This window comes from Haliotis asinina, chromosome 4, assembly GCF_037392515.1.
Source record: "Haliotis asinina isolate JCU_RB_2024 chromosome 4, JCU_Hal_asi_v2, whole genome shotgun sequence".
Taxonomy (NCBI): Eukaryota; Metazoa; Mollusca; class Gastropoda; order Lepetellida; family Haliotidae; genus Haliotis; species Haliotis asinina.
In genome coordinates, this window is record NC_090283.1 from 51,438,095 (window position 1) to 51,496,385 (window position 58,291).

The 58,291-nt window shown below is 38.4% G+C and overlaps 2 protein-coding genes across 3 annotated transcripts; both read left to right on the forward strand.

Annotated features, from left to right (window-relative positions):
• The first annotated feature begins 31,815 nt into the window (after nt 1–31,815).
• Nucleotides 31,816–33,824, forward strand: LOC137281651 (uncharacterized). Its single transcript, XM_067813034.1, is given in 3 exon segments — nt 31,816–32,466; nt 32,469–32,554; nt 32,660–33,824. Coding segments are annotated over 3 exon segments (1,764 nt in total). The 5' UTR covers nt 31,816–31,953.
• LOC137281649 (uncharacterized) lies at nt 33,753–57,846 on the forward strand. 2 transcript variants are annotated; one of them, XM_067813030.1, is made up of 24 exons: nt 33,753–33,843; nt 35,330–35,349; nt 35,998–36,118; nt 36,485–37,268; nt 37,478–37,608; nt 37,870–37,919; nt 38,750–38,792; nt 38,953–39,047; nt 42,464–42,533; nt 42,619–42,722; nt 42,831–42,894; nt 43,359–43,405; nt 43,576–43,615; nt 43,755–43,804; nt 43,913–43,991; nt 44,158–44,207; nt 44,384–44,426; nt 45,847–45,932; nt 46,179–46,322; nt 46,842–46,896; nt 47,107–47,207; nt 48,753–48,816; nt 49,613–49,669; nt 56,841–57,846. In XM_067813030.1, exons 2-24 carry the CDS (start codon nt 35,335–35,337, stop codon nt 57,521–57,523), a joined length of 2,976 nt encoding a protein of 991 aa, XP_067669131.1. In that variant the 5' UTR covers nt 33,753–33,843; nt 35,330–35,334; the 3' UTR covers nt 57,524–57,846. The 2 variants fall into 2 exon arrangements, with proteins under 2 accessions (XP_067669131.1, XP_067669133.1); XM_067813032.1 differs by having other exon boundaries at nt 47,110–47,207.
• Nucleotides 57,847–58,291: the final 445 nt, after the last annotated feature.

Sequence of the window (58,291 nt, forward strand, 5' to 3'; positions counted from 1 at the left end):
GTTCAAAACCTGCCGTTCACCATCTCAAAGATGTTGATAATTTAATTACTTACAAATGTCGAAGTGCAAAATAAAATTGGCGAAATTAATCAGAGATATCAGAAACAACAGGAGAAGACAAAACTTAAATTTGAATCAGATAACAGTGAAGACTATAATGAAGTATTTTCATTACATGAGCTATATACTGCTATTGAGCAAGCTCATGACACAGCAGAGGGTGATGACAATATTCATTTTCAGCTGCTGAAACACTTGCCTGAACCATGTCTGGTTACACTTTTAGATATATCTGACAACATATGGACATCTGGAAACTTTCCTCCTTCATGGCGTAGTGCCAGTGTAGTCCCTATACCCAAACCCGGTAAGGATCATACTGACGCTTCCAATTACACACCGATATCTTTAACCAGCTGTGACTGTAAAACCATGGAGCGAATGGTAAATAACAGATTAATTTGGTATCTGGAAACCAATAACCTCATTACAAATATTCAATGTGGTTTTCGGAAGAAAAGAAGTGCTACTGATCATCTAGAATCCTTCGTTAAAACTGCTATAGTAAATAAACAACATGCTGTGTCGATTTTCTTTGATCTCGAGAACGCTTATGACATGACCAGGAAGCATGGCATTTTGAAGGGTTTACATGACTTTGGGTTGAGAGGCCGTTTGCCTCTTTTTGTATCACAGTTTTCACAGACAATTCGTGGGTTCAACCCTGTCTGACCATTATAATCAGGATCAGGGTGTGCCACAAGGCAGTATTTTGTCTGTCACATTATTTAGTACTAAGATCAACAGTTTATCCAAAGTTTTAAACGATTCCATTGATGGGTCACTTTTTGTGGATGATTTTAATATTTCTTGTCCTGGGGAAAATATGCATACTATTGAACGGCAACTACAGTTGTGTTTAAATAAAGTAATAAAAGGTTCTTGAAAACGGCTTTAAATGTTCTAAATCCAAAAATAATTGTATACACTTTTGTAGAAAATATAAGCCCAATAAGGACCTTGAACTATCCGTAAATGGCACTCCCATCAAAGTTGTCAAGGAGGCCAAGTTCTTGGGTTTAATTTTCGATCCCTTAAAGCTAAATGCCTGAAGGCACTAGATTTCTTGAAAGTTGTTTTCAACTCAAAGTGGGGAGGGGATCAAACTACCCTCTTACACCTATATCGATCAATGGTCCGTTCGAAACTCGATTATGGCTCCATGGTATATGGTATGGTGGAGCCTGAAAAAGCAACCTTAAATTTCTTGATTCTGTCCACCATCAAGGCTTGAGACTTTGCCTTGGGTCTTTCGGAACTTCGTTGAGGCCGATGAACCATCTCATATAAAAATGTCTTTACAATACATTACTAAATTATATTCTATTAAATCTAACCCTGCCTATAACTGTGTGTTCTATCCGCTTTATGAGGATTTGTATAACAAAAAGTCTTCTCTTGTTCCATTTATTGTTCTCTTGTTCCTCAAATCTGGACTGACAACCCAAGTAGGTGTAACCAATATACGGTTTTATTTCATGTAATTTATTGATACCCACTTGAGTGTCCCACTTCTTCTGCATTAGATCACGGATATAAGATCTAATTGTAGCTTTATAATCTGAATATGGAATAAGAAGTGGAGTCACAGATTTGTTCAGTGCCGCCTTGGCAGCAAGATCAGCCAGTGTATTCCCTGAAATGCCTACGTGGCTGGGTAACCAACAAAAGACGATGTCGTATTGGCCAGTAGCAAGATCATTATACAGTTCAATAATTTCAATTAAAAGTGGATGTTTACATAATAATTTTTTAATAGCCTGAAGGCAAGAAAGAGAGTCTGAATAGATTATGTATTGTTTACGTTTCGGGTGTCTTTGAATATATCTGAGAGCTGTTAATATGGCGTTTGCTTCTGCAGTAAAAATAGAGCTGTTATCTGGAATTCTAGAAGATATTGTTCTGGATCCAATGACAGTGGCACAAGCCACTGCGCCACCGTCCTTGGACCCATCTGTAAATAAGGGTTTGTAATTGCTATATTTAGTTTTTAATTGATTATATTCTTGTTTATATTGTAATTCATTAGTTTCTGATTTTTAAAAGAAGTTAATGTGAGGTCGACTTGAGGCCTAGCCAATTGCCAAGGAGGAGAAGAAAGGAGACGGGAGGGAGCTATATTTTCCAGTTCAATGCCGGCCGAAGAAAGAAAGGGTTTAATTCTGTGCCCTAAAGGTGGAACAAGAGAAGACTTTTTGTCATACAAATCTTCATAAAGTGGGTTGAACACACAGTTATATGCAGGATTAGATTAGAATCATTAGAGTATAATTTAGTAATGTATTGTAAGGATAATTTTATACGACGTTGTGTAAGAGATGGTTCGTCGGCTTCAACGTAAAGACTGTCAATAGGTGAAGTTCGGAAAGACTCAAGACAAAGTCTTAAACCTTGGTGGTGTACAGAATCAAGAAGTTAAAGGTTGCTTTTGCAAGCTCCACCGTATACGATGGAACCGTAATCAAGTTTCGAACGGACCAATGATCGATAAAGTTGTAGGAGGGTAGCTTGTTCCCCTCCCCACTTACAATTAGAAATGACTTTCAAAAGGTCAAGTGCCTTTAGGCATTTAGCTTTAAGGGATTTGATATGGGGGAGAAAAGTTAAATGCGAGTCAAAAATCAATCCCAAGAACTTGGCCTCTTTTACAACTTTAATAGCAGTGCAATTTAGAAACAGTTCAGGGTCTTTATGTGATTTATATCGTCCACAGAAATGTATACAATTAGTTTTTGATTTAGAAAATCTGAAACCGTTCTCAAGACACCATTTATTAATTTTGTTTAAACACAACTGCAGTTGCCTCTCAATAGTATGCATATTTTTACCACGACAAGAGATATTAAAATCATCCACAAAAAGTGATCCGTCAATCGAATCATTTAAAACTTTTGATAAACTGTTGATTTTAACGCTAAATAAAGTAACAGACAAAATACTCCCTTGTGGAACACCTTGATCCTGATTATAATGATCAGACAGGGTAGAACCCACCCGGACTTGAAATTGCCTGTCATTTAAAAAGTTGGATATAAATAGAGGCAATCGGCCTCGCAATCCAAAGTCATGCAAATCTTTTAAAATGCCGTATTTCCATGTAGTGTCATACGCTTTTTCTAAATCAAAAAAGATAGACACTGCATGTTGTTTATTAATTATAGCGTTTTTGACAAAAGACTCCAAACGCACCAAGTGATCAATGGTACTTCTGTTTTTACGAAAGCCACACTGAATATCTGTTATGAGGTTATTGGTTTCTAAGTACCAAACTAGTCGATTGTTTATCATGCGTTCCATGGTTTTGCAAACACAGCTTGTGAGAGAAATTGGGCGATAATTTGAAGGATCGATATGGTCACGTCCAGGTTTAGGTATTGGGACTACTATAGCATCTCGCCATGATGACGGAAATTTCCCCGACGTCCAAATATCATCGAAAATATTTAGAAGAGTTTCCAAACAAGATTCTGGTAAGTGCTTCAGAAGTTGATAATGTATGTTATCAGCTCCTGTAGCAGTATCGTGGGCCTGGTCAAGAGCAGTATGGAGTTCATGAATTGAAAATACCTCGTTATAATCTTCCCCGTTATCTGAAGTGAAATTTATAGATTTCTTTTCTTGCTGTTGTTGATACCTTTGCAACTCAGGTACATAATTTGTGGAAGAAGAATGTTGTGCCAGTGTTTCACCAAGTTTATTAGCAATATCAGATGTATTAGTTAATAACTGGTCTCCATCTTTGAGATGGTGAATGCTAGATCTAGAGCCCTTACCTTTGATTTTCTGGATCATATTCCATACTTTAGAAATCGGCGTGCGTGAATTTATTTTAGATACATAGTTTTGCCAGGACTGACGTTTATTTTGTTTAAAGGTACGCCGTGCTTTAGCGTTTAAGATTTTACGTTTGTTCAAGTTATGGACCATAGGATGACGACGAAAATAATGTTCAGCTTTTTTCCATGCCTTGGGAGCCTGTTTGCATTCAACATTAAACCATGGTTTTCGTATGTGCGGAATTACTGAGGACTTTGGGATACACTGATCAGCTATATCGTTCAGATTATCAGAAAAACATTTAATAGCATCAGGAACATCAATGAAAAGTGCAGGTTTAAGTTTGTCAATGCAGAGAGTTTCATATAAACTCCAGTTGGACTTTTTAAAATTCCATCTAGATGATGGAGGGACATCAGATGGGTTCAGGGGTTTTAAGATTGTTGGGAAATGGTCACTTCCACAAAGGTCGTCGTGGACTGACCATTCAAACTCACTCAATAGACCAGAATCAGTAAGTTCAAGAGCTGAATAGGTTTCTGTGCCAGGGTGTAAATATGTATTTGAACAATCATTATATATGCATAAATCATTGTTTGTAATAAACTCCTCCAGTACTTTCCCTTTAGTATTAACGGTTGTACCACCCCAGAGTGGGTTGTGGCCATTAAAATCACCCATAATAATACAGGGTTTCGGGAGTTGATTGTAAAGGGTTTGAATATCAGCATGCTGAAGAGCTGAAGATGGTGGAATATATAGCAAGCAGAGAGTAAAAGTAACATGCAAAGTAAGTCGTACTGCAACAGCTTGAAGATTAGTTTTAAGGATAACAGGGCTTTGGAGTACATTATGTCTCACAAGGATGGATGATCCTCCCGTGGCCCTATCACCCGGAGGAGAAAAAGAATGATATGCATTGAAGTGACGCAGGCTAAAATTATCTGTCTACTTTAAATATGTTTCTTGAAGACAGAATGCTGATGGACTAATGTCCTGGACCAATAGCAGTAAGTCGTTAAAGTTGGCCTTCAGTCCTCGGCAATTCCACTGTATAATATTGTTTTGAGAATCTATCTTTTGGGAGGTATGACTGGGGATCTACCCCGTACCTTTTCAGTGGGCGATACGCTTTGCGCCCGTGTCTGGATGGTTTCAGCCACATCCATTCTTTCAAGAATTCTTTCCAAACCTATTAAATAGTTGGATCGAATTATCTGACCCCTTTGAAATCCTATCACTCTGTCCTTTCGAAGAGTCAGTTCTTGATTTGCTTTGTTTCACATTTCTTTGAGATATTTGTGGGTTTTGTGCTTGAGAATTCTTCTGAGTGAGAGATGATGATTGACCTTGAGAAAGAGTCTGTATGTCAGAGCGTGAATCAGATGTTTGAGTTGACTGTTCATTTGAATATATTTGAGGCGCTTCAGAGTTCAACCACGTCAAATCTGTCTGGCAATCAACAGATAATGTTGTGACTTTGGTTGTTATTTCAGGGGTTGTCTGGAGGACAGACGCATAAGTTTCCGTGCCTTCCTCAGACTGAACACGTTTCTTTGCTTCAGAAAAACTGATGTTTCTGGCAAATTTAATTCTATTTATTTTCATGTGGTGTTTCCAGACAGGACAGTCTTTGGAGTATGATGGGTGACTCCCTGAACAGTTGGTACATTTTTAGCCTCATTGTCACAGTCTTCCGTTGTATGAGTTTGTTCACCGCGGTGAGCACATGTGACAGATCTTGTGCATGTATTGACGCCATGGCCAAATCTTTGACATTTGAAACACCTTAATGGGTTTGGAATAAAGGTGTCAACTTTGATATTGCTGTAACCTGCTTTGATTGATGTCGGAGCAGTCGGCGTTGAAAATGACAAAAGGTACGTGTTGGTTTGTGAGTTCTTTCGTGTTGAGAACCGTTTAACAAACATAACGTCTTGATTTCTCATCTCAAACGCTATGTCAGCTTCCGTCATATCAGCAAACAACTGATCCCTGTCTCGTACAATTCCTTTACTAGCATTGAGCGTTCTATGTGCTGTAACTAAAACAGGAACGCCGACAAATGAAACTGTTGACATAAGGTCGGTAGATTGTTGTTTCCTGTTGCATTCTATCAGCAAAGAACCTGATCGTAATCTTCGGACGTTTTTAACTTCACCAGCTATGCCTTGAATACCCTTAGATATGGCAAAAGGGTTAAGTTTGAGAGGTGTTTTGTCAACTGTCTCAAGCACTAAAAATCGTGGCCAATGTTCTACAGATTTTAATGGTCTTTGCATCTTCATTATCCAGTGGACGTTTTGTTTTTTTGGAAGGGGTTTGGTATTCCATGTTTGTTGGTTATATGGTTCATCATCCGAGCTCCCCACCCACCACGGAGTATCACTTGGACAATGCTAGATACAAGTGGGTCTCCAACTTGCAGCACCAAGGATACCCGGATGATATACTCCAGCAGAAACATTAAAAGATTAACAATTCTACCAGATTGGCCCATGAGCCACCGCCTTCTGGGCATAAGACTCTAGGCAAAGTTCAAAACATCATATTGAAAGGTCGTTGACATTTGATATAAACAAATGTGCCAAGTCCAAAAGTAAACTTTTTCAAATTACATTTGTGTAATGAGTTACAAGTCCATACACAGGGCTTGGCGTGACCAGCCGATTGATAGAATCGGGCCGATTCTACCACCCGTCTAGGTGAAGTAAGGGCCGAAGTGGTGTGTTGGGCAACAGGAACACGGTTCAGGCTCCTATTGCCCTCAACCACCAGACTACCGTCCTCCACCGACACGGGACGCAACCCACGGCAAACAGGTTGCCCAATTCGGTCGCTCCTTGCGACCAGCAATGGAGTGCTATGGACCTAGTTGACCCGGGTCCACACGGGGATTGGAACGGCTCTTGGCGTTACCCAGCACCCACCACGAGGAAGTGGCCGTTCACGGGTGCCGTATTGGTCAGACGATATACACACATGAATACCTATTGAAAGGTGAGGATCCTCCATTTTGTATCCCTTGTGATGAAGGAATCACGGCTAAGCATGTTTTGCATGACTGCTTTGAATATTCCATCACAAGGAATACCTACTTTAAATCACCTACTATGAAGGACCTTTTTACTAATAGCACTCCTCATTTAATTATTGCATCTTTAAAAGAATTAGATTTATTAACTGAATTGTCAATAGATAAATTTGTTATTATTGGAAGTTTAAATTCGTAACTGTGCTTGTTAGTGGCTGTATCCTCAAAGGGGGTTGAAGAACTGTAAAACTATTGTCCACAAACATTCAAAGTAAATTCAAACTTTTCACGTTTTTAATCGTAGAATAAGTGTCTTTTTACTGTATGGCTATGGGGACTGCTGCTAACGGCTAAGGGGATGATGTAAATCCAGCTAGGGTCCATGCAGGTAGCAAAAGTACTGTAAGTCCCCATGGTCCCTAGTATGGTGATCTACCTTCAGTTGTTAGCAATCTATAGCCCATTTTTATATTGTATTGTCCTCTATATATAAATTGTTTTTTAGGTCTAATCACTAGTTCTGCATTCTATTCTGTGATATTCTAGTTAGTTTTACTGTCATTCGTTGACAGGTTTTACAACATATGTATTTTTATTTGTATTTAACACGTCACAATTTAATTCTGGACTCACAATAGTCCAGAAACTCTCCGCACTGTGGCCACTCTCTCACAAGAGATTTGGCAAAAATAAACATGCAGCTATTATGAATATGTGCTAAGGATGAAAAAATGAAAAGAAATTGTTTTCGAAAACTGAAAATTTAAACTCGCTCGCCCATGGGCGAACAGCGGCCGAACAGCGGCCCATGGGTAGGCCCATGGGCGAGAGTGTTTAATTTCTTCCAAAATAAACGTTTAGGAGGTTGTAAATGAATGACAAAATGTTAGTAAGTATCATGACTCAAATTTCAGCTCGATTTGACTTGACTCCGCTAACTGACAGTGATTTTAAAAAATCTCGCCCATGGGTGAAAAACATATTGGCCCATGGACGAGAATATTTACTTTCACTGGAAATACATGTTTTTTTCATGTTTTGCAGTTTGTAAATAAATGAAAGTATATTTATTAGTGTCGTGACACGAAAATCAGCTTATTGTGACTTAATTCTGATAATTTAGAGCTGATTTAAAAATATCATTTGGCCCATGGGTGAGAATATTGACTCTTACTCAAATTACATCTTTTTGCATGTTTTGGGGGTTGTAAATGAGTGAAAGTATGTTCATAAGTATCATAATACAAATTTCAACTTATTTTGACTTAATTCCGTTAATTTAGAGCGATGTTTAAAAATCTCGCCCATGGGTGAATAACATTTTGGCCCATGGGCGAGAACATTGCCTTTTACCCCAAATATATCTTTTCACGTGTTTTGGAGGATGTAAATGAATGAAAGTACATTTATGAGCATCATGACAGAAATTTCAACTCATTTGACTTAATTCCGCTAATTGAGAGCGATTTTAAAAACTCCCGTCCATGGGCGAAAAACATTTTGAAGCATATTTATAAGTATCATGACACGACATCCAACTCATTTTGACTTAATTCTGCTAATTTAGAGCGATTTAAAATCAATCTCGCCCATGGGCGAGAATATTTCCTTTTACTCCAAATACATCTTTTCCAATGTTTTGAAGGATGTAAATAAATGAAAGTGGCTTTACGAGTGTCATGACACAAAATTCAACTGATCTGATTTAATTTTACGAATTCAGGAGGATTTTAAAAAATATACGAGAATAATTACTTTTACTCAAAATACATCTTTTCCTGTGGTTTGGAGGTTGTACATGAATGAGGATATGGCAAAAAATTAATTTTGACTTAATTCCGCTAACTACAAGAATCTGCACTTCCACTCCAAATACATCACTCCGGTCTTAATTCGACTAACCTCGCTCGTGGACAAAAATATTTTCATTTGCTTGTTTTCTTTATTTTGCAAGCATATGGTTAAAATTCGGATGAAATTATAGTGACAAATAATTTCAGTTTAATTTAGTGAGTTTAGTTCTATGTCGCACTAAGCAATATTCCAGCAACATGGCGGCAGTTTGTAGATAATCAATTTTCGACCAGACAGTCCAGTGATCAACAGCATGACCATCGACCTGCACAATCGGGAACCGATGACATGTGGCAATCAAGTTAGCGAGTCTGACCACCCGATCCCGTTAGTCGCCTCTTACGACAAGCATAGTGACCTTTTATGGCAAGCATCGCTTGCTGAAGCCCTGTTCTACTCCAGATCCTCATAGGTCCTGAACGCAGAGCTATGAAATTGAAGTTATTTGTGAAAGTCCTTACTCCAGTGACACAAAGACTATGCTGGGACACATTAATAAACAGCGTTGTGAGATCTTTAAGCTGTTTTGAAATGTGTCTTGTCAACCCCACTGACATTCGCCAATAACCACTTAAATATAGAATATATAGTCCGTGCTCCTTCAGAACAAATAAGTAATTAAGGATCCCCAACTGGGTAATTAAGTAAACAACTCAAAATACTGTCACTTTCTGCCCAGGACATCACGCGTCACCAGCCGTGAGCTAATGACCTTGTAAAACCCCTCCAAAGCACCAAAACCAGTACAGGAATAATCTACAACAGTGATGAATGAATGAATGAATGAATGATAAGAATTAAGAGCAAGATGTATATGTGAATGAATGAAAGAAATAATAAAAGAAAGAAGTACATATGTGAATGAATGAAAGAATATATGATACACCACGGCCATCCCTTCCTAAACATGCTAAATAATGCAAAACTATCGTTAGATCACATGTGTTAACATCAGCTAATTATAGTCTCCCTTGTCAGACATAACAATTTTCAGACAGGTTTAAGCAACAAACTATCTGCTTGACTGCACAGCTGCCTGTTGACGTAGTACACCCACCTCACCTAATTTGCCTGCGTAATCTTCATCTACATCACCATAAGCAGAGAGCACAGTAGGCCGAATATCTGTAACCACTGAACCGTGGCGTCTCACTGGAACAGGCTAAGTTCCCAAGTGCGGGTGTCCTTCTCTACCTTTTCCATTAATCTTTAAAACATCTAACAAGCTCAACGCATGCAACTTTTAACTAAAATGTGATGTTATACATATCATAAAAGTAATTTTTAGGTATTATTCAGTTGATAAATTATCATTTTATGATGCATATATGTATGACATGCTGGACGGGTATTGGGCATTTTGTGATAATTTACCATTACCATTTTCATAATGCATAAAAAAGACACTCATTAATCTATCTCTGAGTTTTGTCATTCTTTCACTCCAATACGGTCGCTAAATCCCCTCTGATCATAGTATTTGGACTCTCCCATACCCAATTCACCTAATCCTGAGAAATCAACCAAGCATGACATACCCACATCACCTAATTACGTTTCTGTACCTATCGATCAAAAAATACATAAAATGGAAGGACACCCTGTTCACTAATGGGAGTGAGCCTTGTAGGGAGTACCCTCACTCTCACAAACCAACCGACTAGGGAGAAGCTGCCGTGTTTGTCGGGGATTCTTCTGACTTTATTTTGCTTTGATTGTGTAACTACCCACATTAGGACATTGAGACCATTCTGATTTATCGTGTAAAATACGATTGTATGGTTTAGAATTTGAATCTTGGCATATCTTACCGGTTTTGCTACTTTTGCACACTACCTTCTTACCTGGGGGCGAGCATATTTTGGTGGTTTTAGTATTTCATCTATTTGTTTAGATTTATTGATTTATTTGTTTTTGTTGTGTTTTTAACTGCTAGTGGCCCAGCGAGTGAGTCTGCTTTGATAACTGTAAGTTTATTCTGACGCTTGACGAGAGGGACATGAACAAGAACATATATGGAGCCCTTGCATCAATACATATTTAAGACTAAAGGTTTTGAAAAATAAAATTATTCTAGACCAATATTTGTACATAACTGGTGAAATGAAACTGCGCGTTCAAGGTTCATAAGCACGCAGAGGGCACATTTATCCTACTCCATTTAAGAATGTCCATTTCTGATTGCTTCATGTGACCTTTCGAGGGAGAATATATCAGTTTTACCCCGCCACGTGGGAAAAGCAAGCATCCATGGCAGTAAGTGAACGTGAAGCAGTGATTCGAATCGACTGTAGTCAGTACCATGTTAATAAAAATACATTATTTCAGTTTGTTTTGATGCTATATTTACATAAAGTGAGATTTAAACATTCGTTGTGGTAAATGAGGTGTAGCATTGTGATCCACCGATCCGAATGTTAGTATCCTCTTTTGGTTCACACCCGGAGTGTCAACTGTTTGATCGAATACACAACTGGACTGTCCAGAAGCAGCGGAGTGTGAGTGTCGACTGCCTTGGAGAACTTGCGCCTAAGAATAGGAGAAGACTCGGCTCTACTCTAATTAACGAGGGAGAACACATACACAAAGACATCGGTGAAAGAAGGAGCTGTGGAAGCAATTCCTGAACGATAGTCGTCGCACGATTAGTAATTGAGAAAGTTGGCATCATCGTGAATCGAGGGTCTGTGAGCAATGTAAACTGCATATTGTAACACAGTGGCCACAGTAAAGAAGACAGAAAGTTTCAGCGTGTCAAGGACCAGCTTCAGAGACAAGAGATTGCCATAATAAGCTGTGCTGATCAGACAGTCTACCTCGTTCATAGTGGCCACATTACAGCATGTACTGTTAACCGATTTTGTTTACCTTCTTGTCCGATGTGTTAACGCCATAGTGTTAACGTCGGGTTACCTCCTTACATATTAGCTGAAACATCGAATTTACAAAATTTCAATTTTCGACAGCCCAGGTGCGTTGTTTATTGAGGGAGTAAGAGGATTATGAGGCATGGTCGACTAGGTTTCTTTGTTTAACTAATCCCACACGGCCTTCACCAAAAGAGGGAATGATTTCTGTTCAGTTATGACATCGCTGTTCTCCATATGTCTCTATTTTCTCAACACATCTCCAAGATGTTGTGTTTTTTGTGTGTTTCGTAAATACTGATTGGGACTGGTGAACAATTGCAAGCTTTACAGTTTATATCAGTACTTCAGCCACACAACATATAATACAAAATATAAATGCAGCATGTGTCGTCATCCATATGAACTATCACATAATAACATATGCATACATATCATTAAATCAAATACACATCTATCATATAAGTAGACATAAAAAAGAGAGTTACGGCTTGTTGTGTCTGACTAGCTCTTTGAAGAAACACTGAACAATTGTGAGAAGGTTATTGATAAGTTAATTATTTTTCTGTTAAAAAAACAAGCTTTGTGTTTTCGTGATAAAATCATTGACGAATTCAACTATTTTCTGGTTTTCACAGTGTATAAGTTCTTTGTTTTCGTTCACCGAAGTCATCACAGACCACAGTGAGAAAAGGTCCATCTTCAAGCAGTAAGGAAGACCATGATAGAGTATGGAGTACTTGTGTCTTCCTTGGCTTGTTCATCTCCACCGTTACCCCCTCCTCCGAAACCACACCCCACAAGGGCGTATAGGATTGTGGGGCCGTGTCAGCGACAATTTGGCTCGGTGGATAAACAGGGACTCCTATAACCCCGTATACCCTTCATCACAATGCTATAATTTGTCGGCTTTGCGTATCCGGTTTTGTGCATTCTGTAATATTGTATAGTACTGGTGAAGTATTAATCAAAACAATATTCTGTTTGCTAAACGAACGACATTCTTTGAGAATCAAAATATGTTTTAACTACATTTTCAAAATTGAAATACAGCATGCACACAAGAACTAAATTGAAAAGAATATCGTGCAGGAGAAGGTTTTCCAGAGTACATGCACATAAATGCCATTGTCTTTCACAGACTAATATGTGCAGGTCTTGAAGAAGGGCAAAGTCCCCATCCCTGTTTTAGTAATTAGGATTGTTCAATCACACATACATGCATATATATTGATTTCCATATATATTTACAGTGAAATTTAATGCACATAGAAGTTTACGAAAGGTCGAAATTCGAGATTAATCATGTGCACATATAAGGTCTGCATGCATCCCCAGTATAAACAACAATGTATTTAGTTCACATGGCAAAGGAGGTTTATACACAAAACCGAAACCAATTGGTCAGCTCGACGCCTTGTAAAACAATTAATTCGAGATTTCCTTTGAATGTGAGATATTTGGCTGCGCGTCATGCGCAGTCAGTCTTTTTCATCCATATACACTCACGAACACCTGTTCATTTCAAAGCTGGTGTCACCTAATGATCTAGAGTAATCCATGGATGAGATGTCTATATGACAAGTAAAATACACTTGAAAGCGGCAGCTGGTTTATTCCAATACACAAGACCAGCGGACGAGACACGACGCGCAAATTGTAGCAGGCGCTTTGCGGAAATTACGTAACTGAACGCGGAAACAGAAAACGTCATCGTTCCGCTCAGTGGTTTTGTCTTTGCGAGTTATGCTGAAATACTCAACAAATTAAGATAAAAGTCAGAATGATGAAAAAGTGGAAATCAGTGTCTGGATTAGAACTTGAAAAATTCTCATGAAGTCGTTGACAAAGTAATATCTGTTCAGGTTAAAATAATTTGAAAAACAGAGAAAGTTATATGGATATAGAAGTTCTTCTAATGTAAGCAGCATTTCGGCGTAGGTGTTAAACTCGTTTTGAAGCAAATGATGTCTACGGGGTAGTTATGTAAGTTAAACCTTTGTTTTGGGTCAAGGTCAAAATCGTTTGGTGTAGTGACAACGGTGCTGTTTTAAGGGATTAGACACTGGTTTTCTAAAAAAAACAAAATAAAATGTGTTTCTTTAGGAAACGAATTAAGACACGTGTGCCAATGTAATTGAACCGATGTTAGCGAATTCACTAGTTATTCAGTTTCTTAATAAAATTGCTTAAAATGTGAATGTTGGAAATGAAGTTTTCTTTATCATTTTAACAACTTCAGTTATGGCAAATGCGCTGCTATACTTTGCGTTTCCTCCTACCTATTTTACCTGAAGACACCTTTTTGTAAAAGGTTATAAGTTCATTGTGAGAATATTTTTGTAGTAAAAAGGGAGAATGTACCTCGTGAAAATGAATTTTGAAAGACTGCAGATCAACAGTTCCAACAGTCTCAACAACATAATTTCTAACATACTTAGAGACCACAACCATGGACCTGTACACAACGAAGCCACGGTAAATGTTTTCGACTGTAGCAAAAATAGCGAAAATTTATAAAAAGATAGAAAAGTAACCGTAAAATCAATCTTGAATATTTTACGTATTCCTCATAGCCCAATATAAAGATTACACATTAACAGTATGGATACGTTAATCTATAGTTTAAACTAATCTCTTCAAGTAATCGTGACTGGATTGGCAAGCATAATCATGCATATCAATGCCACTCCATACCAATAATATAATTACATAACATACATGATAACTACACGAACCTCGTCAACCGTCAGAATAAATTTACAGTTATAAAACAAATAAATCAATAAATCTGAAAAAATAGATGAAATACTGAAAACCACCAAAACATGCTCGCCCCAGGTAAAAGGTAGAGTGCAAAAGTAGCAAAACCGGTAAGATATGCCAAGATTCAAACTCTAAACCATACAATCGTATTTTACTTGACAAATAAGAATGGTCTCAATGTCCTAATGTGGGTAGTTACACAATCAAAGCAAAATATTGATAATTTATCAACTGAATAATACCTAAAAATTACTTTTATGATATGTATAACATCACATTTTAGTTAAAAGTTGCATGCGTTGAGCTTGTTAGATGTTTTAAAGATTAATGGAAAAGGTAGAGAAGGACACCCGCACTTGGGAACTTAGCCTGTTCCAGTGAGACGCCACGGTTCAGTGGTTACAGATATTTGCTCTCTGCTTATGGTGATGTAGATGAAGATTACGCAGGCAAATTAGGTGAGGTGGGTATACTACGTCAACAGGCAGCTGTGCAGTCAAGCAGATAGTTTGTTGTTTAAACCTGTCTGAAAATTGTTATGTCTGACAAGGGAGACTATAATTAGCTGATGTTAACACATGTGATCTAACGATAGTTTTGCATTATTTAGCATGTTTAGGAAGGGATGGCCGTGGTGTATCATATATTCTTTCATTCATTCACATATGTACTTCTTTCTTTTATTATTTCTTTCATTCATTCACATATGTACTTCTTTCTTTTATTATTTCTTTCATTCATTCACATATACATCTTGCTCTTAATTCTTATTATCTTTCATTCATTCATTCATTGTAAGATATCGACTGATACAGTAAACTGGCTGAAGTACTGTTAAACGCAGCCGAAGTTGCGCTGGAAACGAACCAAGTCACTGTGTGCGCTGGAGCATGACAAGGAACATGTTAACTGGTACAAATGGTAAAGAAAGCAAGCGAGTGACCTATCACTGTTGTAGATTACTCCTGGTCTGACAAATACGAGAATACCCCATAAAACCTCGGTCGAAGAAAACCTGGGACGGGCAAACGAGAATTAATAAAAGTGGATCCCACAATATTAAAACGAAACATGCTAAACTGGGTAGGTACACTTAAAACTACTGGGTAGGTACATTTTCCAATCGTCAGGTTTTGCCCACTATAGAATGTATTCCACAACAAATATTTTGACAACATACCGTGTGTCACCTAGAAAGAAATACAGTTTTGGTGCTTTGTGTTTCCTTGTGAGGGGTTTTACAAGGTCATTAGCTCACGACTGGTGACGCGTGATGTCCTGGGCAGAAAGTGACAGTATTTTGAGTTGTTTACTTAATTACCCAGTTGGGGATCCTTAATTACTTATTTGTTCCGAAGGAGCACGGACTACATATTCTATATTTAAGTGGTTATTGGCGAATGTCAGTGGGGTTGACAAGACACATTTCAAAACAGCTTAAAGATCTCACAACGCTGTTTATTAATGTGTCCCAGCATAGTCTTTGTGTCACTGGAGTAAGGACTTTCACAAATAACTTCAATTTCATAGCTCTGCGTTCAGGACCTATGAGGATCTGGAGTAGAACAGGGCTTCAGCAAGCGATGCTTGCCATAAAAGGTGACTATGCCTGTCGTAAGAGGCGACTAACGGGATCGGGTGGTCAGACTCGCTAACTTGATTGCCACATGTCATCGGTTCCCGATTGTGCAGGTCGATGGTCATGCTGTTGATCACTGGACTGTCTGGTCGAAAATTGATTATCTACAAACCGCCGCCATGTTGCTGGAATATTGCTTAGTGCGACATAGAACTAAACTCACTAAATTAAACTGAAATTATTTGTCACTATAATTTCATCCGAATTTTAACCATGTGCTTGCAAAATAAAGAAAACAAGCAAATGAAAATATTTTTGTCCACGAGCGAGGTTAGTCGAATTAAGACCGGAGTGTTACTTATAAACACACTTTCATTCATTTACCTCTAAAACAATAAAAAAAAACTATGTATTTGGAGTGGAAGTGCAGATTCTTGTAGTTAGCGGAATTAAGTCAAAATTAATTTTTTGCCATATCCTCATTCATGTACAACCTCCAAACCACAGGAAAAGATGTATTTTGAGTAAAAGTAATTAACACGTCACAATTTAATTCTGGACTCACAATAGTCCAGAAACTCTCAGCACTGTGGCCACTCTCTCACAAGGGATTTCGCAAAATTAAACAGGCAGCTGTTATGTATGTGTGCTAAGGATGAAAAAATGAAAAAAATTTTTTTCGAAAACTCAAAATTTAAACTCGCTCGCCCATGGGCACGCCCATGGGCGAACAGTGGCCAATGGGTAGGCCCATGGGCAGGCCCATGGGCGAAAGTGTTTCATTTCATCCAGAATGAATGTTTTGGAGGTTGTAAATGAATGAAAAAATGTTAATAAGTATCATGACACAAATTTCAGCTTGTTGTGACTTGACTCTGCTAACTGACAGCGATTTTGAAAAATCTCGCCCATGGGTGAAAAACATATTGGCCCATGGACGAGAATAATTAATTTCATTGAATCTACATGTTTTTTTTCCAGGCTGTGCAGTTTTTCAATAAATGAACGTGTATTTATTATTGTCTTGACACGAGATTAAGCTTATTTTGACTTAATTCGGCTAATTAAGAGTGATTTTTCAAAAAGACTCGCCCATGGGCGAAAACCATTTGGCCCATGGGTGAGAATATTTACTTTTACTCAAAATACACCTTTTCCCATGTTTTGGAGGTTGTGAATGGATGAAAGTATGTTCATAAGTATCATGTCACAAAATTCAACTCATTTTGAATTAATTCCGTTAATTTAGAGCTATTTAACAAAATCTCAGCCATGGGTGAAAAACATTTTGGCCCATGGGCGAGAATATTTCCTTTTACCCCAAACACATCTTTTCCAATATTTGGAGGATGTAAATGAATAAAAGTACATTTATGAGTATCATGACAGAAATTTCAACTCACTTTGACTTAATTCCTCTAAATGAGAGCAATTTTGAAAACTCTCGCCCATGGGAGAAAGACATTTTGGCCCATGGGCGAGAATATTTGCCTTCACTCAAAATACATCTTTCCTAATGTTTTGGAGGATGTAAATGTATGAAAGTGCCGTTGTGAGTATCATGACACAAAATTCAACTGATTTTGACTTAATTTTGCGACTTTAGGAAGATTTTTTTTAAATATGCCAGAATAATCACTTTTACTCAAAATACATCTTTTCCCGTGTTTTGGATTTTGTAAATGAATGAGGATATATTTGTAAGTATCATGGCACAAAATTCAACTCATTTTGACTTAATTCTGCTAATTTGTAACAAGTATAGGATCTGGATTTCCACTTAAATTTTCATAGTTTTTTTTTATTGTCTTGGGGGTTGTAAATTTATGAATGAAAGTGTGTTTATAAGTATCACGACAAAAAAAATGAAATCATTCCGGTCTTAATTCGACTAATCTCTCTCGTGGACGAAAATATTTTCGTTTGCTCGTTTTCTTTATTTTGCAAACATATGGTTTAAAAATAGATGAAATTCTAATGAAAATTCAGTTTAATTTCGTGAGTTTAGTTTTATGTCGCACTCAGCAATATCCCAGCAATATGGCGGCGGCAATCCAGTGATCAACAGTGTGAGCATCTACCTGCACAATTGGGAACTGATGACATGTGTCAGCAAAAGTCAGCGAGCCTGACCACCCGATCCCGTTAGTCACCTCTTACGACAGGCATAGTCGCCTTTTATGGCAAGCATGGGTTGTTGAGGCCCTCTTCTACTCCAGATCTTCACGGGTCCCGAACACAGAGCTTTACTTCCAGCAACATATACAATACACTTAGAATACTAAGCCTTGAGATTCTTTTGAATTTAGGTATTCTATAAATATACCAAAATTCAACCTATATCTATGAAGCTGAAGTTATTTGTGAAAGCCCTAATCAAGAGTGACCAAACTCCAGTGACTATGCTGGGACACATTAATAAACGGTGTTGTGAGATCTTTAAACTGTATTGAAATATGTCTTGTCAATTCCACTGACATTCGCCAAATGTATCTACCTAGTAGTTTTAAGTGTACCTACCTTGGTAGGTCACTCGCTTGTTTTCTTTACCATTTGTACTAATTAGTATGCGCCTCCTCATGCTCCAATGCACACAGTGACCTGATTCGTCTCCATCGCAACTTAGGCTGCGTTTAACAGTACTTCAGCCAGTTTACTGTATCAGTCGAAATCTTACAATGAATGAATGAATGAATGAATGAATGAAGAGCAAGAAGTATATGTGAATGAATGAGAAAGATATAATAAAAGAAAGAAGTACATATGTGAATGAATGAAAGAATAAATGATACATCACGGCCATCCCTTCCAAAACATGCTAAAGAACGCAAAACTATCGTTAGATCACATGTGTTAACATCAGCTTGTTATTGTCTCCCTGGTCAGGCGTAACAATTGTCAGACAGGTTAAAACAACAAACTATCTGGTTGACTGCACAGCTGCCTGTTGACGTAGTATACCCACAACACCTACTTTTCCTGCGTAACCTTCATCTACATCACCACCCTTAATATATTGAGCAGAGAGCACAGAAGGCCCTATAGCTGTAACCAATGAACCGTGGCGTCTCTCTGCTCCCAAGTTCCCAAGTGGGGGTGTCCTTTTCTACCTATTCCATTGATCTTTAAAACATCTAACACGCTCAACGCATGCATTTTTTACTCAAATGTGATGTTATACATATCATAAGAGTATTTTTTATGTGTTAGTCAGTTGATAAATTATTATTTCATGATACATATATGTACAATATTTTGCTTCGATTCTGTAACTACCCACATTATGACATTGAGACCATTCTGATTTATCTAGTAAAATACGATTGTATAGTTTTGAGTTTGAATCTTGGCATATTTTACCGGTTTGCCACTTTTGCACTCTACCTATTTAAAGGGGGCGTGCATATTTTGGTGGTTTTTAGTATTCCATCTATTCATTTGGATTTATTAATTTATTTGTTTTTGTTTTGTTTTTTACAGCTAGTGGGCCTGTTAGTCTGCTTTGATAACTGTAAATTTATTCTGACGTTTGACGAGCGGAACATGAAGTGTTGTTATCATGTATGTTATGTAATTATATTATTGGTATGGAGCGGCATTGATATGTATGTTTATGCTTGACAATCCAGTCCCGATTACTTGAGGAGATTAGTTTAAACTATACATTAACGTATCCATACTATTAATGTGTAATCATTATATCGGGCTATGAGGAATACGTAATGTAATCAAGATTGACTTTGCGTTTACTTTTCTATTTTTTAAATAAATTTTCACTATTTTTGCTACACAGATTTACTTTGGCTTCCGTGATTGTTGTCTCTAAGTATTTTAGAAATTATGTTGTTGAGACAACTGGAACAGTTGATCTGCAGTCTTTCAAAATTCATTTTCACGAGATATATTCTCCCTTTTTACCAGTTCTCAGAATGAACATATAGCTGTTTACACAAAGGTATCTTCCCGTAAAATAAGTAGGACGAAACGTGAAGCATAGCAGCGCATTTGCCATAACTGAAGTTGTTAAAATGATCCTGAAAACTGTCATTTTCAACATTCACCTTGCAAGCAATTTTACCAAGAAACTAAATAACTCATTACTACTGGAAGGAGTGAACTGAAAGCCCATTTTAACTGAAGTCACTGATTGAACTCGCTAACATCGATTCACTTACATTCTGGTACACGTGTCTTATTTCGTTTCCTGAGGACACACATTTTACTTTTTTATAGAAAAGCCGTGTCTAATCCCATAAATCAACACCGTTGTCACTACACCAAACGATTTTGACCTCGACCCAAAACAAAGGTTTAACTTACAGGACTACCTGTAAGATATTCCTTTCTTGATAACGAGTTTAACAGCTACGCCGAAATGCTGCTTACCTTATAAGAAGTTGTATATCCATAGAACTTTCGTATTTTTTTCCAAATGATCATGACCTGAACAGATATTACTTTGTCAGAGACTTCATGAGTGATTTTCAAGTTCTAATCCACACACTGATTTCCACTTTTTCATCATTTTGACTTTTATCTCAGTTTGTTGAGTATCTCAGCATAACTCGCAAAGACAATGGAAACTGAGCGGAACGATGACGCTTTCTGTTTCTTCCGCGTTCACTTACGTAATTTCCGCAAAGCGCCTACGACAATTTGCACCGAAAAAGTCATGTCTCGTCCGCTGGTCTTGTTTATTGGAGTATAACAGCTGCCGCTTTCATGTGTATTTTACTTGTCATTTGCAAAATTCATCCATGGATCACATTAGGTCATTAGGAGACACCAGCTTTGAAATGAACAGGTGTTCGTGAGTGTATATGGATGAAAAAGACTGATTGCGCAAGACGCGCAGCCAAATATCTCACATTCAAAGGAAATCTCGAATTGATTGTTCTATAAGGCGTCGAGCTGACCGGTTGGTTTTGGTGTTGTGTATAAACCTCCTTTGCAAGAACTTTGTCAAGCATACCTGCTTTGTCCTTTTGCAAGACCTGCACATATTAGTCTTTGAAAGACATTGACATTTATGTGCAGGTGCTCTGGAAAACCTTGTCCGGCACGATATTCCTTCCAATTTAGTTATTGTGTGCATGCTGCATTTCAATTTTGGAAATGTGCTTAAAACATATTTTGATTCTCAAAAAATGTGGTTCGTTTAGCAAGCAAAATATTGCTTTGATTAACACTTCACCAGTACTATACAATATTACAGAATACACAAAACCGGATACACAAAAACGACAAATTATAGCATTGTGATTAGGGGTATATGGGGTTATAGGAGTCCCTTTTTATTCACCGAGACAAGTCCTACACGCCCTGGTGGGGTGTGGATTCGGGGAGGGGATAGCGGAGGAGATGACCAAGACACACGTACTCCATACGCTATCATGGTCTTCCTTACTGCTTGAAGATCGACCTTTTCTCACTGTGGTCTATGATGACTTCGGTGAACGGAAAAGAACTTATTCACTGTGAAAACCAGAAAATAGTTGATCCGTCCACGATTTTATCATAAAACACAAAGCTTGATTTTTTAAATTTTTTAACAGGAAACTAATTAACTTGTCAAAAACCTTCTCACAAATGTTCAGTGTTTCTACAAAGAGCTAGTCAGACACAACAAACCATAATTCTATTTTTCATGTTTACTTATATGAAAGATGTATTTGATGTAATGATATGTATGCATATGTTATTATATGATAGTTCATATGGATGACGACACATGCTTCATTTATATTTTGTATTAAATGCTGTATGGGTGAGGTACTGTAAAGCTTGTTCACCAGTCCCTATCAGAGTTACAAAACATACAAAAATACAACATGGAGATGTGTGGAGAAAATAGAGACATATGGAGAACAACAATGTCATAACTGAACAGAAATCATTCCCTCTATTGGTGAAGGCCGTGTGGGATTAGTTAAACAAAGAAATCTAGTCGACCATGCCTCCTAATCCTCTTACTCCTTAAACAAACGACTTGCCTGGGCTGTCTAAAATTGAATTGAAATTTTTGTAAATTCGAGGTCTCGGGTAATACGTAAGGAGGTAATCAGGTGTCAACACTATGGCGTTCGACGCTCCGGACATGAAGGAAAACCAAATACGTTATAAAGTACAGTAATGTGGTCACTATGAGCGAGGCAGACAGTCTGATGAGCACAGCTCATTACGGAAATCTCTTGTCTTTGGAGCTGCTCGTTGAGACGCTGAAGCCTTCTGTCAAGTTCTTCTTTATTCTTTATTGTGGCCACTGTCTCACAATATGCAGTTTACATTGCTCACAGACCCTCGATTCACGATGACGCCAACTTTCTCGACTACTGTTCGTGCGACGACTATCATTCAGGAATTGGTTCCGCAGCTCATTCTTTCACCGAAGTCTGTGTGTATGTGTTTTAGCTCGTTAATTAGCGTAGAGACGAGTCTTCTGCTATTCACGGGCATTCTCGGGCACAAGTTCTCCAAGGTAGTCGACGCTCCGGGTGTCATTAGAACAGTGTTGAGCACTGTCACACTCCACTGCTTTTCGACAGTCCTGTTGTGTATTTGATAAAACAATCGACAATCCGGGTGTGAACCAAAAGAGGATACCACCATTCTCATCGGTGGATGAAATGGGATGAAGAAACCCGCATACTCTTCATCACATTGCTACACCGTATTTACCATAACGAATGTTTAAATATCACTTTATGTAAAAAGAGCATCAAAACAAGCTGAAACCATGTATTATATTTAAGAATGAAGATTATTATGGATATCAACTTCTTTATGAGAGAACACAACGTTTCGGAGTTAAAGGGGCACTGATGCGGAGCATTTTCCGTGGACTGGTGTAAACTTTTGTTATTGTTTTTCTCCCGTGAGTACCCGGATGATATCCCAGAATTCGTGACTGGTTCGTGACCTCTGCTGCGCAGTCCGTAAGCGCAATTGATAGTTTAATTATAGACATATAAACTGAGGTGAAGTCAATTGTACTTCATTACAAATGTATTATGAAAACAAATGAAACACTTTGAAGGTTAATCATCTGCCAGTGGTAGAAATGGTAAAAAACTATTAGGACGGAAAAATAACGAAGCCAATGTACGTCTCTATATTTTGTCTCATAACCCTAATTAGTTTATTGTCATATTTGTATGATTCTGAAAATTAATAAAAGAACACACGATTTGCTTATACTCATAGTAAATTTCTAACATAACAGCAACATTTATACATTGTATAGATTGCCAATGTGGATCCTATTTCACACACATACGCGATCTAGTGTGTGTTTTCTGTCATACAGATTCTGCTGAATGCTACAACAAATAAATTAAAACAAAATGCAAATAATGAACAGACTAATTTTATAGCAACAGTGTCAGGCTACTACCTTGTTCAGAAATGTATCCATCAATATCCACGTTAAAGAAATCGTATTCCATTCATCTGCAGCTGGTAAACAATCCTGCTCTGTGTCGCGTGTCTTACAACTGTCTCATTTGCGAAAAAGTAACACATCGTTTCACGTCTTTCGTTGGTGAAAACTAGATAAACCTCTCATTGGTCTCCCAAGATAGCACACCTGGCAACTAATTGTATGATGTCCACTATTCTAAGTAATTTAGTTGACCAATATTGAGCAATCAATCAATCAACGCAAGGGTGGTTAATTCTTTGAAGGGAGGATGTTGTTTTTGCACTCACACTTTACGACAGGGTGTAGTCATCTACACACACTGCCTTTTGACAAATCCGCTAGAAGAACAAAAGTAATTAATCAATCAGTGTGTTATCGGTTAATCCTTTGATCGATGTTTGTTTTTGTAACTCAGGTGATAAACCCTCTTGCATCACTTACATGCACATATTACATAACATACAATACATTTGCCATTACAGACCTTAATTTATAATGTTGAGTATTTACTCCAGACAGGAGAAATGCCAAATGGGAACCTTTGTTGAGTAACCGATGTGGTGTTGCTACTAATTATACCTGTTATAAATTCATGAATTGACCATCAAGAGAATGATGACAAATAACACGTGTAGGTTTACACCATCAAACGCGAGTTACAGCAAGGAAGATGTAATCTCTGTGTCGCATGCAGCCTGAAAACACTTATGGGCCGAAACTGTTTTGAGGATACCAACGGAATTTCGTTACATAAGGAATACACACAGGCATTTGCTGTGTACTTTGGTAAATAAGTGAAATACGTTTTTTTTACGTAAGACAATTTTCAGATTTCTCTACCAAAGACAAGGTCATCGTTTTTTTGTTTACGAATTCAAATAAATCAACTGTGTGTTTTATTATCATAAATAATAAACCATTGTAGCTACCATAGCTACCAAAATTTACGTATGCTATTTGCTATCACAGCTCAACCAACACTCAAAACTACCTAAATATACAGCTTTGCAATCTTCCGTACTGAAACAAATGGCTTGCTACGTGCCTGTAGACATCATATTTCCATGTAACATGATTAAATATCGAGGTTAAAAACACAGAAATAGGATCAAATTGGATCAGTAAGTATACCATCCAAGCATCTGAAAAGAACTACACTGCTGGGATATATGGTTACGATCAGACAAGGAATACCATGGATATTTTTAAACAAATGGCATGTGATGGGCATCCGGCCTCCTGACTGTTTAAGTGAAGAAATTTTGCTAATATGGACAGGAGCCCAGTTCCTTTGTCCGTCACGGTCGAAGGAGTGGGCGCTGACCAATTTGCGGTCTGCTTTCGTAATTAGACCGTTAGCGAGAAGCATTATTCGCTCCGCATCAGTGCCCCTTTAATGCTTACTCCTTCATCAGGTGTTGTGTTCTGTCATAAAGAAGTTGATATCCATAATAATCTTCATTCTTATGTATTTTCACTTCTAAATGACATTCAAAGACTTCATGTATTATATTAACATGGTACTAACTATAGTCGATTCGAACCACTGCTTTACAGTTCACTGACTGGATGCAGGCTTTTCCCACGTGGCGGGGTAAAAATTATCTATTCTCCCTCGCAAGGCCACGTGAACCAATCAGAAATGGACATTCTTAAATGAGGTAGGAGAAATGTGCCTTGTACGTTCTTATGAACCTTGATCTTTCAGGTACATTTCATCACTTGTGTACAAATAATGGTCTAGCATAATGTTTCAAACACTTTAATACGTATTGATGCAGGGGCTCCATATATGTTCTTGTTTACGTCCCGCTCGTCAAACGTCAGAATAAATTTACAGGTATCAAAGCAGACTCACTCGCTGGGCCACTTGCAATAAAAAACCCAAACAAAGCGAAAACAGGTAAATCAGTTAATTTAAACAAATAGATGGAATACTAAAAACAACCTAAATATTAGTATGCACGCCCCATTAAAAAAGATAGAGCGCTAAAGTGGCAAGATTCAAACTCAAAACTCTTCAATCGTATTTTACTAGATAAATCAAAATGGTCTCAATGTCATAATGTGGGTAGTTACAGAATCAAAGCAAAATATTTTACATGTTTATGTACGATTTATTTAGCAAAGCCAGAAAAATCCCCGACAAACACGGCCGCTTCTCCTCAATACGTGGGTTTGTGAGAGTGAGGGTACTCCCTGCAAGGCTCACTCCCATTAGTTAACAAGGCGTCCTCCCATTTTATGTATTTTTTACTCGATAGGTACGGAAAATTAATTAGGCGATGTGGGTATGTCATGACTGGTTGATTTCTCAGGATTAGGTGAACTGGGTATGGCAGAGTCGATATACTATGATCATAGGGGATTTAGCAACCATGTTGGAGTGAAGGAATGACAAAACTCTGCGATAGATTAATGAGTGTCTTTTTTAAGCATTATGAAAATGGGAATGGTAAATTAACACAAAATGCCCTAGACCTGTCCAGCGTGTCATACATATATATATATATATATCATAGAATAATAATTTATCAACTGAATAATACATAAAAATACTCTTATGATTATGTATAACATCACATTTTAATAAAAAGATGCATGCGTTGAGCGTGTTAGATGTTTTAAGATCAATGGAAGAGGTAGAGAAGGACACCCCCACTTGGGAACTTGGGAGCAGAGAGACGCCACGGTTCATTGGTTACAGCTATAGGGCCTTCTGTGCTCTCTGCTCAATATATTAAGGGTGGTGATGTAGATGAAGGTTACGCAGGAAAAGTAGGTGTTGTGGGTATACTACGTCAACAGGCAGCTGTGCAGTCAACCAGATAGTTTGTTGTTTTAACCTGTCTGACAATTGTTACGCCTGACCAGGGAGACAATAACAAGCTGATGTTAACACATGTGATCTAACGATAGTTTTGCGTTCTTTAGCATGTTTTGGAAGGGATGGCCGTGATGTATCATTTATTCTTTCATTCATTCACATATGTACTTCTTTCTTTTATTATATCTTTCTCATTCATTCACATATGCACTTCTTTCTTTTATCATTTCTTTCATTCATTCAGATATACTTCTTGCTATTCATTCATTCATTCATTCATTCATTGTAAGATTTCGACTGATACAATAAACTGGCTGAAGTACTGTTAAACGCAGCCTAAGTTGCGATGGAGACGAATCAGGTCACTGTGTGCATTGGAGCATGAGGAGGCGCATACTAATTAGTACAAATGGTAAAGGAAACAAGCGAGTGACCTACCCCTGTTGTAGATAATTTCTGGTCTGACAAATAGGAGAATACCCCATAAAACCTCGGACGAGGAAAAACCGGCACGGGCAAACGGGAATTACTAAAAATGGAGACCACACTATTAAAACGAAACATGCTAAACTGGGTAGGTACACTTAAAACTACTAGGTAGGTACATTTGGTGAGTGTCAGCGGAATTGGCAAGACATGTTTCAATACAGGTTAAAGATCTCACAGCACCATTTATTATTGTGTCCCAGCATAGTCACTGGAGTTTGGTCACTCTTGATTAGGGCTTTCACAAATAACTTCAACTTCATAGATATAGGTTGAATTTTGGTATATTTATAGAATACCTAAATTCAAAAGAATCTCAAGGCTTAGTATTCTAAGTGTATTGTATATGTTGCTGGAAGTAAAGCTCTGTGTTCGGGACCCGTGAAGATTTGGAGTAGAAGAGGGCCTCAACAACCCATGCTTGCCATAAAAGGCGACTATGCTTGTCGTAAGAGGTGACTAACGGGATCGGGTGGTCAGGCTCGCTGACTTTTGCTGACACATGTCATCAGTTCCCAATTGTGCAGGTCAATGCTCATGCTGTTGATCACTGGATTGTCTGATCCAAACTCGATTATCTACAAACTGCCGCCATATTGCTGGGATATTACTGAGTGCAACATAAAACTAAACTCACGAAATTAAACTGAATTGTCATTAGAATTTCATCTATTTTTAAACCATATGTTTGCAAAATAAAGAAAACGAGCAAACGAATATATTTTCGTCCACGAGAGAGATTAGTCGAATTAAGACCGGAATGATTTCATTTTTTTTTGTCGTGATACTTATAAACACACTTTCATTCATATATTTACAACCTCCAAGACAATAATAAAAGCTATGAAAATTTAAGTGGAAGTCCAGATTCTTGTACTTGTTACAAATTAGCAGAATTAAGACAAAATGAGTTGGATTTTGTGCCATGATACATATAAATATATCCTCATTCATTTACAAAATCCAAAACACGGGAAAAGATGTATTTTGAGTAAAAGTGATTATTCTGGCATATTTTTAAAAATCTTCCTGAATTCGCAAAATTAAGTCAAAATCAGTTGAATTTTGTGTCATGATACTCATAATGGCACTTTCATACATTTACATCCTCCAAAACATTAGGAAAGATGTATTTGGAGTGAAAAGGAAAGATTTTCGCTCATGGGCCCAATGTTTTTCGCCCATGGGCGAGATGTTTTTGAAAATCGGTCTCAATAAGCAGAATTAAGTCATAATGAGTTGCATTTTGTGCCATGATACTCATATATATATCCTCATTCATTTACACCTCCAAACCACAGGAAAAGATGTATTTTGAGTGAAGGCAAATATTCTCGTCCATGGGCCAAAATGTCTTTCTCCCATGGGCGAGAGTTTTCAAAATTGCTCTCATTTAGAGGAATTAAGTCAAAGTGAGTTGAAATTTCTGTCATGATACTCATAAATGTACTTTTATTCATTTACATCCTCCAAATATTGGAAAAGATGTGTTTGGGGTAAAAGGAAATATTCTCGCCCATGGGCCAAAATGTTTTTCACCCATGGCTGAGATTTTGTTAAATAGCTCTAAATTAACGGAATTAATTCAAAATGAGTTGAATTTTGTGACATGATACTTATGAACATACTTTCATCCATTCACAACCTCCAAAACATGGGAAAAGGTGTATTTTGAGTAAAAGTAAATATTCTCACCCATAGGCCAAATGGTTTTCGCCCATGGGCGAGTCTTTTTGAAAAATCACTCTTAATTAGCCGAATTAAGTCAAAATAAGCTTAATTTCGTGTCAAGACAATAATAAATACACGTTCATTTATTGAAAAACTGCACAGCCTGGAAAAAAAACAACATGTAGTTTCAATGAAATTAATTATTCTCGTCCATGGGCCAATATGTTTTTCACCCATGGGCGAGATTTTTCAAAATCGCTGTCAGTTAGCAGAGTCAAGTCACAACAAGCTGAAATTTGTGTCATGATACTTATTAACATTTTTTCATTCATTTACAACCTCCAAAACATTCATTCTGGATGAAATGAAACACTTTCGCCCATGGGCCTGCCCATGGGCCTGCCCATGGGCCTACCCATTGGCCACTGTTCGCCCATGGGCGTGCCCATGGGCGAACGAGTTTAAATTTTGAGTTTTCGAAAAATTTTTTTTTCATTTTTTCATCCTTAGCACACATACATAACAGCTGCCTGTTTAATTTTGCGAAATCGCTTGTGCGAGAGTGGCCACAGTGCTGAGAGTTTCTGGACTTTTGTGAGTCCAGAATTAAATTGTGACGTGTTAATTATTCTCGTATATTTTTTAAAATCCTCCTGAATGTGTCATGATACTCATGAATGTACTTTCACTCATTTACATCCTCCAAAACACGTGAAAAGATATATTTGGGGTATAAGGCAATGTTCTCGCCCATGGGCCAAAATGTTATTCACCCATGGGCGAGATTTTTAAACATCGCTCTAAATTAACGGAATTAAGTCAAAATAAGTTGAAATTTGTATTATGATACTTATGAACATACTTTCACTCATTTACAACCCCCAAAACATGCAAAAAGAAGTAATTTGAGTAAAAGTCAATATTCTCACCCATGGGCCAAATGATATTTTTAAATCAGCTCTAAATTATCAGAATTAAGTCACAATAAGCTGATTTTCGTGTCACGACACTAATAAATATACTTTCATTTACTTTGCAAACTGCAAAACATGAAAAAAAAACATGTATTTCCAGTGAAAGTCAGTTAGCGGAGTCAAGTCAAATCGAGCTGAAATTTGAGTCATGATACTTATTAACATTTTTTCATTCATTTACAACCTCCAAAACGTTTATTTTGGACGAAATTAAACAGTCTCGCCCATGGGCCTGCCCATGGGCCGCTGTTCGGCCGCTGTTCGCCCATGCCCATGGGCGAGCGAGTTTAAATTTTCAGTTTTCGAAAAAAGTTTTTTTCATTTTTTCATCCTTAGCACATATTCATAATAGCTGCATGTTTATTTTTGCCAAATCTCTTGTGAGAGAGTGGCCACAGTGCGGAGAGTTTCTGGACTATTGTGAGTCCAGAATTAAATTGTGACGTGTTATTTGTATTTTGTATTTTTATGATTAATCGTTCTCGTCACGACATGGCTGCAATGTGATCTTTACAGTGATCTTTCAAAACTGCCACAAGAGAGGGAAGCGAGTTCTCAGCAATGACGCCTCCAATTTGAATGAAACAGGACCGTGAGCAGTCACCCTTCACTAAGGTCTGTCGTGCTGATAATTTAAGTTGCGCTTGGGTTACTTGAGGCAGTTAATGTCAAGTCGACATTTTATAAAGTGCAGCGGTTACTTAGCAACAACCAGCCGAACAATACAAGCAACGTTGCATGCAACGTGCACTGTGGCTCAGGTATACTACATCTCTCTGATGTTCTGTGACTCCCATATACACAAATATTGGACATAAATGCTTGGGTGAATATAGTCATTCAATTTATATGTATTAAGATCAAAATAGATGTATCAATCTATATTTTAATGTCACACGCCTCTTACTTTAAGGATTTTTATGAAGATAAGACAAATCAAAGGCTAAGCTTTCAAACATTTCATGGAGACCATGGTAAAGGTGTCTAAGTGTAATGCCGTTGTACCTGTTACCATTCCGTAGGAGGCAGTGTGGAGCAATTTTCAGCACATGTTGTATGTGTCTAACTGAATAGTTATCTCATTATTTTCTATGCATTTTCTCAGCTGCACTACAACACGCGTATTTCATTTTCCACTTTTATGTAAAGTGTCTTTACTTCCGTGTAATAACTGCAGTTATTTATCGTATGACACATTTTCGGTAAGGTTTATGTAATAATAATTCACATGATTTCAGATGTATTAAATGTCCAAGCTTGTAATGCTTCTGATTTTAATTACATAATGCATGGCTCATGAAATGCGCCGAATAGTTACTGGCGACTAATAGATGTTCCTCTTGGTGATTGGAGGTGTAGTGATCCCAAGCTAATTCCCCGACAATAAATTAAAGCATTACAATTATCCCAGACCAAATATAAACCACTGTCCTTTAAAAAGGTTACTAACAGGTCAGCGATATTACGCATGCTGAAGAATCTAGGCATATGTAATTTTGATTTACTTGACTTTTATAATGTCTTGGTTTTACTGTATTAAAGTTGTTCACTGGTCACGAGGGGCGCATGGGTTTATGTACCCTCGAGTAGAGTGGTTAATGGTAGAGTGGTTAATAGTGGGGTCAAGGACATTTGCACATTTAACGCATCACTGGCAAACATCCCTATTTTGATATTTTTATTGACAAGCTTTTTCGTGTGTTTGTGACCTGTACCACCAGTACGTGGCAAATATCCCACCTGCTTGGGTCGGCAACAACCCTGAATACGATACTAATCCTGCATAATAACATCAGTCATGTGAAGCTATCGGTCCTGCAGCGGCAATGTAAAGCAGTTCATATGAATAGTTAGATATAATGTATTGTATGACGCTCTGTAAAATGTCATTACCAAGCGATGAAACAATCCAACAAGCTGTCAAACACTGCTGATGCAGATTACCTTAAACCAATTGTCTGCAATAGTTATTGTGGATTGTTTTAGAGTCACTCACCACTTTCATCTTTCCAAAATACTTTTCACTCTCTTTCTTAACTACTTGTTTTTCTTTCACTGCCGATTCAAGTCCTTAACGCATTGCATACAGTATGACTGTGCACTTTTTATATTTATAATCTGTTTTCATAGCTCTGGGTTCCAACTTGGCTGCTCACTGGCAATCCGAACGGGACTCCATAACATCAAATTCAACTCCCTGGGAATTATACAACTCTTCCAGCCACTAGGCGCATCAAGCTAATGTAGCCTTCCCATCCTAACAAGGCACACTCTCAATACTTTGTCCAAGTTCAATGCACGTTGCTGTACCCTCAACTTGGTGTTCGCATGTGTTCGTGTGGCCACCTTCTGGTCATGTACTAACAGATTTGTTCGTCCTTTTAAGTGCACAGGGATGTGTACTGCACAAAGGGGTTGTGACAACTAACCTTGGCTAGCTCGCCCACTGCGCCACTCTGTGCATCACGTGATGTACTGACCTGGTTGCCACGGCAATGTATAAGTCAGTTATATACGGCGCAGTTTGACAGACATCTTCGTTTCATGCCATGTGTGTTTGTGCCTCTGAAGGGGTTTGTATTAACAGTCAAAACATCTGTGTTCATTTGTGAACTTAACCATCCGGCTTCCAGATGTCATGAAACTATGTGACTATTGTGGAGATGAACTACAGCCAGATTCACCAGGTGTAGACGTGTACAACAAGGATGCGGACGTGTGTTATGTTACAAGGCAGGATTGTACACCAGATGGTTTTGAATGTGCCTCGGTATGTGTCAAAGGGGACAAAATCACATATCTGAAAGAAGGGAGTTTATTGCCGAAAGGTTTTGAATGCGTAACTGTTTCTGTCAGAAATCGACATGTAGTATATGCAGGGAACCAGAACTTAATACCAGAAGGTTTTGAACAAGTCACTGTGTACACCAGGAATGGGGAAGTGAAACACGCAAGACAGGGAGACAACCCTCCAACAGACTTTGATCGAGTTTCAACCTATGCAAAGAGCGGAGAAATAAAGTATAGGAAAGAAAGTGATCTTACCCCAGTAGGATTTGAACAAGTGACTGTGTTTGTGAAAACAGAAGACATACTATATACAAGTCAAGGAGAGTTAAAACCAAGAGGTTTTGAGCCCGCATCAATATATGTGAAAAATGAGGACTTGTAAAAAATGAGGACTTAGTGCATGTAAAGTGTCACCAAGTGAAAGGAGTATTTCACACCGAGTGCCTGAAGTGAGTATTGCATTTTAATCAATGAATAAGCATAATATGCAGCGAAGTTCTTGAAGTTCATCTGGTTTATACGAAGCATTTATTCTGACAACTTTGTCATTGCAGTCAACATATTCCACGAAGTGAGGCGGCAACTAATACGTTCCTGGAGCAAGCTTCTCCAAAACAAAATGTCTTGTCAATCGGAATTCATGTGAAGTACTTATTTGGAGAAGGGAAAGCAAGCTCAGAGCAGAAAAAGAGAAAAAGGGAGAAGAGAGATCGTAAAGTCTCTGAGTTACTGAGAAACGTATCGGCTCTGCGGAATTCCAAATCTGGATACATACTGATTCATCTTGTTGGCTTGGCACCTGAAGATTCTTTCACTGGCGCATTTGATGAACTTGCCGACCCGAAACTTCGCGATCTGGTTCAAGATGGGAAACAGTTCTGTGATGTTTACAGGAAACAGCCACTGAACAGTCATTGTGCTTGTGACGGCTTTGGAGACTTTCTTGTGCTGTATGTTGGAGCCTCTTTAAATGTAACGACTTCTAAATTCAATACGAAAACAACACTCGATGACCGCATCGAAGATATTCATGCCGAAACGCTCAGAACATTTGTTACCGAAAGAAAATCCTTTAGCAACACATTTCATAAACTTCCTGGTGTGACCTGGGCACATCATCTTCAGAATGTGCACGAAAACAGATCAATTCAAATGAAAAGTCACTTTTCGCAAAGGAAAGATGGCCGAGCAATAGCAGAGGATATCATCAAGAATCAAAAACTTCCAGAATATATAAGCGCATTTACTAAAACTGAATGTGGTGGTTCCTTTCTTTATGGCGTCCATGAGGAAACTATTTTCAAGAAGGAATATGGTTATGAGACTAAAGTAAACCGCATACAACCAGTCATCCTGAAGGACAAGGTGGTTTTCAGTGGAATTTTGGGGGACAGCATTCGGAATAGTGTCCTCGTCTGTGACTATGATGGAAATAAAATATTCCCTGACCCAAGCATTTTCAAAATTGACTTTATTCCTTGCACACCAGCGGAGAAATTAGTTTATCTAAGAGTCAATGAAGAATCTGTAAATGCTGAACATGGTGATGAAGATGCTGCAGTAGTTCATGTTGCTGTCAGACCAGTCAGTGGGATTGTGTTCCATGACAAACGAGGACCGCTTGCGTATAGATATGACAGACAATTCAAACTGATCACTCGGATAGATATTAAGGACTGGGTACATGCTCTCACAAAACGGAGAATAACTCAGGTGTAAACTGATCTAACATACGACGGTAAGTAGCTGATTCATTTTACCTACTCAAATCTGTATTGAAATACTGTTTCATAGTGACTTTAACTACAATGTGTTTTATTTCACTGAAAAAAGTCAGAGTCATCAAACTTTTAATCTTAAAATATTTGTTGTTTTGAATAATGTCTTAATCCCACTATATGAAGAAATGATGTAACTCTATCTAGGGTCCATGCAGGTAGCAAAAGGAGTGTAAGTCCCCATGTTACCTAATATGGTGATTCAGTTGCTTCAATAGATATAAAAAAAAAGTTAAAGGCATCGTTGAAGGTGAACGTATCAACCTTTATACAGAAGACGAACGAAGTGTGGTTGTCATAGTTAACAGTGGAGAAAGAAACGTGTGGGACTCGGGAAAACCTTGGTTACAATTGGTGTTCTGCAACACATGCTTGCGATGAAAGGCGACTATGCTTGTCGTTAGAGGTGACTGACGGGATCGGGGGGTCAGGCTCGCTGACCTGATTGACACATGCCGTCGTTTTATAGATCGAAGCTCATGAAGTTGGTCACTAAGTTGTCTGGTCCAGACTTGATTATTTACAGAACGTTGCCATATAACTGGAATATTGCTGAATGCGGCGTTAACCAACCATACAAACAACATAACATCTACACGAGACGGTCTCCCAGCCTTCCGTTATTAGAGGGGCCACTCATACGCGTGACCACCTGAGCACTGACAAGAATTTTCTGCATAGCAAATGAGATGTTCTGTCTACAAATATTTCAAAAGAGGTCATGCATCTCTCACTAATTGCTGATCAACGCCCCAGTAGCCTTTTCGTAATGTTTGGGGTATTGGTTTCAGACATGTGGAGAATGTTTCCAAATTTGAATCGTTACTTAAGATAAATACGCTGTATGCTTCTCCCTCGGCCTACCGGTTTGGGTTACACCACTACAAAGAGGCGTACATCAGACCGTATTCTCGAAAGAAACAAACAACATATATTGTATGCCAGTTGATATTAACCTAAAAGATATTATTTATTGCAAGTTTTTTAATTGTTTTTCATGAAAGGTTTATATAGTTCACAGTTTCACGGTATTATTTCAAACTCAAGGAAAGATTAGATGATGGAGCAAATAATGTGTCATTGAAATAGAGTCTCCAGACAGCAAAGTATCACATCATTAAATAATAGATGACTATAAAATTCCCAAATGTACAAAATAAATCTCCGTGCTTTCTCAAATTCTGGGTGATCCTCTGTGACTCCTTTAAGACATTATTTCCATAAAACATGGTTTTGCATTTCTCTGACAAAACCTGTTCGATTCTGATTTTATCATGTGCATGTTAATATGAATTTACTATGCTAGGTGTTTGCTAAAATGTGAATGCACTGTGCCCCAAAACATAATCTAATCTTACATTCCAGTAAACTTTATTGAGAACGTAGAGAAGAAGAAGAAATGTCTTTTTACAATATTCTTCATGTCTCGACTTTTGATTATTGCAGGCAGGATGTGGAAGCTTCTGGTAAGTGCATATATACACACCCATGAGGAAAGAATAGAGTATAGCCAGCAGTATAATCAACCTATAGTTGAAGAAGCTTTATCCACTGACAGTTGTACATGTGCGTGCCTATTCCTTATGAAGTAATATGTTGGTGAAAATGTGATGGGACTACACAATTAAACGTCCAAAATAACAATTCTGTTGTATGCCAACATGACATTTACGCACCAAGGAAAGTTTCATTATGCATAATCAGGAAGAATCATACCTCTTTTTTCCAATAATTCAGAGTGCTAATTGACAAAAACTGAAAAGGCCACATTAATATAATTTGGGAATATATCATTTATGATTTTGAGTTTATTGTATTGAATGAACACATCAGCATGCCAGATACTGATGATTATAGCTAAAATCTATTTGTAAGTTCTATCTGCAACACTTACACCATTTTCAAATTTTATCTTATTTTGCAAACTTTCATCCACTCACAACTAATAAGGAATTGAAAGGTCACATACACACCATCTCATATTCATAAATAAAAGACATCAAGTGTCAATTAATGTTTCCTTAAAGATATTAAAGCTGTTGAACGTCTCGGCCATCAACAGTACTGTTTCCCTCTGTTTCATTTAACATGTTCACCTTTACTTTATGTTGCAGCAAAATATATCAAAGGAGGATGAGAAGGATGTTTATCTTGGGACAAATGACATCTTTCGTCCTGACCTGAAACAGATTGGAAACAGTCTCTTTGAAATCAGAAGTTACTTTATTGAAAAGGGTACGTAAATCATTGTAAAACTTAGTAGATCATTGACGCTGACTGTGGGCGTGCCTTCATTAGTCGAAGCAAACCACAAAGCATGTAGCAATGTCTTGCTCATGTTCACTGATATTGGAGCCATTTGCAAATGGATTTGAATCAGAAGCTCTGATTATCTAAGACGTATTGCTCACAAATGACTTTACCAGTACCCTCCAAATACACAGTGACATCAGCTTCCATATCTGGATTGTCCAAGTGAAGAATTCCTCTCCCATAACGATTCTCTTGAAGTATACTGGTATCTAAGCAGTGTCTCAAATTTGACATAAGACTAGTCTTGCCTCTATTGAGATGTATAGTTTGCTTGTGTTTTTTCATCAGATGGTCAGAGTATTGTACCAACAAATCTAAGCATCCCTTTTGCACAAGTGAAAGAACGACTCATTGAACACATAGAAAATCAGGCATACGACTTTGTATTTGATCCTCTCAAGAACGAAGTAGTAGACTGTCCAAACCCAAAGGCTGGACCATGCTTCATGTTCTTATGTCATTCTTTAGCAGCTGCATTAGATTTCTACACATCGCCCCGACCAAGCAACGTGGTATGCGATGTATTCCTGGCTTTGCCTACACAGTCTGTGATAATTTTGTCAGTGGTTCATGGGGATGAAGACTGTCCTGAAGCAGTGACATATAGTATGTCAGTGGCGAGAGGAGTGATAGAGACACTTAGCAGGTTCACTGATGAGGATATCAGCTCAATCCATGGAGTCATTCACATTTCTCTCCTTGAAGACGCTGTGAGACTAAAGAATCGATTGAAGAAGCTGGCAAATGAGTCTTCTCATTTTGTCACAAAGGACTCTTTGGTAATGACTCCAAGCAGATATGAGAAAGTCCTCACTGCTTTCTGGGCTGGAGTTGCTGAAACAAAGTCAGTGCTGAAAGAAGAAAGTGGAGACACCGATGGCGACTATCTGAGATTTCTCACCAAAGAACAACGTATCATTCTGGTGGAGAATATCAACAGTAAGGACGTGGAGGTCAAGTGTATGCCCGGTAGTGGAGCCACGACTGTGATGCTGGAGGTGGCTAGGAGACTGAACAGACTGGGTGACACTCTGCTTGTATGTAGGTCACGACAAGAGAGGGACAGACTCAGGTTTGTTGACTTAGTCAGTGGATGTAGTTAGGCGCTATTGCCATCGTCAACATTGGTGGTCGTAGCCAGTCACGAATTATCAAATGTTATATCCCATACTAGGAATTTCGTTCGTGCGTCCTCAGGAAGAGGCCTCTACTTTAATATGTCTCAATATTTGAATGACTGCTTGAAACCTGTGCTTACGTTTTGTACAAACCTGGTTTCAGGTCGGTGTACCCATCAGCTGTAGCAGCAGAGGATCTCAGTATGGTGGACATGTCTTCCTGTGTGAATATAGTCGATGAAACCAACACAGTCATGACACAAACAAGTGGCCACAAGTGGCGATTTACAACCTGTGAGTGTATTTACATGTTCATAGAAGCCTGAAGACACAATGCTCATTACTTTCTAATAAAATACAAGACTCTTTCCTTGTTATACACACTACCATGGCAGGTCATAAAGGATGTTTTTGATAGATGCGGGAAAGAACGAGAGCAAACAACACTGAGTTAGAATATCCACAGTAGTTCTCATTTGCTGGTGATACCAACCAATCATTTTGTATGGAAGAAACATTTTATTTTGTTGAAGACGTGGACTTTCTTCTCTTCAGATCTAACTGATATCAAGAGACTGAAGTCCCACATAGATGAGGCAGTAATGGTAATGTACACTTCTGTTAAGCTATTGATGTCAGGGCTCATATAAACAAGAGATAAAGATGTACTATATTAACTGAATTGCGAATTCTGGTCCCATCCAAAGATTCACCTTCACGATTACTAATGAACTGAAAACCCAGTTGTGACGCAGAAATGGTAATGTATACTTCTGTAATTTGTTAGAGTGACATTTAGAAGTTAATGAACACAATAAAGAACACGTGTTACGGACAAATTGAAACAGATTCCGGAACGAATCCTGTTTGACCACGGTATGGGAATCTGTATCGAAACGTTGCACTCATGAAATAAAGAAGTTGTTATCCACAAAGCGTGTTTTTATTATGCTTCTATAATGGTGAAATCCTCATGTGATGGTTTAGAAATGTTTCTTACAAGACAAGCAATTAAACACGTATGTATAAATACCTTTCGTGAATTTGCATATCTGTCAGGAGTAGCCAACACTGGTCTCATCCTGGGACTCACCTTCACGATCACTAATCCACAAATGTTACACTACAAAAATGACTTGGTTTCCAGAAACCTGTAAATCATCCGTAATGTGGGTAATTGTGGAATCCAGTTGGTTTCCATTCACAGAAACTCACCAACCAAACCAGAGTTCTGATGAGCAATTTCAGTTTCATCCCAGTGACCTTGTCACTGTCAGGAAATGGAGCGTTTTGTCACGTGTCTGTGGACCTGGATTGAAAGCAAGGTCAAAAGGTTCCCTCAGTGTGACGGTTTAACCCAGTATTGTTCCATACCTCAAGTCATCTATTTTAAAGAAGGCCATCACTTTTTTATTTTATTTTATTTTATTTACAGGAAATCGAGAGGATGGAGAAACAAATAGATGTATTATCAAATGGTAAGTGTCTATAATAAGGCAGTTTATGATGATGTAAATAACGGATCATATGCAACTAACAACCTCAACAAACATAATGGCCACAATTCAGTAAACCATATATATTCAGGAGTTACTTGAGGATGGCAATTATATTGCTTTATGTTAAACAACATTTCAGAATCGTGGAAGGAACAGATTGAACATGTTCTCGTGAACTTCAGTATGCTGAAAATATTTAGTTTCAAACTGGGATCGACAGAACCTATCTCCTGTGTAAGTTCCTTTTGGATTTACCAACATTTGTTGTTTGTTTTAAGAATTATATTCTAAATATAACCGTGCGTTGTTTTATTATTGGTGTAATCTCAAGAGATGGTGATAACAAATTTCTGCCTCTTCTCTCCATTACAGAAACTATTATTTGTTACTTCTACAACCCTGCCCCAAATAGTCCAACAGAACTTGCATGGAACCCGGAATTTAGTATAACAAGCAAATTTTATGACTAAATGAACCTAAGTGGGGCACTTGTTAACCATGGAATACCCAACCAGTATCATCCTTCGGGAAATTGTCATTTGAGGGTAAAGTCCTAAAAAAACACGATGAGCAACTTGTTGAATATTTTTAAAGAAGAATTGCATATGGGAAATCAGTTTTATGAGTGAGTGAGTGAGTGAGTCGAGTTTCACGTCGCTCTCCAGTTTTATGGTGGAAGTCTGTAAATAATCGATCCCGTGATCAACATCATGAGCATCGATCTGCGCATTTGGGAACCGATGACATGTGTCAACCAAGTCAGCGCGCCTGACTACCCGATACCGAGCTTTATGCCTAAAGTAACCCAACTGGAGTACTTGACCATGAACAAACACAAAAGAAATTACCCTTGGGGAAATTTTTATTTGGGTGCAAAAACCTCAAATAGACGGCAAAAATTGTTAAATGTTTTTAAATAAAATTACACTCAGTAAAATAGACAAATCTTAGAACTGAACGAAACCAAATGGGGTCCTTGTTGATCACTGATAACCCAAACAAAATCAACCTTGGAGAAAGAGTCATTGGGGGGCAAATACCTCACAAAAGATGAGAAAATAATGATCTAAAATTGGCAGTGCATACTGCTTAAGGACATTGAACTGAGTAATGGAAGTTATTTTGGTTTAAAAAACAAGAGGAATATTAACAGTACCACATCAACATTTTCCATGACAGTTCATTTCAAAGTAACACTTTATTTTCCAATACTGATATGTATTTTTAATAGAAATTATGATTTTGTAGTATCTATATTATCTGTGACACTGTTCAGCTTATCCTTGTTTGGCACTATGTACATTGTACATGATGTAAATTATAAATTTTATCTTGTGCTTTCCAGGTGTGTAACAAGACTATTTCACCTTCAACGGTTACAACTTTTTGTCTCATCATCAGAAGCAGCATGTTGATATGAGAAAGCAGTAAATAGTGTGTTGGTATAGGGAAGCAGTAGACAGTATGTGTGTAAGCGGAAGCAATAAGCAGTGTGTTGGTAAGAAGAAGAAGTGAACAATATGCCGGTGAGAGTAGGTTTGATGTTAAGGGGAGGCAATAAGCAGTATGTTGGTAAGGAAAAGAAGTGAACAGTATGTTGGTGAGTGTAAGTTTGCTGGTATGGGGAGGCAATTGCAGCATTTTGGTAAAAAGAAACGATAAACAGTATACACAAAAGCTGAAGTAGAAAACTGTATGTTATGTAGGGGAATCATTAAACAGTATGTAGTCACGTAAGTGGAAGCAGTAAACAGTATGTTGATGAGGGGAAACCCTGGAAAATTCAAAGCAGGGTTTTACATGGCGCGTGTTTCTTGCGTATTTGATGCAACAATTTTGTAAAAGACTCTCAGAATATTATAATGCCAGTCACGCTTGACCCTCAGATTTATGGTGGACCCTCAGAATTTTGGTCAGTAAAATCTATTTGATAAGCAAATAATGGTATTTTCTTACGATAGTTTGACTTTCACAGAGCTGTCTGCTTATTCTGTTGGACTCAGTAATCCTAGCTTTCTGATTGAACTGTATTTAAATCTCATTTGGTGGTGTGAAATGTCATTAGATATTTCTTCAGTTAATGTTAATAACTGTAGTTGGTGGTGAGTACGATCATTTGTTCAGTATACTTGGGTTTGTTATGACTGATTTTATAACGACAGTACAATACAAAACAATAACATCTTCACGAAACGTTTAATTTTTTATTTTCTTAAGATATTGAATTTTGCATGAGTCCCAAATATTGAAAATGCCTCCCAAAAATAATATATTGTAAGTCACAATGACTCCCATTTTTCAACGCCTGCCTCGTCAGTCTTACCAAAACATAAGTATAAATGAGGCAAATTCCCATAAATGTTGCATCATTTAGTAACCCACTCAATATGGACGCACCCAATCTCTTTTTTCTCTTTGGTATTCTTTTCGGACATGACAGTACATAAAATGTCACGAGTCTTTTAAAAGGTGCTTCAAGTTAGGCATGATTCAAAGAACAGTGCTTAAGTACAAGTGACTTTTTGTATTGATGCATTTTGAAAATGGTAAACTTTTTTATAGAACAATTAGGCAAAGGCATCACAGTTTTCACTAACTTACTGCATTCTGTAATGTGCTCTGTTAATTTTTGAAGTATTAAAACTTAGAAATATTTTGCAGGTAAAAGATATCTGCTTTTCATTGGTACTTTTTGACTTAACTCTGTTATTTTAAATAAACAGAAAAACACACTAGAATAAAATATGCCTGTGTAAATTTGTATTCATCAATCTGGTCATGGTAGCATTGTATTGGGTAGTGAACAAAAATATGTCCATGAAAATCTGTATTTGAAAATGTTTTTTGACCATCATTGACAGAAAAATTATTCAAAGATATAATAGTCAACAGACATTTTCATCATATCTAACGAGTCGGAGCGAAAGTGGTATCAGTAGGAATGCATTGATAGTTTATGCATTGGTTCAGTTAATTTCTAAATATGTTTCCAAGGTAATATTTCGCTTTAGAGTTGATTGGAGTTGTCCCATTGAACACCCAAAACATCTAATCCATCACCGTAAGATAAGAAAAAAGCCAGAAGGAACAGCAGTGATATCAAATAAACTTGGAGACTGTAAGTTCAATATGAATTCTATCTAACCTGTTCACAACTTCATTGATCAAAAGTGACTATTAGATGTTATTTCTGTTATTTCTCAATGCCTTATGTATTTTAACAACCGTCAAAAGTTATTTCCCTTCGAAAAAACAATCTTAAACTAACAGCATTTCCATTGTATGTTGCTATGGTATTGTATTGTGATTATGCTAACAAGGGAAATAACTCAGATAACCTTAGTCATACAGCTGTTGTTATATTTAGGAAATGACAGCACATATTTCAGGTACATTTTCAAGTGGTCATAACTTTTTTTGCCCAAGGTTGATTTTGGTTGGGGTTTTTTCTCAGCGTCACAGTAACCTGTAAATCGTTTAAAGATACAAATTTGCTAATTATACTAAATGTCCAGGTCAGCTTAACTTCATGTAGATTTCTACTGGACTAAGAACATAGTCATGAGACAAACATATTAACAACGATATAGCTGTGTGAAAACGTATACTGAATAGTACTTGTGTATTTATACCACTTTGCCATTTTGCAGGCTCATGAAGTTCGCCACACTCTGGAATACACGCGCATCCCCCTTACATCAAGCAAAGGTCGTTATGCATGTGAGTAGATGTCATCACAGTCTTGAACGACTGTTTCAGATACAAGTGATATTTGCATTGACTAATTTACTCTTATTCATTCCAGCTTCTGGCGGTTTCACGCAACTGTCTGCCACACAAGAGGCTTGGTTGTCAGACATATATGACCGACTAAAAAAGTGCGAAAATCTTGTCCCACTTCTCAAATCGGTAAGAAATTGTAGAGAGCTTGTCTATGAAGCGCAAACAAAGTATTAACTATCAGTTAAGGTTGAAAGACCCATTGCTGGTACTATTAATCTATGTATTTTGTTTCAGGTCATAATGCAAGATAAAAGGGATCGGATCTATCAAGACGTTAAAAATGCTCTCTTGAATAAAGGTTTGTTGTGTTGATAATGAGACAGACAGATTTATTTGTAGTCAAATAAATACAACCAGATTGAATACTCCATCATTTCATCTTTCCAGCTTCCATTCTTTAGCGTTCTCCAAATTTCATCTCACCATTTAGCTCTTCATCCATGTTTACCTTTCTAAAGTACGTATAGTTTTTCTTCTTTTATCCGCTCTTCTACTATATACTTTCCCGCCTCATCGACATATTAATCATCTCTCATTCTGTCTCTATTATCTTCGTGCACCTGATCCTCATCTTTCCATTCCCCGACTGTATATAGGTTTTTACTTGTCTACTTATTATGTACTGTGCAGTTGCCAATGAAATGAAAGTTCAGGTATTGATATTTTTCAAAGCTGTGTATAGTACTGCGGCTCTTTACAATTTCTACAATCTCTAAGTTTTTTTGAAGATTGTACGTTCTGTTTGCATTTTGGATCTTTCAGCTTTGGAGAGAAAGAAACATACAGAACCAAAACAAAGCTTTGCAGTGGTAAGTTGAGACGTACACTGTGACTCATAGCCCTCAGAATACTCCTGAGACCAAATTATCATATCTCGAGTATCGTAGTGTCAGTGTCATAACAATTAAAAGGAGTCTATTTAAATGATTCCTCGTGTTACTTGAAGATCAAGGGAGGAAAGATGTCATTTCTTTTCTAGGTTGGAGATGTTGAAAGTGAAGACATACAAGAACAAATGGGTAAGTCGTAAGTTGTGTTTGGAACAGGATTCAAAATGGATTGATCATAAGAGCACATAGGTTTCAATTCACTCTCTCTCTCTCTCGATCTTGAATGAAGTAAATTTCAGCAAAACATTCATGTCTTTTCCTGTTCCAGGGATGTTCCACATTGAATCAGACAATGCAGGAATGGAACCAAATATCCCAGTACGTACCTTACAAGAATCCTACCTTATCAGTGGGTTTGCAGACTACTGTCTTCCAATATCATTGTCTGTAGACCTAGTCACAGAGCGCTTTACTGTAATATTTCAGCCTTTGCGTAAAGAAGGTGGCCAGATAAACGATATGGAAACTGAGGTGCAGAACACAGATGTTAAACATCCTGAGAACCGTAAGTATCTATGAGTGTCCTTCAGGTCAGTTATGCTTATCCAGTAGTACATTGAGCAATAGCAAATGTATCTATTTTCAAGATGGCATGCAGCAGGATGATTCCTATGCAGCGAAAGGTTACCCAGAGCATGTTTGCTAAACCTATAGTTGATGTTTGTTTGCAGGCTGGGACGAGATCCAAACACTTAATCAAGAACTGGACAACTTACAGAAGGTAAAGACATCTCTAATTGTTTGTGGCTGCACAACAGTTAACACATACTGCTCACTGTATGCATGAAAGCATTCATAGTCGTGAAATGATTGTAATACTTATTTACTAATTACTTTCTTTTCTTGTGGATAGATGTATTGTGCCCTATTGTGCATTGGATGTCCTTTTTGTTTCAGGACAAGGATCATAGAAAAGGACACCTCCACAAGTTATATACGGGTGTGTAATCAGTTCTAAAAACTGTTAAATGTAACTGAATATCTCGTGCAGAATTCCCACCACTATCATTGTCACTATCACTACCATTAAGACTGAGAGACAATGACTCATTTCTGATAAAGAAGCTAGCGCCATATTAACAGCTCTTAAATATATTCAAAGACACCCTAAACGTAAACAATATATAATCTATGAAGACTCTCTTTCTTGTCTTCAGGCTATTAAAAATATTTCTTGCAAACATCCACTTTTAATAGACATTATTGAATTGTATAATGACCTTGTCACTGGCCAATATGACATCGTCTTCTGTTGGTTACCAAGCCACGTAGGAATCTCTGGTAACACACTGGCTGACCTTACTGCTAAAGCACTCAACACATCTGTGACACCACTTCTTATTCCTTATAGTGATTACAAAGCCACCATTAGATCTTATATCCGTGATCTGATGCAAAGGAAGTGGGACACCCAAATGAGTATCCATAAAGTACATGAGATAAAACCTTACATTGGTTATACCCACTTGGGTTGTCAGTCCAGATTTGAAGAGGTTATGTTACGACGATGGCCACACTAGACATACTCATGCGTACCTGTTAAAAGGTGAGGATCCTCCATTTTGTATCCCTTGTGATGAGAGAGTCACAGTCAGGCACATTCTGTTTCCTATCCATCTCAAGGGATAAGTATTTTACAGTTAAAACAATTAAGGATCTTTTTACCAGCGTTAATTCTCATTTAATTATAGGTTTCTTAAAAGAAATTGATTTTTGGGTTGAATTTTGAATAGTATGTTCTGTAAATAGATGCATTTTAATCCTTGGTAGTTTGAATGAGTAACTTGAATTGTTGGTGTCTGTACCCTTAAAGGGGGTTGAAGTACCATAAAATTATTGTCCTCCTGAGAGGGTACCTAAGTCCACAAACATTCACAGTAAATTTAAGTCTATCAGGTTTTTAATCGTAGTATTCATGTTCTTTTAATTTTGGCTAACTTTTCGTACAATCGCCAACAGCTGAAGGGATGGTGGGTGTAAATCCAACTAGGGTCCATGTAGGTAGCAAAGGTACTGTAAGTCCCCATGGTTCCTAGTGTGGTGATCTACCTTCTGTTGTTGGCGATCTATAGTCTGTTTTTATATTGTATTGTCTAATTAGTGATATTAGTTTTTACTTTCCATGCTAGTTTCAATTGAAATTGTGATATTCTAGTTGTTTTACTGTCCTTCGTTGACAGATTTTACCACAAGCATATATTTCATTTAAATGTTCTCGTCACGATATGGCTGAGATATTGCCGATGTGACGTAAAATATTAACTCACTCACTCACTCATTTCTGATAAAGCATTATAAATGGAAAGGTGCATGTACGAGATCCATCATATACACACTATAAACACAATTTTACTCTTCAGTGGAGTGGCAGGCCGCGATGGAATACTTGACCAGACACAAGGCTGATTTATCTATGCTAGACATAGAGATACCAGGGTTTCAAGTCGTGAGTGTGTAGATGCATTTCTTATTTGAATTGGTTGATATTAAAGCATGGGCCAGCACACGCGCATGCGTCCGTGTGTGTGTCTGTGTCTGTATGCGTGTGTGTGTGTCTGTCAGTCTGTCTGTGTGTGTGTGTGTGCTTGTGTTGCGTCTGAATCATGGCATTAGGCCTGTGCCATAGGATAATTTGAATTCCAATGTAAGTTTTGTCAGCGAGGGAACGCTAATCTAGTGCCGTTGACAACAGTTTCAGGGATTACCAGACACACAACCTTCAGTCTTCCCAGGACGTGTCATCTCAGTACAGGGTTCATCAGCGGTATCAATAGTAGCCCATGAAGACATTGGGGAAAGGTTTGGGCCTTCCAAAAGGAAAAGGAGAAGGCTTGATGTAAGTGTGTTTCTGTCAACAGACTACATAATTGGTAGTTGTAGGGTCAATAACACGTGTTCTTGTCATGAGTAGAGAACATAAAATGCACTAAAGCTCTACACATGTCCACCTTCAGTTGAGGCTCCATGCTGACGTTGGACGTATTTCGGCCTTTCGTGACTACACTAACAGTCATATCAGTGTCCTGTTGACCCTTACACCATGTAAATCACTTCATTAATAGTCTCCATAATGCTGGTTATTTATTTGACTTGTGTGGTAGAATTACACACAATGTATTGCTTTAACTTGGTAGTAACTCGTCATTCATTTATCACACGTATTCATCTCTAGATAATCACATTATACATGTGTCCAATGAACACCTTGAGACAACCTCCTCTGTTGATTCCGTGTTATATATAGTCCACAGGAATGTGTGTTACACTTTAAAGGTTGGGTAAATCAAAGGCAACAAGACGTCAAGTGTAACATTAGGTACTTCTAACACATGCCTGTCTATCACTTTTCACACAGGTATCAGATTCTGCAACACCACTGTCTAACAACACGAATAATGGTCGAGGTAAAGGTAAGGTAAAACGGCAGCACGATGCATCTAATACATTTCGTTATCCCATCTTCATAAAGCTATCTTATGTGTTTGTACACGAAGCATTATCTTCAACGAACGTTGGTATATAGCAGAATAATTAGTAATGCATATTGGACAGCGTTACCAATTTAATAGTATATCATTGGCCCTCAATACTTTATTTGATTTTATCTTTTTGTCAATTAGCAGAACAAAGACACAGAGGAGCTCCAGGTCTTATGAACCAGCTCAGACAATACCAGCAGGGTCGACTGACAGAGAAGCATCTGTGTGCTATTACAATGAAGGTAGATAGCAGGGACTAAGATATATGCCAAAATAAACATACTTTTGGCATTTATCCTTCCAACATAACTACACGCTCACCCCATAAGGTTCGAAAGTCTGTGTAAGGAAAAGGGCATAAAAGATATTTGTCACCAACTATCATGTTCAGATCTGAATAGGCGCTTCTGTCATATCTCCATCAATCCTCCTCCCTCACTCCCGTTTGTCCTACCCTCCCTACCTACTTTCTTCACTCCTCTGCTTCCCTACCTCTGCCCCTCCCTGCCTCCCTTCCTACCTACTGAGCTTCCTACCTACTGACTTCCCTCCCTTTGTCCCCACTCTCCCTCCGTGACCCCGTGAAGGTTCGGGGTAGAATAGGCTTTCAGTAAATCATGCTTTCCGATGATGCGACTAACGGGATCGGATGGCCAGGCTCGCTGACATATGTCATCGGTTCCCAATTGCGTAGATGGATGCTCATGCTGTTGATCACTGGAGTGTCTTGTCCAGACTGCCGCCAAATAGCTGGAATATTGCTGAGTACGGCGTAAAACTAAACTCACTCACTCTCCATACCTACTTACCTCCCGCCCTTTTACCTCCCTCCCCATCTAACTACGGACTTACTTGTATGCCTTCCTACTTACTTCCCTTTGATCATTCCTTCCTCCCTACCTACATACTTATACTTACCTGCCTGCCACATACCTCCTTCCCTTTGTCCTTCCTGCCTGACTATGTTGAATAATCCATTAGGGGATAAATATTCTAAATCACGAACCATGAAAGATCTTTTTAAGCACGTTAGTTGTCATTAAATTATTGCATGTGTTAAAGACTTAGATTTGTTAACTGATTTGTATATGGATAAATATTACATGATTGGAAGTTTAAATTAGTAACTCAGATTGTTAGTGGCTGTTTCCACGAGTGAGGTTAAAGTACTGTAAAATTATTGTCCTCCTGAGAGGGTACGCAAGTCTCAAAACATTAAAAGTACATTACAACTTTCCACTGTTTTAATCACTTTTACTTTGACTAGATGTGTCTAAAGTGCTAACAGGTGAAAGGATGGTGTAAATCCAGCAAGTTGTTGGTGATCTATATGCCATTTTGATACTGTCTTGTCTGCCTTTGAAATCAAATTGTAGAGATAGATCCTAGTTTTATGTCTAAATTAGTGTGATACTCTAGTTGGTTTTAATGTCCTTCGTTGGCAGGTTTTTAACAATATATATATATATATATATTGTTTATATTTAATTATCATATATTTATGGTGAATTAACAACTTTTTGAAGTCACGATATGGCTAAAATATTGCCGATGTGACGACTGTTTCCCTCCGTTCCTAATGACGTCCCTCCCTTTGTACATCTCCCCTTGCCTCCCTCTTCAAACCTACTTCCATCCCGCCCTTTGTCTTCCCTACCTACCCATGTACTTACTTATATATCCCTCCGTAATGACTTACCTCCCTTGATCGTTCGAACCTCCCTCTCTATGTCTCTCTCTACCAACCTCCCCACCTTCGTTTGCCGTTGCTTTCCTTTATCTTGTAGATCATCAGAGAAGACGAACATCAACTCATGGAACTGAAAGCAAACAATGGCTGCCTGGAAAAAGGTAGATTTTCACAGTGCCGCATTAAATGTAATGTTTGGCCGAAATAAAAAGTATATTATTCTGTTTTTATCAAAGCTTCCTATACAGAAGGTGTTCATATGCTTCTGCTAAAAAGGTTAAGGAACGCGTGACACTCGTATGAGAGGAGTATTTTGATACAGTACCATGGCTGGTATTTCTAATGACCATACAATTATAGAATGGAAGGTTATCCTTTACCTGTAGTTTTTCACCACGTGTATGGGCACATGTATGAAGATACAATTATCAAGGTACATTTAGTCGGGTAATAATGTAAACCACTATTGTACTCTTTAAATAAAACATGTGGGCGTATAAAAGAAGACATGAACACACATACTTTGATGTGTATTTATACGTGTCGTAGAAACATCCGTGTGTAGTACATATTTCAAACAATTGCAAACGACGACCAATCTGTTTTACCCACACCCACACCCACACCCACACCCACACCCACACCCACACCCACACCCACACCCACACCCACAAAGAACACATACACACACTAATGGTTAATATCTCATCAGAATCGCATAAAAGACACAGCTTTCAGCGGAGATGTGCTTTGGCTATGATTACGTTTTGTTGCCTTTGATGAGAAGGTATATTAACTGATTTACAGTAGAATAAAATATAATGTATATGTCATATTGTGATTATTTTCTTCGAATTTCAAAACCAAATTCTATTTACGTCGATTGGTGAAGGGTGTAAAGTTTTTCATACCAGACACAACCGAAATATTTTCAGACATTAGACTCTCACCTTTCAGATTATGGAAGCAGTATACACGTTGTTGGACTGACACGTCGACCTCTTCTGGTTTCATGTAAGTATTTCCGAGAATTAGTCATGTGATGACTGAACATTCTAACAACGGCCGTATAGCTGGAATGTCGCTATCACTCAGTCACTCACTCACTCACTCACTCTCACTCTCGCTCACTCACTTTCACTCTCACACTCACACACTCACTCACTCACTCACTCTCGCTCACTCACTGTCGTGCCTCAAAGGCTAAAATATACATTTCGTATATCCCAGAGGAGCTAATTTTCCCGGGAGGAGCGGAGTGTGGTGCATAACTGATCATGCAGTACCGTGTAGAAAGTGGTTAAATGTAACCTATGTTATATCTGGGATTACGCTTTCTTAGTAAAGTACAGATTCTAGTACTGTGGGTTGAGTCCCATCCGGAATGTGTCTGATTCTGAGGGAGTGGGTTCGAATCCCGGATTCTGAGTTTTTTTTATCTGAATTGTATACCCACGTAGGTGCCTGGTTGCAAGAAAAGTTAGATTAAAAGTTTACCAAGGGAATTAGCTAAATCTGCAAACAGAACACTTAGTGTTATAACTTGTAAATTGGTAGGAGCGGGTGGTTTTGTTTGTGATATTTTTATAATTCTTTGTGTGAGAATCCCATTGACCCTTTTTTATCATATGGGTTGGAAAGTTTGGGCACTAAAGAATTCAGTTGTATCAGTGTGGTACAGAATTGAGTCTGTAGATTTTACTTATCAGTTGGCATGGAAACCCAAAATTTTAGAAAAAAATATCTTGCTAATATTCTTAAACCGCGAGTGCATTCCTGCTTGTGGTTTACGTCGGTTGCCTCACATAATGTTATTTCCCTGGAGTGAGGGGATCCGTTTTACTGGCATCAGGTACTGTGGCACTTTGAACAACACTTAGTGGCGGTGCTGATAATTCTAAAATCCCACAATCCCTTTTCTAAAACAATAATGTTTAGTAAAGGGGTATCATCAATATTTAGATACATAAATATCTATGGTGTTCGCAGAAAAAAACATGACTCAAAATAGTGAATAACCAATATCGAAAACCTAGTCACGGTCGGACCTTAAAATCAAAGTTAGTGCGTTCGCTCGTCCGATGGAAAACTTGGGTTTGATTCCGCACATGGGTACAATGCGTGAATCCCATTTCTGGTGTCCCCCAGCTTGATATTGCTTGAAAACTACTAAAGCGGCGTAAAACTAGACTCCCTCGCACGCATGAATGTTGTTTAAATAGTAAATCAGTAAATAGTATATCATCGACATCACGTGCCATGGTCTGTGAATACCCGCGGCAAACCAAACACATACACATACACATACGCAGACGCACGGACGCAAGCACACATTGCGCGACCTCACTTCTCCCAGGAAGACTGACAGTCTATCAGTGAAAGAGTGAACACAGTGTAACCAGTTCATGTGAAATATATTTCAAATACATTGGGTTATGAGTTAATGTCACACAGCCTATTCAACTTTCCATCCGTGAAAAAGATGAAACGTTCAAACAAGAGAACGAAGTAAGAAATGTCTGCTATTTTCTCAACCTTCTTCATTGCAGAAAAACACATTTGTGGGCGTTAATTGAATCTCCACATCGTTATTGATGTCAGTACAATTATAAAACCATAGAACTGCTTCATTCAACTCTTGAATGACGTGGCACCCGTGGCGAGCCACCTCCTCGTGGTGGGTGCTGGGTAACGCTAAGAGCTCGTCAACACCCCCGTAGTGGACCCGGGGGAATATTTGGTCCACCAACCCGTTTGCCGTGGGTTGCGGCCCTGTGTCGGTGGAGGACGGGAGTCTGGGGGTTGAGGGCACTGGGGGCCTGTAACCGCGTTCCCTTTGCTCAACACACCCCTTCGACCCTTACTTCACCTAGACGGGAGGTTGAATGGGCCCGGTTTAACCAATCGGCTGGTTACGCCAAGCCCTGTGCAATGTACGTTGGTTTGCACACATTTCATTTATATAAATTGGTATTTTCTGGACTTGGCTAAAATTGTATTCAACTTCATCACTTGTTTACTGTAAGCAAATACAAAATTACTTGCCTAGAGTTTAATTTGCCAGAAGGCGGTGGCTCATGGGCCAATCTGGTAGAAAATCTTCTTGATCATTCTACTTGAGTATACCCTCCTGGTATCCCTGGTGTCACCTGTCGGAGACCCACAGGTATATGACATCGTCCTTGTTGACACTCCGTGGTGGGTGGGGAGCTAGGAGGATGAATCATACATCAATACAATATGGCACCCCCACTAAAGAAACGTTCTTATGAATCCGATGATTCGTTTTCTTCGGAGGATGAGACTCCTGAAATTGTCACAAACCCGGTTAACTGGCCTCGTTTCCTAGTTATGTCAGCACCAGATGGTGGAGCTCTTAAGCTCAATCCTTTTGCTGTGGCCAAAGGCATCGAAGGTTTAGCAAGTGATGTCAAAGAAATAAAAAAACTAAGATCTGGTTCACTGCTCATTGAATGTCGAAAGCTGACCCAATCGCAGATTCTGCAATCATCTAAAGTCTTAGCGAATGTTCCTGTTGTGGTGTCCCCTCACAGGACATTAAATAGCAGTAAAGGTATCGTCCGTGACGTTGGACGTTGCCTTTCAGACATGAACGAACATGAGATTGTGACAGAATTCCACTCACAAGGCGTTACACATGTCAAACGCTTCACTGCCAAAAAGAACAACGAAACCTTGCAAACAAACACATATTTGTTCACCTTTTGTCTGCCTAAACACCCACAATCACTAAAAGCGGGGTACTGCAACTTGAAAGTTGACACATTTATTCCAAATCCTTTGAGGTGTTATACCTGCCAAAAATATGGTCATGGTTCAAAGTCTTGCCACAATCAAGCTGTATGTCACAGATGTGCTGGAAAGTGTGAAGATGGTACCCTTTGTGACAAAACTCCTTCTTGTGTTAACTGTTCTGGCCACCATCCATCTTCCTCCAAAGAGTGTCCTACTTGGAAGCTTCAGTATAAAATTTCACAAATAAAGCATCAGCAAAACGTGTCATTTTCAGAGGCAAAAAAACTTGTTCTTTCACAAGAACAATCAGGCTCAACGTACTCTAACGCAGTTGCTGCATCTATTCAGACCTCTAAGCAAAAACCTATTACATATAATTCTGTAGGTTGCCAGACAGACTACACATGGGCAAGGACTTCTGCTCCAACCTTGCTATCTGCTAATGTCCAGTCAAGGTCTTCACAAGTGACCTGTAGTTCACAAACCATTGACTCATCCAAAGACATTCGTAAATCGCAGACATCAACTGACATAGATACATCTCAGAAACGATCAAGTAACCCAGAACCAAATGTTCAACCAGCCTAAAAACACAAGTCAAAACAAAATAGTGACATTTTCAAAAAGACTCAAAGTGGAAGAACCTCGAAAGGGGCGAATAATCATATCCAAATTTTTAACAAGTTTGGATCTCTTGATGACATGGATGTGTCCGAGCAAAGCCATGGCAGGACTCATAGCTTGTCACCATCACGAAAGGTGAGGGGTAGATCTCCTGTTTATCCTCCGAAGAAGTAATGTCTTCACCTATACTACAGTGGAACTGTAGAGGACTTAAGAACAACTTAAATGATTTACAATTATTAATCCAAGATTATAAACCGTCAGCTCTCTCCATACAAGAAACCTATCTGAAACAGACAGATAATTTTGACCTACGTCAATTCAATGCGTATCACTATTTTTCTCCGCCTGGTGATAGAGCTACTGGTGGTGCTTCAATCCTGGTGCAACAAAATGTTATCCATAGCCCAGTTAGACTCACAACAAATCTCCAAGCCGTTGCAGTGCGACTTACGTTGCACGTTGCATTCACATTGTGCTCTTTATACATTTCTCCATCATCAGCTGTTCAACTGAGTGATCTGCAGGCTCTTTATGATGAACTACCTAAACCGTGTTTAATCATGGGCGATTTAAATGGCCACAATCCACTCTGGGGGGGCATAAATACAAACACTAAAGGTAAATTACTGGAGGAATTTATTTCAAACAACGATTTATGCATTTATAACGACGGTTCAAACACGTATCTTCATCCTGGCACAGGAAGTTATTCAGCTCTTGATTTGTCACTTACAGACTCTAACTTATTGAGTGAATTTGAATGGTCTGTCCACGATGACCTCTGTGGAAGTGATCATTTCCCAACATTGCTAAAACCTGTGAATCCATCTGATGTTCCTCCATCGTCACGATGGAATTTTAATAAGGCTAACTGGACTTTATATGAAACTCTCTGTCGTGAGAACCTTACACCTGAACTTTTTCATAATATTCCCGATGCCATAAAATGTTTTTCAGATAAACTAAATAATATAGCTGACGAGTGTATCCCTAAGTCCTCTGCTATTCCTCATATCCGAAAACCATGGTTTAAGGATGATTGCAAACAGGCTAGAAAGGCAAGGAAGAAAGCTGAGCATTATTTTCGTCGCCATCCTATGGTCCACAACTTAAACAAATGTAAAATTTTAAATGCGAAAGCAAGGCGTACTTTCAAGCAAAGTAGACGCCACTAGTGGCGAAATTATGTATCAAAAATTAATTCGCGTACACCAATATCAAAAGTATGGAATATGATACAGAAAATCAAAGGTAAGGGTTCTAGATCTAGCATCCACCGTCTAAAAGATGGGAACCAGTTACTAACTGATAAAGAAGATATTGCAAATAAACTTGGTGAGACTTTGGCCAAACATTCTTCTTCATCTAATTATGTTCCAGAATTTCAAAAATATCAAAAACAGCAAGAAAAGAAATCAATTAATTTTAATTCAGATAATGGGGAAGACTACAATGAAACCTTTTCGATCCATGAGCTTCATACTGCTCTAGATCAGGCTCACAATACTGCTCCTGGGGCTGATAGTATACCTTATCAACTCCTGAGGCACTTACCTGAGTCCTGTTTGGAGACACTCTTGCATATTTTTGATGATATTTGGACATCTGGCAACTTTCCTTCATCCTGGCGTGATGCTATAATTGTTCCCATCCCGAAACCTGGACGTGATCATACAGACCCTTCAAATTATAGGCCCATTTCACTAACTAGCTGCGTTTGCAAGACCATGGAACGCATGATCAATAATCGACGTTTGGTACTTGGAAACCAATAACCTTATAACAGATATACAATGTGGTTTCCGTAAAAACAGAAGTACTATCGATCATTTAGTGCGTTTAGAATCTTTTGTGAAGAATGCTATGATTAATAAACAACATGCAGTGTCGATCTTTTTCGATTTAGAAAAAGCGTACGACACAACATGGAAACATGGAATTTTAAAAGATTTACGTGACTTTGGATTACGAGGCCGTTTGCCGCAATTTATATCCAACTTTTTAAATGACAGGAAATTTCAGGTCCGAGTGGGTTCTACCCTGTCTGATCATTACCTTCAGGATCAGGGTGTCCCGCAAGGCAGTATTTTGTCTGTCACATTGTTTAGTATCAAGATCAACAGTTTATCAAAGGTTTTAAGCGATTCAATTGATGGATCATTTTTTGTGGATGATTTTAATATTTCTTGTCGTGGTAAGAATATGCATACTATTGAATGACAACTGCAGTTGTGTTTAAACAAAATACATAAATGGTGTCTTGAAAACGGCTTTAAATTTTCTAAATCCAAAACTAATTGTATACATTTCTGCCGTAAATACAAACCGCATAAAGACCCTGAACTATCTCTAAATGGTACACCCATCAAGGTTGTAAAGGAGGCCAAGTTCTTAGGTGTTATTTTCGACTCACATTTAACCTTTCTGCCACATATCAAATCCCTTAAAGCTAAATGCCTGAAGGCACTTGATCTGTTAAAAGTGGTTTCCAACACAAAGTGGGGAGGGGACCAAACTACACTCTTGCACTTATACCGATCACTAATCCGTTCAAAACTTGATTATGGCTCCACTGTATATGGTGGGGCTTGCAAAAGCAACCTACAATTATTAGATTCTGTCCACCATCAAGGTCTAAGACTTTGTCTTGGGTCTTTCAGAACTTCTCCTGTTGACAGTCTCTACATCGAGGCAGATGAACCATCTCTTACACAACGACGAACAAAGTTAGCATTACAATATATTACAAAAATATACTCGAACGAATCTAACCCTGCACATAACTGTGTCTTCAATCCTCTCTATGAGGATCTGTACAACAAAAAGTGTTCTCTTGCTCCGCCTCTAGGACTCAGAATTAAGCCATTTATATCTGCTGCTGGCATTGACCTGGAAAATATAGCTCCTTCACGACTCCTTTCTTCTCCTCCTTGGCAATTGGTTAGGCCCCAAGTTGACCTAACATTAACTACTTTTAAAAAAACAGAAACGAATGAATTACAATATAAACAAGAATATAATCAATTAAAGAATAAATATAGCAATTACAAATGCAAGATGCTAAGGATTGTACTGATGATATAGATTCTACTATTCTTGAATGTGATTTCACTGATTCCGAAATTAAATTAGCCTTATTGCCGGCGTGACGGTAAATTTTAACTCACTCACTCTTGAATGACGTAGACAGTTGACAAAGTTTGGACATCCATCACTGACCAGTGTTTGTAAACATGTCGCGACACACTGACCGTGACGGTGTAACTGTGAAAGTGACTGAAGCGGACATAGAAGTTACCTGTTTATGTGGTGTATGATGAACACATAAATGTCACAACTACCACAAAACACGATACTGTTAAGTTTGTTTGTTAATATAATGAGACAGAATCATATAGAATCTACACACAAACACTTTTGCTGAGAAATTCACTTACTGAGATCGTATTTTACACACAAACATCGTCCACGTCTGGCAAATATCACAACAATGGGGGTGAATCAGAAGTGTACTAACAATTCTTTTATATCACGTTTTCCTGTACACGAACCCATTTGTATCGTAATGAAATCCATTTTGAATTCTCATAGTAACATTTTTACATGATAATTAGCGCGCTAATATAGCTCAGTCGTGGGAGATATTCTACACTGATGAAAAACACAGACGGACATTCAACGCACTGTTTGGAAACAATCCACAATCAGCCGATATTTTAGTAAATAGCCTTGTGTGTCTCAGTTTGTGACAGTGAACAGTGAAATAAACTTGCTACACAACAAATACAATGTTTATTTCCAGGTCCCAAACTTCACCTAGACGCGGCTCGGGCCAACGCAAGGGAGTGTCACGTAACTGCAGACGGTCAGCTGGTCAACTCACCGCGCAAAACACGGGATGTGGGGCAAAACAGACTACAGGTGTACACGGGGACCTGTAGCTCCCCTATCCCCCCTCTTCCATCCTCCTCCACCCTCACACACTTACCCACCCACCCCAGATACTGGGAGACAGGAACCAGAGTGAGGGTGGTGGGTGATAGTGTGTTCCTTCAAGCCCTGCAGGTAGGACTCAGTGAGGCAGGACAGGTGGACAGTGAGTGGTGTGTTTCTCTACAGCGCCGCTCCTGGTGTGTCAGTGTATGGAGCTGTGGCCTACACCTGGGGAGTCTCTGTACCAAGGTGTGGAGGGAGGGGGAGTGGGGCGAGTGTTACCAGAACACCATGTCCCTCAATCCCGGCACACAGGCCACCCTCCGCTATGGTGTTGTACTGGATGTGGGGAGGGGACGAGTGGCGTTCATTGACTTGAACAAGCAGGTTGTTCTAGTGAAATATGATGATACATTCCATGAGCCGCTCGTCCCCATGTTTAGTGCTGGGTCGCCGCATTCTGGCCTCACTACGTCCATGAGTCTGATCAGCGGAGAGGACATCAACATGACTGACACAAAGGAGGCTCTCATCTACCAAGCGCTTGAATAGGAAATTAACTGGCCATGAAACTGTGAAATCAGCCACGAGGCAATCTGAAGTCTGCCACGAGGTTGTGTAAAGTTATTTGTGTAACGGAGATATTTCTATCAACTGTTTCAAGGAAAGTGAGTGAAGCGGACATAGAAGTGCTTGGTGTGTATTCTGTTTGCTGTGTACGAAATACAACCAACTTCTTCGGATGTCTGCTTTCACTACGTACTTTCCTGGGTTCTCCTGAGACTGGAAACATTTTAAATACTCACATGACTATGGGCATGATGTAATTATTACTGTAGAGAATGGAATAATGCGACAGTAAATGATTCTAATGACGTGTGATGTTAGTCAAGGGACACAGAACAAGTGAACACACATATGTAAACATTGTTTCAAAAGCAGATTATGGTGATTTCTTATACTTCAATACGGTTTTTGAATCTGCACACAATTATTCATGTACTGAAATTATCAGAGTAGTTAATGAAATCATGTCACATTGAAAGCATTCGAGGGAAGTAAGTCCTGTCTAGCAATCCTTTTGTTAATTTCACATTATCAAGTTTCCATTTTTTTTAAACGCCCTTTTCGGGCTATTCCAAACAGTCATGTCGGGCTATTCCAAGCAGTCGTGGTGGGATATTGCAAACACCCTTGTCAGACTTTTCCAGACACTCTTTTTGATCTGTTCCAAACACTCCTGTTGGGCTATTCCAAAATATCAATGCCGAGCTATTCCAAACACCCTTATCGGGTTGTTCCAGACAGTCATATCGGCCT

What these genes read in the sequence shown, in the direction of transcription:
- LOC137281649 (XM_067813030.1), top strand. An exon ending in TTGTCCCACTTCTCAAATCG is followed by an intron (nt 42,723 to 42,830) that starts GTAAGAAATTGT and finishes ATTTTGTTTCAG; the next exon opens with GTCATAATGCAAGATAAAAG. An exon ending in GAATAATGGTCGAGGTAAAG is followed by an intron (nt 46,897 to 47,106) that starts GTAAGGTAAAAC and finishes TTTGTCAATTAG; the next exon opens with CAGAACAAAGACACAGAGGA.